This window comes from Vigna umbellata, chromosome 5, assembly GCF_029865625.1.
Source record: "Vigna umbellata cultivar VRB3 chromosome 5, Vumbellata_1.0, whole genome shotgun sequence".
Lineage (NCBI taxonomy): Eukaryota > Viridiplantae > Streptophyta > Magnoliopsida > Fabales > Fabaceae > Vigna > Vigna umbellata.
Genome location: NC_142169.1, coordinates 24729933 through 24790880, shown reverse-complemented (window position 1 = coordinate 24790880; position 60948 = coordinate 24729933). Strand labels below are relative to the sequence as shown.

At 29.8% G+C, this 60948-nt stretch overlaps 2 protein-coding genes across 2 annotated transcripts; one reads left to right on the top strand and one right to left on the bottom strand.

Annotated features, from left to right (window-relative positions):
* The first annotated feature begins 8177 nt into the window (after positions 1 to 8177).
* Positions 8178 to 19113, top strand: LOC124845681 (Acyl-CoA N-acyltransferases (NAT) superfamily protein). The gene is made up of 6 exons (XM_047322822.2): positions 8178 to 8427; positions 8509 to 8599; positions 8975 to 9107; positions 14784 to 14853; positions 18646 to 18706; positions 18806 to 19113. Exons 1-6 carry the CDS (start codon positions 8350 to 8352, stop codon positions 18895 to 18897), a joined length of 525 nt encoding a protein of 174 aa, XP_047178778.1. The 5' UTR covers positions 8178 to 8349; the 3' UTR covers positions 18898 to 19113.
* A 21964-nt stretch (positions 19114 to 41077) lies between these two features.
* LOC124845683 (ent-copalyl diphosphate synthase, chloroplastic) lies at positions 41078 to 48419 on the bottom strand. Its single transcript, XM_047322824.2, has 15 exons — positions 48188 to 48419; positions 47496 to 47567; positions 47305 to 47396; positions 46891 to 47194; positions 46633 to 46816; positions 46200 to 46414; positions 45842 to 45962; positions 45608 to 45720; positions 45269 to 45495; positions 45078 to 45193; positions 43684 to 43782; positions 43342 to 43578; positions 42734 to 42857; positions 41988 to 42182; positions 41078 to 41447 (listed from the first exon to the last, which is right to left on the bottom strand). Exons 1-15 carry the CDS (start codon positions 48318 to 48320, stop codon positions 41241 to 41243), a joined length of 2439 nt encoding a protein of 812 aa, XP_047178780.1. The 5' UTR covers positions 48321 to 48419; the 3' UTR covers positions 41078 to 41240.
* Positions 48420 to 60948: the final 12529 nt, after the last annotated feature.

The window sequence follows — 60948 nt, the reverse complement described above, 5'->3', positions numbered from 1 at the left end:
TTGATATATCAGTCCCCCAAATATTGAAAAAGATCAAACATTAACTAAAGAAATAGAAAAGAAATATCTTGGATTTCATAAGATGAAATGCATCAGAGTTGGTATAGCAAGCTATATGAATCAATCATAGATCGAGAAACTTAATAAACAGTGTAATTGGTATAGCAAGCTATATGAACCAAAGACACTTGAGTGTGTTAAAGGTTTATCGATAATAATACACCCCCACAATCCTTGTTGTTATCATTGTGATGCGCTTACTAGGCCATGTGTGTCCGATATCCATGAGTGCTCAAGAGACCATGCCAAGATCTCATGCAACGGCCCTACTTGATACTCATATAAGTGACTTTATCAAGTGTATGGTGCAAATCATACACCACCCGTAACGGGTATAAAGATCATTAAAAACTTTGTTTAAGTTAAAATTATTTCACCACATAGAATTTTAATTATAAAGTCAACCTCTCAATAATGTAATCTCTAGCACTTTCACACACACACACACCATAGGAATGGACATATTTGATTTAAAATCAATTAGTGTTATCTGAATTAACGAGTGACTTATTTTTACCCAAATGAACCTTATTCATGGATCTCCAATCACAAAGGTTGGGTTACCATCACTTGTTTGTTTGCAAGTGGCTTAAGTCTCATTCCCCTCAATGTTTTTAAAATCACATTTATTCCCAAGGGTTTAGTTACAGAATATGCTAGATTATGTTCTGACTTCACAAAATCAATGGAAATAGTTCCATTCTTTAGCAATTGCTTCACCAAATTGTGTCTCAACTGTATATGTCTATTCTTTCCATTGTAATTCTTCTTTTTAGCTATAGTTATTGCCGATTGACAATCATAGTGTATTGACACCAATGGGGTTGGTTTCATTCCTATTAGAATGTTCATTAAGAAGTTTTTCAACCACTCAACCTCACTACCAGCCATCTCAAGAGCGATAAATTCATATTCCATTGTTGATCTTATAATAATTGTTTGTCTGGGTGATCTACATGTAATCGCATCACCTATAAATGTGAATACATAACCAATAGTGAATTTTGTCTCATCTGAATTAGAGATCTAGTTAACATCATTGTATCCTTCTAGCACAACAGGAAATCCACTATATTCAATGGAATAAACCATTGAATCTCTTAAGTATCTCATAAGCCTTGCAAGTGCATCTTAATGTTCCTAATTTGGACATTGAGTGTACCTACTTAGTTTACCTATGCATATGCAATATCAAATCTAGAAAAGCTCATCAAATGTAGTAAGATCTCAATTATCTAGGCATATTGAGGCTGAGATATAGATTATTCTTTATTTTTCATTAATTTAGAGTTAAAATCATAAGGGGTATTCACAGGTTTGAAGTTATAATAACCAGACTTCTTAAGAAGTTTGTCAATGTATTGTTCTTGGAATAATGATATATTATCTTCATTCCTTATGATTCTAACACCTAAAATTACATTGCTTCACACATGTCTTTCATTTTAAAGTTCGATCCTAGAAACATTTTACTTTTAGCGACAATCTCATTGCATGTACCAAAAATTAACATGTCATCCACATATAAGCATATAATGATACAATCACTATTTTCAGATTTATAGTACACACATTTATCAACATCATTAAGTGAAAAACCATCACATAGCAATAAATTATCAAGTTTTTCATGTCATTGTTTTGGTGTTTGTTTCAATCCATAGAAATATTTTAAAAGTTTGCATATTTTATTCTCTTGACTAGGTACAACACACCCTTCAGGTTCAGTCATATAATTTTTCTCTTCCAAATCACCATTCAAAAAGGTAGTTTTAACATTCATTTGATGTATCACTAGCTTATGGATAACTTTTAAGGCTAACAATACTCGAATAGAGAAAATCTTAGTCACAGGGGCAAAAATGTCAAAATAATTTATGTTGTGTTTTTTAGTAAAACTTTTTGCTACTAATTTTGCCTTATACTTTTCCCTATAGATCCATCAAGGTGATACTTTTTTTTAAAGATTCACTTACAACCAATGAGTTTTGCTCCTTTAGGCAAATCTACTAAGGTCCAAGTATTATTTTTTTTGAATTGATTCAATTTTAGTCCTATTGGCCTTATCTCATTGTTTTGCATCAGAAGCACTAATAGCTTGTACAAAGCTACTTGGATCATTAAAAACTATAGGCATTTTTTGTATTCATTATAGAATTATTTTCAAGTATATCACTGTTAAGAACTAGAAAACTATAGGCGACATTGTATTCAACATAGCTTAAGAACATGCAATAAGAGGTTTTAAAGCCTGTATTCTTTTTCTTAGGGTCGAGTAACATTACCTTGGCTACGTACCCCTTCACTTTTAGATATTTAAGGTTAGGTTAATAACCTCTCCACATCTCATATGGAGTTTAATCAATTTTCTTACGAGGTATTTTATTTTGTAAAAAACACGCAGTAAGTAGGGCTTCTCCCCAAAGGTTATCAGGTGGCACTAAAATTAATAAGCATGACATTCATCGTTTCCTTAAGATTTTTATTCTTTCTCTTGGCTACTCCATTAGACCCAAATTAACATGGTGATGTTACTTCGTGGATAATACATTAATTCTCTAACACAAAAGTTATTAAACGATACATATTTACCACCTCTATCTGATCTAACCCTCTTAATTTTTTGATTTAGTTGATTTTCCACTTCTGCTTTATAGGTTAGAAACACATCAAAAATTTCATATTTATATTTGAATAAATACACTTTAGAGTATCTAGAATAATCATTTATGAAAGTTATAAAATAACTTTTACCGCCTCTAGACATGGTTTGTTTAAAATGAGCTATATCAATATGGATTAGCCCTAACAATTATGTTTGACGATCAACAAGATAACATGTTTTCTTTGTTATTTTATATTATGCACATATATCACATTTACTACTTTGTTTATCATGCATATTAATTATTCCCAATCGTTGTAATTTCATAACGTATGAAGAATTCACATGTCCTAATTCAACATGCAACATATCATATGGAACAATATAAACACAAGAACAAGATTCATTAATATTTTCATAAATATTGAGTACAAAGAGATTTTGACCACAATGTTCCTTCTCCACAAAAACACTATTTTTTGTCATTACAATTTTGTTAGACTTGAATGACACTTTAATACCCACTTTTCAGATTGATGGCACATGTAGCACATAACTAACGACTAAAGTCTTTCCATGTGTGAGCTTGAGAAGAATATTCCCTTTTTCCCATAACATGAGTGTTTTTGGAATCACTGAGGTAAACATGTTCTTCTCCATCCCCTACATTATTGTAAGAGGTAAAGACACTTCTATTTGAACATATATGTTTGGTAGCACCACCGTCTACCACCTACTTACTCACATTAGTCATCAAATGTACTTTAGAAACGACCTAAAAAAATATTATCATCTCCTTCGACTATATTTTTCCTAGGAGGATTATCGTTTCTTGTTTTACGTCTGCACTGTGATGCATGTGGCCCGACTTTCCGAATACAAAGTAGTTTCCTTTCTGCTTAAAGGTGGGGTTAAATCTATTTGGAAGAGATTTTTGAAACTTATGTTTCCTATTGTGATCAGATTTGTGTTCATACCTTTTTGGAGCATGTATGTCTTGTACCATATATTCGTTTGTGTTTGTTTCAACTATTATTTATAAGCAGTCTAGGATGGTGGCAATTTATGGATTAGAAGTTCTGAAACAAATTCATCCGTTAGAAGAACGTTCCCCACTTTGATATCTTCGAGCAACTTATAGTACTCATTGATTTGAGATTTTATGTCCTTATCTTTAATCATTTTCCAACGATAATAATTCTCAATAATGAATCTTTGTCTGACGATACCTTCAACAATGTAATTGAGAGTAAATGAATCCCAATGTCTTTATCCTCCGTATAGGAACAATACACATAAAACAAATTGTTAGAGAGTGCACTAAGTAAAGTATGTTGGCATACCTTATTTGCATAAATTCAATCTTCAACTTGTTTTGATTTTGAAAGGAGACTTAAGTTGGGTTTTGCATGAATTCAATCTAAAAAGTTTAACACACGTTCTTGCTAGCGCCGAGAATTTTAACTAGAAAAAACTTCGATTTTTGATACATCTAGGAAAAACTTTACGAAGATCGTTTGAGTTCCAAAAACAATGTTCTGATTCTTTAGGATCAAGTTGTTGATGTTAACCATAAATCCTTAAGACTGTTGGAGAAAACTTGATAAAAGAAACAAAAACCACAAACAAAGATTTCCTGAGGCGTGTAAATCATTGTCCTCAAAGACTTATCCACATTGTGTTGTGCAAGTCTCCCAAGATACAATAGAAGCTTCCCAAAAAAAATTGAGGATATTAGAATTAGTAAGAAACTCTAAAAGAGTAAAAGAATAAACCCAAGATTTTATAACAATGAAAAGAGAAAATGATAAAATGAGAGGATAAAAGAGTTGTAAAAATCGTGTTTTTGGAAAAGTAAATGAACCTCTATTTATAGATGTTGAAAAAGAATGTTCGAAGGTGAAGTTCTTGCGGACGAAGCTGCCCAAAACTAACTCCCGAGCCTTGCGTGAGGAGAATGGACAGAAAAGGATGCCCAAACTATCTCCCGAGCATTGCGGAAAGAGATTTAACGAAGGAGAAAGAGAAAATGCTCATCCAGTAACGTGTCTTAGCCTTTTCTAAAAGGATTTTGCAATACTTATAACACTTCATTAATCTTTATTGCCATCCCTTCCCTATATCTTCATCAACTAAGAGAAACAAAGGAAGGAAGAGAAGCAATTGTCGCCGATGAGTCTAAGTTTCTAACAAAGGTGAGAAACTAAAGTGGAGGTGATATGAGTGGCTATTGAAAGTGCGTTTCAATGTTATCAAAGCGGCCTATCTTCGATTTTAGTGGTGGTTTATGGAGGAAAGTCAAAGGATTTGGTGAGAACTATTTTCAAACTCGCATTTGGACACGTGAATGACAGTAAGAAGAAGGTGCGACAACAACTACCCTAGCACGACAATGTTTCTAAAAGGGAAAGAACCAACCTTTATATCCAATGCCATTTAGAAGAGAGCATAAAAGACAATAGTGAAGAAGCCCCCAATTGAGAACTAACATCAGGGGAAGGAACACATCTCAAACCACCTGATTCCTCTCCGCATCCCACGCCACTCTCGCCACTACCGTTCCAATCATCTCCACGCAAGTCTTTGAGTAAGGAATCCTTGGATTTAACGGTCTCATAATCTGGAGACGAAACACACGGGGAAGGCTAGGGTTCTGGGGTAGGGCCAATGCGGAGGAGACATGCACGATGGAGGCTAGGATTATGAGGGTTTAAGTGAATGATTTCGAAGAGATAGATTATTTTAAGGGTGTGAGTGATGTAAGGTAAGGCGTGAATAAAAAATTTTAGTTTGTATTTTTAATAACTAATAAAATGTGAGCTTTTATTTCTTATTTTTTTAATAATTAACTGAAAATTTGTATGTAATATTAGTAGGTAATGTTGTTTTAGATTATATATGTATTTTAAATATTTACGTACGGACAATATTCTTAGGTAAAATTCTCGTCCAAACGCATCAACTTTACATATGTATTTTACATATGTATTTTGCATACGAAAATATAGGTAGGTAAAATCTGTATGTAACTTACATTGAAATGTTCTTATATAAAATCCATATATAATACCTATGTTACCTACGAATCAAAATCCATATGTAAATACCAGTAAGTAAATCTCATTTTTCTTGTAGTGAGGGAACTCTCATGTGATCTAGCAGAAGGGAACCAATGACGCTAGTGGCGCAAATGATGACTTAGGTTGGGAGTGTAAGACCCGTATAAAATAGAAATATATTTTATTTTAATTATGTTGTTTTGTGGTATTAAATAATAAATTATGGTGTATAAAAAGATTTAGAAAGTGAATAAAAATTAATTAATATTGATTTTTATTTTAATTATCGAAAATGCTTGAAAGAAGGTTTAAGTAGCATTCTATGTAATATGTTATTAGTGAATGAAACCTTGGCCTAGTGGTTAAAGTGTGTGCTTCATGACCCTTGTTCAATTTCCCTAGGCCCATAAGAAGGTTTTCTAGCTTTTATTTTGTGATTGGTGGAGAGTCTGGGTCCCACATGATGCAAGAGAGATTTATCATATTGTAATAAACTTTTTTCATTGAATATATTTTTTACACATTTTTATTAAACTTTTTATAACAAATATGTTTCACATAATTGTCACACAACCCAAACATCATTTTATCCAAATCAAACAAGTTTAAACATTCATTATATATATATATATATATATATATATATATATATATATATATATATATATTATCAAATTCGTGTGGATATGACACTTGTTGTATTACAAATTATCGAGTATACTTGCTAAAAAAATTATTGCATTAGAGAATCAACACCTATAAAATAAAATTGAGGTAGGTTAGGATTTTGAGTCTGCTAACCCACTTAGGCACGCCCTGCATAACTCATAGGCCATGCAGGCCTACAAAGGGACGGGGGCCAATCCATATACCTGCATTTTACGTTTTCTCAACCCTATTTCCACTTTGTAAAACTATGTTAGATGATTCTATTGAATCTTGATCACACTTTTCTTTATCATCCACAACATGGATATGAGATAAATTCATAAAAAATAAGATGACATTGATTTAAGTAATTACTTGTTATTATTTGGAATGTTTGGTAAATCATGTATATGCATGACTAATAACAATATCGTGCTACAAGATGTATGTTTATTTGGTAATATGTGTTCAAGTAAGCTTCAATGGAACTCTAAAAAATGATTTATATACATTTGCGAATAATGAGCTTACCCCAATGTTTATTTGTTATTTAAATAATTTATGTTTATTTTAGGGAACATGTGTTCTTAAATTTCTCTCTCTCTCTCTTGCCTCAACTTAACAAATAAAAGACTTATTTAATTCATCATATTTGTTTATGTCCTAGTTGGTGAACCAACCTGTCTCACTACAAATTCAACCAAAGTGAACTGGTTTTTTAATGGACCAAGTCCATTTTTTATTCGTAGTAAAATTTATAATTTTTTTTAACCCAATTTAACTCAACTCCGTTGTAGACCGAGTTAACTTATGGATTTTAATCAATATTGATAACTCTACTTATCACGATGACATCACTTTTAGTCTCTCTTACTATGAAGGTAAGGAAGCTTTTTCAAAATTTTCACCATGTGTTATCTTTGGTGATATTATTTATTTGTTGTTTAGGATCGATAAAATGTTGACTTATCGTGCTTAAATTATAATTTTCGATATTCTATTCATAATTTTAAAATATAAATTATTTATATAATTTTATAGAATTTAAAATAAGAAAGAGTTTTTAATACGAAGATTTTCAACCACACAAGATATTTAAAGGTATAAACTACATTTAATATTATATTAATGATATATAACTTATATAATTATACAAAGAATATCATTATATTTTCAATTTATATTTCTAAGTTTAAATTTAATAGTTGTTTGCACCTATTTAAAATATGATTTATTCATTAATAGTGTGTCGTTTCAACTTAATTTTCTGTTCACGAGACAAAAGAGAATTAAATCATATTCGTTTACAAGAGTTTGGAAACAATGCATATAACTTATTTGCATGATAAATGATTTTTCTTATCATAGTTTATGTACTCGTATTTGAAAGAATTTCACACAATATATTTTCTAGTTTTCTATTTTTTTTATAATTCCAACTTTGATGCTAAATGTAATCATGTTGTAATCAATTTGAAATTAAAAGTATTCTATTTCACGTGAAAAGGTAACCATGTAATACATTCACATGAAAACGTTACTCATATGTTTTAACTAGTAATAAATAATAATAACAATTATACCACTTATATGGTTAAATTATATTCTTAAAAAGATAATATTTAAAGAAAAATAATAATTTCCTAAAAAATATTCTTTTAATTTTTTTATTCTACTATTTAAAATTATTTTTACCAAAATGTATTTTATTTATAAACATCATTTTATTGATAATATTTATTTTTTATTTATTAAAACAAATATCAATCCCATTCCATATAAACTTTCACAGATTTTATTTTCAAATTCATTCTCTTTCGTTCTCAGATCCCTAAAAAAACAGACTTTGCTCTCAAATCTATCCTTTCCCTCTCACTGAACACCCCGACATTTTTGTTATTGGTAATCTCCCTTGTAACTTACCTGAGGAAACTTACCTGATACTCCTCAATCAGCCTCTAGCCAGGGTTTCCGAAGATGACGACGATACGCAGATTCTGCTGCAACGATCTTCTTCGCTATGCCTCCGTCAATCTTGACCATCTAACGGAAACCGTAAGCGTTTCTTCGGTCCATTTCCATTCAATAGGATACTGAATTTGTTGGTGCCTTGGTTAATTGTTTTTTTGGTTTCAGTTCAACATGTCCTTCTACATGACCTATCTTGCAAGATGGCCAGACTATTTTCATGTTGCTGAAGGTCCTGGAAATCAAATCATGGGTTACAGTGAGTCTTTGCCTTTGCTTTCTCACTCACCTGAATCACTATATGCAATAGCCACCTAGGTTGATTTCATTTTCACAATGAAATATCTTACAAAATTGAAGCATGAAAGTGACACAGAGTGATGAATGTTGCTCTCACTAGCTTATTGGTGGCAGGAATGATGGTTTAAGCATTAGCATGGGTTCGATAATGACAGTGTAGTTCACATTTTGCAGTTGTTCTAAAACACGATAATGACAGTTCAGATATGCCTTCTGTTGCTTGCACATGCTAATTCAATATAGTTTATGTCTGCTTTACTAGTCTGAATAATGTACCTAATTATGGATCGAGTCGCATGACAATGGAATGCTAATGCTAGTATTACTCATGTAGTTATGGGTAAAGTAGAGGGGCAAGGAGAGTCTTGGCATGGTCATGTAACTGCAGTAACAGTTGCTCCAGAGTATCGCAGGCAGCAGTTAGCGAAAAAACTTATGAATCTGCTGGAAGACATTAGTGACAATATGTAAGCCATGCATATGTTTGATTTCTTTTAATATTCAAGTTTCTGGAACTTTCCTCGTCCTCTTTGCACGATCTTATTTGAATTTCCTTTTCCTGGTTGTTTTCTGGTAAATTGTGTGTACTCTGTAATACATGATGCGTAATCTTTTTCTTGCCCTTGTTGAAACTGCAAGAAATCTACTGGAAATAGCTGCATTTATAGCTTAGGTTCATGTATTTTTTTGGATTCATATACTTAGGAAGTTGCTTGGGTATTTGTTCTTGTTAATATAACATATATTCAATTCAGAAGTCCGTGTATGTGCTTATAAATGTATCTAATAATAATATAAAATATATAAAATATGCCAACATTTCACAAACTTTAGTCCTTCCAAATAATCAAATTTCTACTTATCACTTAAAAGAGGTGGTAATTCAATAGTTAGTTGAATCTTATGCAATGTTGTCTCCTCTCGGGATTGAGGTTGTGGAAATCACAAGAAATGGAGGGCTAGGTGGAAGAAGTGGTTGTAATTTGCCACACTCAAGTTATGTGTTTCTCCCTTTCTTTATGATATCCTAGAGAGAAGGAACTAAACATCTCTAAGTCTAAAAACCTGAGCAAAATTTTGCGAAAGAGTATAAAAAAATATCTTCAATTAAAGGCTCCTAAGCAGTCTTAGTTGTCTTTTGACAGTACTTTGATGATAGTCAAAGTCCACGGAGAATTGATTGAAGTGCCCCTAATCGTATTATTCTCCTACACATGCTCTCCAAAATGTTATCATTTCAATAAGGTTGCTTCCTAAGGAATTTGTCATGTGGCTCCCTCTTCCCTATTAAGTTTGAGATCTGTTTTGTTCATATCCCACTATCCTTTTAATCTAATCCCTCTTAGTCAATTAACACACTTTCTAAATTTAGCAATATTGGATATTGATTTCTTTGTTATAAGAGGACATGGTATGAGTTGGATGATTGACATAGAATATGAATCTCATGCCCTTTACTATCTTCGATTAACTCCTTCCGTGTCATGTGCTGCTGCTGCATCACCAAAGCATTTTCAAGCATGTTTTGGTTATCCAAAATTTTCAAATATAAAAAAACTTGTTCCAGGTCTTGAATCCCCTCCCCTGAAACTGACTTATGCCAAATGGGCAAGCATGTTAACTTTTCCAAAAACAAATTGAAAGCAGACACGATTCTGCTTTCTGTACTTTTCATCCAGACATATGGGGACCAAGCCATGTATCTTGACCTCAAACATTGGCAGTTTTATTCATAAATTCTCTTAATGCATCTGGGTGATTTTATAGAAAGAACAATATTAGTTCTGTCAATTTAATTTTTTATAATTAGAACAAAACTCAATTGGGAAAAGGAATTAAAATTCTTCAAAATGACAGTGCTACATAATACCGTTTTTTACATCTCATATTTCTATCAACAGAGGGTATCATGAAGGTGTCTGTTAGAAGCTGACGCAAGATTTCTTGTAGTGGAAATATGGAATTGCGGTCCAGGGTTTGAGTATTCTGATTTAGAGGTTTTAACATCAGAGGATTTTCAAGTTGTTTTGAGAAATATTCTTTCTAGACCTGGATTCCATTTTAACATATGGAGATAATCCTTCTTAACCATAAGTTACTTTGAGGAAGAAACTTCTGATGGATGTTGGTGCAATTGCAGGGATTCTTACTAATCTTCAGGTCTATCATGACGATCCTGCAAAAGTGAAGTACCTGCTTCTACCTACCAAGCTGTTTGGTAGACGTGATGGGAAGAAGGCCACCAAAGCTGATGAATCTATTGATGGGTGATCAAGTCTTGTAGCGAGTGTTAATCCAAGGGCAGAAAGGAAGCCTTGAGGCAGCCATGTGGGAAGTTGTGGCAACAATTAAGGACTAGTTTCTAGACTTCAACCTTGAGGACAAGGTTGTTTCTACAACAGCGTATCATGATGGGATATGTAATGTGTATGTTAGGAGGAAACATATTAAAAAGTAGTTGTTAGTTGAGTTGTTAGGTAGATTGAGACTTTCTATATATAGTTGGGGGTCTTCGTATGTAGGGACTCTTTTTGGATGTTTGGAGAATTATTGACAGGATCATTGCCATCCTGCGTGAAGGGAACATTGTCCCTTGATGCATTCATGCTGTACTTGTTGCCTAGAATCAATAATACGAGATCTATTCAGTGAGTTTAGGTGTTTGCAGTGGTTTTCCTGTTTTCCTCTATCTAGAAACCTAACAGCTCCCTTTCCATAGTCAGGTCCAGTATTGTCCCTTGTATAGGTATCATCTATTCATGAAAAGTTTCATTATGTTTCTCCAACCAATGTTCAAACTTAGTCATCCAACCACCTATAGTACTACTGTTGAGAATGAGTTGTTGGTCTAACATTACATGAAGAATCAAGTGGTCATGTCCTATTCAACCAACCTGCCACGGAACCTCCTCATCCAAATTTTGATTCTCCACATGCTCTTAGAAAAGGTATTTGATCCACCCTAAATCCTCATTCCATCCTATCTATGAAAGTTTTTACGCCATCATTGTATGTCTCCTCCATACTTCTCATTCATATCTTCTATCACAGTTCAAAAAATGTTTGTTGGGATGGAAATGAGTTATGATTTATAAACTGTAGGCGTTTTGAGTGCAGTGGTAATTGGAAGTTATTCTCTTTTTGGGAACTCGAGTAACCTTCAAATTTTTTTTTTCGAAGAAGGTTCAAAACATCTATGCAAGTGACATTCAGTGCTTGTATGATGTTGCTGAAAAGTTAGCTTCTCTCAAACAAGGTAGTCATGATATGGTTTCTCTTGTTAAAGCTCAAGTTGCGGTGGAAGGGTTAATAATATTCTTGGATGATGATTCACTGGAAGGAATGAGAAAGAATATTTATAAATTGTTCATGGTTCTGATTCTATGAACTTTGGAAGGGATAAGAAAGAAACTTGATAGATTGTGACCAACTCCTAACTGGTCATGAAATTCCTTCAATGGATGGCCTGATTATGATTTTGTTTGTTGTTGAAGCTGATGTTGCACCTGAAGAGTTAAGAATGTTCTTGGACGAATGATTCATTGGAAAGAATGAGAGAAAAACTTGATATATTGTGTGAGGTGCTGATTCTATTAACTCTGGAAGGATTGACAAAGAGACTTGATAGATTTAACCAACTCCTAACTGGTTATGAAATTCCCTCAATGGACATCTTGATTATTAGACATCTCCATGTTCCCATTGAAGTCAAAACAGAAAACTCATTTGGGAAAAGTCAATCAAAATCTTGAGAGACATAGAAGATTACTGGGGAAACTCATTTAACTCACAATCACAAGACCTGCTCTTTCCTTTGCTATTGGAGGTGTTAGTCAATTTATACAGGACCCTCGTTATTACCATTGGAATGTTATACACATTCTTAAATATATCAAAAAGGCTCCCAAATCAGGATTGTTTTGCGAGGATAAGGGAGACCATCAAATCTTTGGATACTATGATCCTAATTGGGCGGGATGTTCTATCACAAACACTCTACTGCTGGATACTATGTATCCATTATTGGAAATTTGATTTCTTGGAAGAGTAAGTAACAAAAATGTTGTTGCTCGGTCTCAAAAGCTATATATGGAATTATGGCCGTAGTTATTTTTGAACTTGTGTGGATTAAACAACTCATTCAAGAGTAAAATTTTGTGAAACTCAGCAAACGAAACTGTATTGTGATAATAAGGCAGCCATGTTGCCTCCAAGGTGTTTCATGAGAGAACAAAACATACAAATATGAACTGTTATTTTGTTCAAGAGAAGTTCTTATATAAGGAGATTTGTACTCATTAACTCTAGTGATTAACGTGTAGATATTTTAACCAAGTCCTTGAGAGGACCCTAAATTCAATTTATTTGTTCCAAGCTTGATGCATATGATATATATGTTTCAGCTCGAGGGGAGTAATAAGATAGTTGTTTATTATCTACAGTGACAGCTTTTATAAAGCTTATCTTTGCTGTATCTAGAGAGGTCTATGCTGTACCCTATTCATTGTTTTCTACCTATTTCAGTCTCAAATATATATAAAATATGTGCATCATCGGAGTAACTTGAACCGACTGATTTTCTCCTAAACTTTCAACTGCATTTACTTTATTGTTTATATTGATGACATAGTCATTGCATGTTATGACAGAATAAAAAAATTCTTAACCGATAAAGCACTAGTACAACCAAAGATCTTCAAAATTTTAAAATACTTTTTTCGTAGTAAAGTGACTCAATCAAGGGATGGAATCACGGTTTCCCGAAAAGATGTAAACATTAGACATACTTAGAGTAGAGGTATGTTAGATAATAGACCCATTGATACTCCCATGGATGCAAATCACAAATTGTTACCTGGTCATGGTTAGCCTTATTTAAATCTTGAGAGATATCAAGGTATTGGTTGAAAAGTTCATCTATTTCAAAGACCTCAAATTTATTTTCAGTTGGACTAGTTATTCAATATATCCAATCTACAAGAACCTGTGATTTTGTTTTGGATTAACTCCTTCAAGGATTTAACTTTTATGACATCTAGCTGAGAAATCAGTATGTGATAATCAAACAGTCGTTCATATTGCTTCCAATGTTTCATGAAAGGACAGATATAGAAATTGATATTCCTTTTCGAGGAAAGGTTCTGACAAGAAATAATTACTGAACCTGTTATTTCAAGTGATCAACCTGCATCTGTGTTGACAAAAATCTTTAAGGGGATCTCAAATTCAATATACTTGTTCCGAGCTTGGAATATTCAACTATGTGCTCCAACTCGGGGGATTGTTGGTAGTAAATCTATTGGAAATAACTGCATTTAATCTTAGTTTCTTGTATTTTTAAAATTCATGCACTTAGAAAATTGCACCTGTATTTATTCCCCGTGTAAATACAATATGTAATGAATTCAGATATGACTTTTCTTTTGCCCAATTACATCTATAGTTTTGACTGGACTGGATAAGTTATTTTTATTTGCATATTCAATAAGGATTATATTTATATATTTTCTGAGTGCTAAAATCGCAAATTTCTTAGTTCAAATCCTAAAATTCCCACTTCTCTATCATTGTGACTTTCCTTTTGCCCATTGCGTGAATAGTTTTGACTTTACTGATAAGTTATTTTTATTTGTATATTTTATAAAAGACAAAATGGAGCAGTGATTGGGTAGTTTTTGGCGTGTGGGGGTTGCTCTCTGGGTAATAAGACTCATGGATGTGATACTAGTTTTAGTAGACTAGGCGATCTCCAATGCATGAGGCCTTACCTAGGTTTTGTTTTACTTAATTGGGTCCTACATTGCCACGTCATTCTAAGCCCTTTGTGCAAATTTTGCTCTAAAGCAAGGTTCTTATAAGATCCACATTTTTATAATTTTTTATTTACACTTCAATTTTTTACAAGTTAAAAATTAATTTATTGCATTTTGTTCAGATTGAAAAATATTTTTACTCCTAAGACCCAAGATCTTATTTAACACCCTTTACATGCCACCTCTACATGCCCCAAATGAGATTTCTTATAAGACCTAAGTCTTAAACCTAAGACCCTGGCTATGACTATTGTATTGGAAATATCCTTAATGACATTGTGTTTGTGTGGATGTCTTGCCTTGTATTAAATAAGAATGTGAATTTTGCAGTGACAAGGCTTACTTTGTTGATCTCTTTGTGAGAGCATCAAATGCGCCAGCCATCAAGATGTATGATAAGGTAATGGTTATGCGAATTTAGTCTTACAACTTAGACCCTCACTTTCTTTCTTATGTGTTTAATTGTTTTAAAGTGGTTTCTTAGATATATAGAAGGATAGGGAGATCTCTCTGGCTGTTACTTTTATACTCCTTGTTTACTTGTTTTATGTGCTGGTAGGATGGTTCCTAATGCACTTATTTCTCTCTCACTATATTATTTTTTTCTTTTAACAAATAAAACAATTGAAATAAGGGAATAAATGATTGCACACTAAGCTTTTATTTAGTTATAATTATAAAATTAAGGAACCTATCTCCTATATAATCAAGAATATTAAGATTTATATATGTATAATCAGAAACATTTTTATGTATTCCCATATCATATCTTTGTTATTAGAGCATATTAAATCTCCTCATATTTACTGTAAATAATTCATTTGTGTTGTCTCAAAAATACAATTTCAACACAATGTTTTTCTCTTTTTTAAAGTTTAACATGGTATATCTACAACCTTTTTCAAAATTGCGTTGACCTAGTAGACCCAGTATCTCTAGTGGATTCCTTTATGCAAACCTTTCTCCTAGGTCTGCATTCACTAACTTGGCGCCACATACAAGAAGCTTGGGGTTGCACCATGCCAATCTATCAATCATCAACGCGTGCCACTCATCCTCGTTTGGTGGTCAGATCCGATCTACTATTCCCTCTCAGCTTATTTTCTTTTTCTTTCCAACTTTCAGGAAAAAGAATGTCTTCCAACACTATATCAACCTCTAGAACAAGTTTGTCCTTCTTTCCTAACCATACTGTTTTAATTTACAAATCCCATCTCATTATCACTGTGGAATCCATTCCTACAAAAAATTGAGAACAATGGATAAAAATTGATACCCAACTCTAGAGTTATTAAATCCACTCTTCATACCTCACTCAAATGCAGTTTTTGTCTTGAGACGTGTGCATCAATTTGGAGTGAGGTTCGTGCCCTTTGTACAAGTACAAATAACACATGGCATTTATATGATGTGTGCCAAGATCTCTTGACACTTCTTGCCCCACGAAATTTTGAGGGTCATATGTCTACTTTTCTTGGGCGGGTTCATGTTGCCTTACATGATTTTAGTGAGCTCCACCATCTGCAGATATGAAGAAGGAACTTGAGAACCACATTACGATCTTTATGACCTTGGACTTATATGGCTTGTCACAAGAATATGTTGCTACCCTGTGATCAGATTTTAGGATTGCCATTAAACCTTACTATGACTTCCGCATTATTTGTGCTCCTATGTGTTTCTCACAAAATAAACACGGAGAGACATACTGTTAGGAAGCTAAAGATATATGAGAGGAGGAATAAAAGAGGAGGGAAGTAAGGGCCGAACGGTATATATATTAATACTGAACGGTGGCTGCAAGGGAGGAAGGAGCGAAGGGCCAAACGGTATAAAGTGATAATACCAAACGGTAGAGAATTAATGTTAGGGAATTAAATAGCGGGAACGTTTGTTAGTTTGTTAGGGGGAGAGAGAGAGTATAAATAAAGGCTGAGTTGGCTCACGAGGGTATCAAATATTTTGTTTTGGTTTAGACTGGACCTCTTGGCTAGTGGAGGAAGGGAGGCTTCCTTGGGGAACATTTACTTGTATTTTCTTCTTGATATACATTACAGATTCAATAATATACATACACATACTTTCATCTTTTGCTGTTTCAATTATTATTGTGAGAAGAGTGTGTTCTGTCTGCTCCTGAATAAAGGAACCTAACACATACTTTGTCTATAGAGGAGAACAGTTCCTTTGCATCACATAGTAATAATTATGGACACTCTCACAAAGGTAATTCTAAAAGATGTCGAGAATGTGAACATTGCCACCGCCTAGGATATATACAATTGACATGTGTTGGAAGTTCCCCTGGAAACCCTCTCGTTCACAGAATATTACCCAAACATATATTGTTGAGTTACTTGTTTCTCCTGCACTATCGATTGATCTATCTTCGACAACATTTAAAAATCTATCTAATTGTGGGCAACATGCCAATCGAATGGTAACACTGCTTCAATGGCACTAGTAATTCATCTGTTTGTCTATGTCAATCTCCTCTCATTGGTCCTTGGGTCATTGACTCTAGTGCAACTAATCCCGTATAGTAATCGTTCTCTTTTCTCTTCCTTTACTATTGTCATCAATTTTCCTTTTATAACTGTTGCCAATGGTTCACAAACACAAGCTTGTGACATTAGTACTACCTAACCTCCCGCATCCCTTGTTGTCTCTGATTTTTATATTCATAATTCTCCATTTAATTTAATAGTTATTACCTGATTGACCCAATCCCATGATACTATCTCTCTCCATCACCATTCGTATGTGCATTGATAATCCGTCAATGATGATTCATGCATAATTAGGACATCTTGGGTTGACAAAATTGCAAAAGATGGTGTTAAGTTGCAAATGTTTGTCTACTTTGAATTGTGTTAGAAAATATATTCATTGTTATTTTGTTGATAGTCTTCATAAATGAGCTTCATCTTCTTTTTCTTTAGTTTACTTTGATATTTGGGATCCTTCTTGTATTGCCACCCCTTATGGTTTTGAATATTTTGTTACCTTTATTGATGATTATTATAGATGTCTTTGGATTTGCTTAATGAAGAATCAATAGGAAGTGTTTTCTACATTTCAAATTTTTTTATAAGAAATATAAGCACAATTTGGTGTATCCATACATGATTTTCATGGTATATCCAGAAAATCATGGAATCTAGTGATAGCCTTCATCAAATTTTTTCCTCGTATTTCTCAACAAAATGGAGTAGTTGAATGCAAAACCAAATATCATATTAAACTACTCGAACACTTCTTTAGTCATCTTCCCTTGTCACTTTTGGGGGAGATGTTGTCCTTATTTCATTATTGAATGCCATCATTCGTACTTAATGATTTGGCAACCCACTCTATTTTTTTATGCATTCCCTACATGTTTTTACATAACCTTACACTTGGATGTGATAAACTTTCTCCCCGATCAATTCAAATGTGTTTTTGTGGAATTTGGCGTCTTTCTTTGAATGTACTCCATATTACACAACTATTTTATCCTAATGACGACATATATAGTCACTTTTCCACCATCGTCAAACTTCCTTCATCACCACCAAATGACTCTGCGATAACTTGAGATATTTCTTTTGCACCTCTTCAAGTATATCAACATACCTATTGAAATTCTAGTCTGGGATCCATCTTTGACGGTGATACAATGGAGGTCATGTATGATCCTACTTAAATTAAGACCTTTTGATTTCTCAATCAAAACTACATCATCTACATAAAGCATGCATTTAGGGATAGTCTTTTGAATGTCCAAGATTAGATTAAAAAACAAAATTGTGTCATCCACAAAAGGTATGCAATTAGGGATTATATTTTGAATGACCCGAGCATCCAAAGCTAGATTAAAACGTAGGGGGTTAAGGCTGAGTTTCGAAGTAATCCTATCTCCATAAGAAAGATTGGTTTTTCCTCTTGAAGTTTTCACTTTTCACCTCTTGTAGATCATACTACGTGTCATGCATAGACCTAATATAAGTCATGCTAAAGTGGGTGATATATATCATTATAGGAGATATATTGATTAATCATATCAATAGATTAGAAATATGATGTCTTGTTTATATCTTGGGACAGGGGATTGCCATCCCATATGTTGGAATAGGGTTTATTTCTTACAGTAGGATTTCTTCAGTCTAAGATTAGAGTTACTAACTACCTACTTTCCTGGTTGACATCATAGCTTGGCTATGTGATTTATCGACGGGTGCTACGGTACTATTCTGGTGAAGAAGATGGTTTAGGTATGCTTTTAAGTTCTTGGTTTCTATTTTTGCTTCTACTCTGTTTTAACAAAACACATGCTGTTATGTATCCATTATCATTTTATGCTTTGTTTTTAGATATGAGGAAGGCTTTGTCTCGTGATGTTGAAAAGAAGTCCATTATCCCTCTTAAACGGCCAGTGACTCCTGATGAGTTAGAGTATGACTAAATGTGCTTTCATGCAGCTGTATTGCATGAGCTTATTGTGTCTCAAAGTAAATTATATAGGTTTAGTATTTATGCTAATTGATTTACATTTGTTTAATCATCCGACTTCATAACCAGTTACATATTTCAAGATTGAGGTAGTGGGATGTAATCTATTAAAAGTTAATCTTGCTCTACTAAAATTTTGACATGTTGAAGTAATCCCTGTTTCTACTTTGATAGTTTGTCAACTTCAAAGGAATTGATCATAATAATATTGGAACTTGGAAGGCTTAGTAAACTGTAAAATTATCCTGAAAGATAATCCAGCTTATAACACGAATAAGATTCGTAGGCCTATACGTCATCAGTCTTTGGTAGTTTTGGTTGGTGCTGCATTTACTCTCTTTTTTAATGAAATCTCGTATTATCCTTTATGTTATAGTTAAATAACACGTGCACTTGTAATTTCATTAGATTAAAATTATCAAATCAATGAGACTAATTTCATCTGTTCTTCTCTCTAGAATTTTTTGACTTCGTGGCTTTCTGGTTTTTCCATCTGTACCTGCCTCAAGGGTCCTTTTGGCAGAGTCGGAATCCAATCCATATTTAGAAAGAAAATTATCTACGACTTCTGCTTTTGCTGTTGACACTACTGGATAGTCTCACTCACTCATTCTTGGTTTGAAATAGAATTGATCCATGACCTATACTTTATCTTGATCCATCACATCCTTATCACTTGGGTTATGCTCGACTAGTATATTGATTAAGCATTTGCTGATAGTGGATGAAGAATATTAGAAAGACTATCGTGACATTACAATGATCAGGAAATTTCAGGACCTAAAATGCACATTTGTGGGTAATATTCTAATGTAATGCCCTTACATACACAAGCCGATTGAAAAGGAATATATACTATGAATCTATTTGAAGTCAAACTGTTTAGCCTGGCCGTTTGCAGTAGTTGCATTCGTGGGCTTACTGTTCAGGCTTTAGTGCTATTTGTGGGCCATATACAAAATTAGATGCCTACTTGGATTAGGTGATAATTCGAAGCATCAAGATCCGTTGTTCATTGTCACAAGCGTAAAAATGATTAAGCTGCCTGAAATAATTTCTTGAAGCTCTTCATATGATTGGTACAGGCAACACTAGGACATCATCCTTTTATGTGCTGGTTATTGGCGAGTAAATACTGGGCACCATCAATCTTTGTGACATTAACAGAAAAACAGAGTTTGAAGGCAGATATTTAGATTTTCACATGGTGCAACGGAATAGCATCGACTAAAGTTGTTGTATATTAAAAAAGGTATACCCAGAAAAGACTCATTTAATCTTCCGTGCCTCCTTTTTTTCTCAGAAATTAATTGGCGGACCAATCAATTGCATTGCATGTACGATGAACAGTACCCCTGTACTATATACGTGACCCAGGCTACAATTTTAGGCCTACAAGACATGTTTTTAGTCGTTTCATTGTGCATACGGTTCTTGACAATTGACAAATAACCTGTCCAACTGTGTTATACAGATGCGAAAGGATTACAATGAACAGTGGAACTGTGCCATACTGGTGGAGTCCACTTTTACTTTGTTCGATCGACCGGACACATTTGAGCCGTTCCATCATACACAGCCTCTTGATAAATAAACAAATTGGATGAGTCATGCCTTCCAGATTTTTCATCTTTTAAGATCAAAGTATTATTCATCCAAGAAAATAACTTTTTTTTCAGATGGGTGGATGAGATAAGGATTTCCTCTTTCAAAGACATTATTGGGCTCATACTCTAGGTAGTGGTACTGTTGGAGCTGTGGTCTAAATTACATCTGAAGACAAGTTTTGTTTCGCATGAGTCTTCAGTGGATCAAACAATCCATCGGTTATGTGGTCCACTAAAATTCCCCTCCTTTTCGTGTTCTTCTTAGGTAGAAGTGTAGACATCTTTTTCTTTTAACTCATCTCATGGCTTAAGAATCCAAAAGGGATTAAAAAAAACTCCAAAATTTCCTTATGTCTGTATCCTCCTATTCACAGATGTTGGTGGACCAAGGTACCTCAGATTGGTTAAGTAAAAGGTGCCTGATATTGCTGGACCAGCTAGTGAGAGAACCCAACAATAGACAAAGATGGGTCACTACCGCCTGTATGTTTCCTGCTCACACAACATATAAACAGGCCAGAAAGGAGTTGGAGAAGAGAAGATAAATGAAAAGATGAGGTAGAAAAAAAGTGTTGGGAAAAACTAAAAAGAGAGAACAATGAAGGGTTAAACTGAGTAGTGGTGAATTGACCATTCAAAAAAAAGTAGTGGTGGGCACGTGCCTTATGTCCATCGTGGGATATATTGTACCAAAACCAAAGATTGAAGAAAGTGACGGTGTGTGGGTTGAGGGGCATTACCAAAATGGGTTACACTCCAAACACTATCACTCCCCCACTTTTCCATCTAGATACTGATATGATGTCAAATCTGAGGATTCTTCTTCTTCTCTGGTTGAAACCTCCACCTCTATCTCCTTGTCTTCTTCACAATCTCTCTACAGGCAACTGATTTTCCATGGCAAACACATGCAGGCCTCATGATGCCACCCATAAATTGCTGTGTGTGTCATGTGTGATCGAGTTGGGGATAGACTTGAACAAGGATTATGGGGACCTCACATCGATGTGTGCACAACTATATGCTTGCCATATCAAGATACTGAGCCCACAATATTGTCACCTTCGAGGGCATTTCACTTTAGGTGAGTGATTAGAATGGACGACCAAGTGGAGCCCCGAGTTCTCTCTGTGCTACATCTTGGCATGCTTCATTGGCTTCTCTCTTTCACAACTCACTTATCTCTTCTAAAATCTCTAACCTTTATGGGAATACCTTTTCACCTATTTTATCTTTCGCACACTCTCATGCAACAACAACTACATTACAATAAACACTGTTTAGGTATGGAAGCATTAGCATTATTATCATTCCTTTAACCCTTTCACCGATAGCAATTTAAAGACTCTATTCTTACCCTGATGTTAAGATGCTCATATTATTGTCTTTTAATTACTCACAGTTTTAAAATTCAAACACAATTGCAATTGGATTAAAAAATGTTCAAATATATTTTTTATATAATGCTAAAACATTACTGAGAGCTTTTTCAGCAATAAATTTATATTCTTCTGAGTGCAACGTGATAGTGATGTATCTCTCATGTGTCAATTTCTGAATCTCATTATCTTGTTTCAACCACAACTCTTGTAATGTACGTCTCATGTAGTACTAAAATAAGTCGAGTGTAGTAGTAGGAATAGATAAATGTTTATTAAGTTTCCACACATTTTATTTTAATATATAAGCCACTCTCTCTCTCTCTCTCCGTGGCCTTTGTCCTCCCTCTCCTGCAGGTGGACTAGGGTTTGTCAGAGACCACAAAGTGAGTGATCTTCATGACTTTGGCTATGTGCTCACTGGAAGCGTAGGTGAGAATTTGGTTCCTTGCATCAGTTAAAAATTGTCTCTGACGACGACACATGAGAAAGAGCATACGAGGATCTTCTCCGCGCACACACATGCAGCAAAAGGCTGCTGGTGGTGCGGTACTCGATACTGTATGAGACACACTTGTACAGAATCCAAAGCTTAAAACAGTTCAATATTTTCAAAAGACTGTGTCTATTATAACTATTATAACTATTATAACTATTAGGTTTAAATGCTTACTTCATTCTCACGAATTAAATTTTTGTTTAATACTCGGTTTTAAAAATAAAGACATTAGATTCTTATGTTATGAAAAATATATGAATAAGGTTCACAAAGAAAGAACAAGTTCAACAAATCATAAAAGAAAAAGCTGAACAAGAGAGAGAAAAAGCTGGACAGCAGAGGAGAGAAGAGAAAAAGTACGGACACATCAGCATGAACTTAACGCCGTTGCTATCAACTTAATTGACAAGACATTATTCATACATTTTTTATAACATAGGAACCCAATATCTTCATTTTTAAAACCGGTACTAAACATAAATTCACTACTTAACCAAAGAACTAAGTAAGCATTTAAGCCTAACTATTACCTAGTTTTAAAGATTTACAACTACTTCACATATTACATATTCAAGTTAAGACATTTACCTACCAGCTCATAACATCGGACATAAAACACTTTTTATTGAGTGGAATACACCATGTGGACTCAATCCTAGAAACAAAGAAAACTTTACTTTGACTACTATTTTTCATATTTCAAATCCATTGGACCAAAAGTAAAATTAGATATCACATCCCGCATCTCTCGGATGCCAAATAGTACCTTGGCAGTGATGGAACATCATGGTCAAAACGATTTTTTTCCAATTTAATTCGCCAAAAATTTATAATTTTAAAATCTATTTTGCTGTTAGACCTATTGAGTTATTAAGTCGTACTAATTTTAATAGTTTTAGCGACCGCACTATATTCCTTTAAATAAATAAGGTTTAAATGTCATTTTGGGTTCTTATTTTTGACCAGAATCTCAAACAGGCTTCTTTTTTTTTCGATGTCTCAATTGAGTCTTTATTTTTGTGAAATTGGATCAAATAGAGGTTTTCTCTCAAATTAATCAAACACCATTAAGTAGGGTGTTACGTGGTATACTGACGTGATTGAACTGTGTTTTTTTAATTTTTGAATTAAAAAATGAAGGATAAATAGTGGAAAAATGTTTTAAATTAAGGGCAAAGTTAGAAATGAAATAAAATTAAGTGCTGAAAGGGGGTGTTCTCTTTTTCCCTCGGTTAACTATTCTTAGTGCATCTCTTCTCCTTCAAGGTCCAGTAGACACCACCATACCCAAAATCCTCAAAAAAATGTTTCCCTTTTTGTCCATACAATGATTCCTACAAAACCAGCTTTCCCGAAATTCTCCATGATTCCAATTTCATCTTCCAATCTTCATCCCATTAACATTCTTCTTTTCAAGTAAAACTCTCAAACCTCTACACAACAATCATCCATCATCATAACTTTATCTTCTTTCACCAAATTTACAAAAGAAACCCCAAATTCCAGAACACATACCGTCATCTTCAACTCCCATAAGCAAAATTCATTTACAATTGTCCACTATAACAACTACAATTAATCACTTCCAAACAACAATAATACAAATCAGAAACTAAACTTTAAAGAAGAAAATGAAAGGGGATCCTCTCTCGGATTTACAACAAAGTAAAGAAAGAGTTCCAACAAAACTTGAGGAGGCGAAGCAACGTTCCTCTGTTGCACTCTGATCTAGAAGTTTGAAGGAGAAGTGGCAACGGTGGCACGTTCTTGCTCTGATGGTGGCTCGCGTGGGGAAAGAAAGAAGCTGGAACGATGGTGTGTGGTGGCACTTCCAGCGCGGAGGGCGTTACTGATGATGATTCTGGTCGACCAGAGAGAGCCACAGTGGGACCATGTTATCATGTCGTTTACGCACTTCTGTCGCACTGGAGCAATTTCGTTTATGCGTTTCGCCACCAGCATGTCCCCGGTGGTCCTGATGGAAGAGGGCGGTTTCTGGGAACCAATTTGTCTAATGGAAGTTCCCTGTATCTCGTCTCCCACGAACCTTAAACCTCAATTTCCCCCAATTTCATTTTGATTTTGCAATTGAAGAGGAGAATGGACTTTCAACACTTAATTTTATTTCATTTTCAACTTTTGCCCTTATTTCCACTCTTTACACTTTATTTTTTAATTCAAAAATTAAAAAAAATACAATTCAATCACGTTTTTAATGCCACGTAATAAAAAATTACACTGTCAGCATGCCACGTAACACTGTCCTTAACCGCGTTTGGTCAATTTGACGGAAAGCCTTTATTTGATCCAATTTTACAAAAATAAAGACCCAATTTAGACACCGAAAAAAAGGAGACCTGTTTGAGATTTTGGGACAAAAATATGGATACAAAGTGACATTAAATAACTCTAAGCACTTCGAATAAGTTTTTTAATGTTATAACTTACTATTACTTTATTGAAAAAAAAATTATCTCACCCAATTGCATATTAAAGAAAAATTCAAACATTGTTAGATGATTTAATATAATATTTTATTATTAAAATGAAATAGTAAAAGGTTATGAAAATGGGTTTTCAAAAGATAATTTTCTTATATATTTTTGACTTTTTTATTGCCTTCTATGAATATGTATATGAAATTAATTATTAATGGTAAATTTAATCATTACGGCTATTATAATTAATTTTTAGCCAATTGGAATTTTTTATTTTATAATAAATTTTATTAAGTCATTTTTTTCTTAAAAAAATTAGTAATAAATATTGATATATTTTATTTCCACTACAATAAAATAATAACGTTATTTTTATTAATTAAGGTAAATTAAGTATATTTCTTCTTTAAGAATTGTTTAGAAAAACAATATTAATTTCAATCAACATTAAACAAAACCACTAAGAATTTTAAATGTATAAAAAGAAAACAAGGCATTAAATTTACAAAAATAAAAAAATATAAAATTACACCTTGAGAGAATGATCAAAGATTACCTGGATCAACTATTTATGTTTTCAAATTTTTGAAAAAGACAAAGATGTGGTGGAGAGAAGAAGAGAAAGAGTGCTTTTATGAGTAGCAAATCTGATGGCCAAAGACTAGAATTTAACATGGCTGGATTTGCGGCTACTATACAGCGGTGGATTCGGAAATTTTTTTCTGATGTTAGCGTTGAAATAATCCAACTTCGATATGCTTTCTACGTTTTCTTCTCCACCATCGACTCTCAAAACAAGGTGGGCTATATGGGTGGAGAAGTTGACGCTTCCAGAAACATGTTCCTGCTTCGTTTTCTTAACATCACAAACCAAAGAAACTACTGATAATGTTCCCTTTGCTTTCTCACGTTGCTTTCCACATTTCCAGTTATGTTCACGAAAAATCCGGAAACATATTCATCATCAAACACAGGTTGCATTCATTACAATTGGAATTGGATTATAGATAGAATTTCATTATATGTTTTTTCTTTATAAAATTCATGCGGACATCAAACTCGGCATCATTACGAATAGAGTTGTGAATTTAATCCTTCGTAGTCCATTCTTAAATATTTTTAGGAAGTCTCCCTCATGTGGAAATCTAAAAAAATTTAACCCTCAAAACCTTTTCTAAAGTCACTTAAAATCATAATTAAGATGAGTTTAACGACTTCTAATTAATACTTAAAAATAATATTATTTATATACACATAAAATTATATATTTTATTACATAGTTGTAATTTGGTTTAATACCTATTATGGTCCCTCGGTTTGTAGGGTTTGTTCAAAGTTGTCCTTCTTTTTTTCAAAAGTCCACTAACATCCTACATTTCGCAAAAACGGTGCACGTTAGTCCTTTTTGCTTACGACGATAAAAAAACTAACGGTAGAGTTGTTCCGCTGGCAAAAACTTGATGACTTGTACAATTATTGTTGACGTGGCATATTGAGGTCATTTGAGGCCAATGAGAAGATGCCACGTGACATATCCCTTTCCATCCAAAGTTAGGGTTTCACAATTGCAGAATGGGCAAGGCTTTCTCTGCGTCGTCATTTGAGGGTTGTTCTCCTTGAGAAAGGAACAGAGGTTGTGCAGTACAATTCGGGGATGGCTTTGATGGAGATTACGGTTGTGGCAGAGAAAGATCCATAATTGAGGAAATCGACGGTTCAAACCCAACTCTCTCGCTTGCAAAGCCGTGGTTGATCAAGTGGTCAAGATAATCGAGAAAGCGGATTCAGATTCAATCCTTCTGATTTCGTGCATCAAGACGATTGGAAATTTGGCGAGAACGTTCAAGGCCACTAAGACAAGGTTGATTGAGCCCTTGGTGAGGCTTTTGGATGAAAGGGAAGTAGAGGTAACAAAAGAGGCGCCGATTGCACTGGCGCAATTCGCCTGCACCGAGAATTACCTGCACGTGGATCACGCCAAGGCCACTATACCTGCACGAGGATTTCTAGTTGGACTATTTTTAGGATTCTATGATTCAAAATCTTCCCCTCCTTGATTATTTCTATCCCAAAAACCAGATTGCCTGGATCCCCCAGTGGTTGTTGTTTTTCAAGATTAACATTAGTTGCCTGATGCACTGAATATGGAGAAATTGTTCTGCTTGAGAGATGCCTCGAAGTTGAAACCACAACTACTAGTTGTTGCTTTAGTGTAGTAGTGCTAGCCATGGGAATCTAAGTTAGTAAGTTGGTAGTTGTCACTGCAGCATGATTCTGGATAATTCTATCAGATGTTACACTTCGTCGTGAAAAGGGTTTTTTTTATGCTTCTAAGCTTCATCCATTCTGAAAAGTTAATAAAATGGGAGCACATTAGTTAATGCAGTAACCAATACTTTACCAGCGAGGCTAAACTCTGGTCTATTTTGGGGAAGAGATGGTTCAGATTCCGGCACTAGTTTTTCTATCCTAAATTGTAGGGAGAAGTGTGATAAAACTTTTAGTTTTAAGCGTGGCAGTTCTTTATTGGCTGAGCTTACCAACTAATTGGACACGTCATTTAATTTTGGCCAGGGAAGCAACTCTACCGTTAGTTTTTAACGCCGTAAGCAAAAAGGACTAACGTGCACCGTTTTTGCGAAATGTAGGATGTTAGTGGACTTTTGAAAAAAAGGAAGACAACTTTGAACAGACCCTACAAACCGAGGGACCAAAATAGGTATTAAACCTTGTAATTTTATTATATTTAAATTAATATCTTTATATCATATTTATTATTATTTTATTAAATAAAATATATAATATATAGTTTAATATAATTATTAATTATATTATTTATTAACTTTATCAATTTTTTAAAGAAGAAAACTTATAGCATTTAATGCAGTATACTGTGATAAAGTTTCAAATATGGAGTTTTGCTAAAATGTGAGAATATTTTATTAATTTTAGTAAAATGTACACTAATTTTTTTATAATATATATATATATATATATATATATATATATAGATTATTAAAGAGAAATAAAAAAACTGGTAGAATTAAGTATAAATTTAAGTCATACAATTAAAAAAAATAAGCAACATACAATAAAAAAATTCATGAATTTATTATTCATAAATTTATTATTTTAAACTTTCAAATTGAGATATCTTTTTTTTTTATTCAGATTTAAATGATCATATATTTTAAAAATATGTTTAGTCAATTAAATAAAATTAAGTATGTTTAATCAGTCAAAGATTTCAACGTCTTATATTATTATGTGTGATAACCTAGAAAATTGAGTATTTAAAGTATATGTGTGTTTTATTTTAATGAGACCGACTTATTTTAATAATAAAAGTTTTATAATATAAAAAAAAGTTTATATCGTGTCTCATTATCTAAAACACAAACCATTTATCTAAAAACTCGTTCCTTGAGTTTCTCTCTACTCTATAAGATATCTGACTCTTGAAATGGTGGCTAAGAGATCAAAAAATACCTAAGAGATCACGACAGTGAATCTTCCATTCTCTACCAATCAATTTTTAGTTTAAAGCAAGTAAGTTTCGAGTCCCTTTTCCTTTCACTTTAGTTTGAGATCATGCGTAGTGATTTCTTATCGCATGTGTTGTATGATCCCTTTTCCTAATTCTTGTTGATTAGAGGTTCTAAGGACACTCTTTGATCACATTTTTGTGTTTTGCAGGCCTTTATAGGATTCCTTGAGCTAGAAGCGAGGTTCGTGAGTTGTCTAGAGCTGTGATAGTTCTCTTTTAAGGTATGGGAAGCTAGTGACCTTTTCTTTGTTTTTATTTTATTGTTGTGAATTGTATGATTTATGAATTGGTAGTAAATTATGTTTATTTGGTTGAAAGATAAATATCAGTTTTACTACTAATGGTAATGGAATGATTCTAACTAATCTTTGGATGTTTGAGGGTTTGAATAATATCTCCGAAATGTGATGATACTGTTTGGATTTGCTTTAATTATGAATTTTATGTGTTATTGGATGTTGGTGGTGTTAAATAGTGCTAAACTATTGAGAAGGAAAGATCAGGTGGAGCAATAGGTATTTTTAGTAAAAAATGAAGGTGTTGAAAGGGTAAAACTTAGTCAATATGGTATTTGGTGATCAATTAATACTTGTTGGGACAATTATTTGATAATAATCTATCATATGAGGTGTGAGTATTCAATAAGTCGACTTTAGAAGGTTGTTAAGTTCATTTTGGGGATCTAAACTAGTAAAAGTTTGAAATATAGGTTTTGTGTCAAAATGGAGGTTTTGAAGTATGTTGTTAAGTCATTTATGACCTTTTAGAGTTCCTGGTTTGGTTATTTATGAGTTAAAATCAGTATAATTGAATTTAAGTTTATAAAGTGGAATTGTAGTGGTTTTTAAGTAAAAATCTTATGGTAGAACAATTTAAAACTTGTTTAGGTTGGTTTATATACTTTTTGTTAGGTCCTTTGTAGCTTAGAATTTCATTTAGAAGTGGTAGAAGTTGAAAAAAGTGCATAGGGCAGGTCATGAGAAGTTGAATGGTGCAAATTTTGTAGAATTGGTATTCTACAGAATTATACAGTTTTGTTAAGCGAGTGTAGCCATTGAGCGAATAGAACTATATCTAGTTGAGCGAGCATAACTCAATGTTTCTATATTCGTAGAGGAAGTCACCGATTGACATACACTTTTAGCTATTATCATAAATTTACTAAGATGAAATTTTGTACATTTTAATGGATTTTCTATAATATCATGGTTTATAGACATCATAAATATGAACAAGTTTACATTTTTTTTGAGTTAAAAGAATGTCATTATAAATATAACTTATCTATATCTATAAAGATACATACATATATATATATATATATATATATATATATATATATATATATATATATTCTTAATTGATTTGTTATATATAAATATTTTATTATTATAATTCTTAATTGTTATAATTATAATTCTTATATTATGATTATAATTTATACTTACTTATATATAGTATCTATATTTATTTTTCAAATTGAGTAATTAAGTAAAAGGTTTTTTAAATTAAAATAATTATTTTATTAATTTACTGTCTCTATAAATTTAATCGTTTTTTAGTTTGACGATTTTTTTTAAAATTTAACTATTTTTTAATTATAAAATTATGTATAAAATAAGTAAAAATTATCTAATAAAGATTATTTATATTTAGTTTCATAATTATAATAATAAGAATAATTTTATTACGTTTTTATTATTGTGTTATAATTTTGTATATAAATTTATCAGTTACTCATGCATTGATCTTCTTGAAATGCAGAGGACAAAGGGATGTTGATAATGGTGAAAGGAGTTAGTGGTGAAGAAGATGGGAAGTGAGACAAGATGAGGGAGGTGGGGAACTCACCGGAGAATTCAATTACTGAATTCCTAATCTTTCTCCAATCATTTTGAAAATTTTAATAGAATAACATCTTCTAAAAGCTTTTCAATTTTTTTTATCATTATAGGTAATATCAATAGTATTTTCAATATAATTTTTGAAGAGTAGGTAAGAGAGACAAGACTAATTAATTATTTAATTTAAATAAGAAACATTACAAAAAATTTTAAAATAACGACAAAATTTTAAGAACGAATTCATTATTTACGAAAAAATTTATAGTAAAATTATCAATAATGTATATTGTACTTACCGACGAAAATATCTGTTGGTAAAATTTATAAGCAATGTATATTTCACTTACACACTAAATTTATTGGTAAATGAAATCTGTATTATCAACATATTTTATCGATGAATTTTTTTATCGATAATAAAATATATATTACTGACAAAAAATCTATTGATAAATGAAATATGCATTAATAACGAAAAAATTCGTTGATAAATCTATCGATAAAAAAACAAAAAATGTCGTATCAAACGCAGAATCTTGTTGCAAATTCTTCATACTTAGGGAATTAGTTAGTCTCCTCTTTCTTCTAGCACCTAGCAACTCTATCTTCTGAGCATTCTTTCTTACAAAGGAACTACTGAATAAAGATCTTATTGTTAAGTGCCTTTAGTAAGAAAAGTCATCATATGCTTATGTTTCTTTTTGTTGACTTGCAATTAATTGTCTTGTCTCTCCTTAACCTTTCAATCTCATCTTCCAATCCAAACTCCCCCAATTCAACACAAACCTCACTTTTCTTCTGAATTGGTAAAAAAAAGAAAGAGAATAAGGAAGAAAATAAACTAGATCAATAATTACTGACAGATTTTACTGATAGATTTGTTTACTCTCAATAAACCACATTAATTTTGATTTATCGACAGATTTTATGCATTATCGATGGATTTTTGTTGTCAATAATATAATTTTTTCTTGTAGTGAGATTGATATTATTTTTGATGAAAAATATTAAGTCCATTATAGTTTATAAGTTTTTTTCTATGATGTTTAATGTTTTCATTTTTACAAATATGAGAGTTAGACTCCCATTTCTAAATATGTATTCCTAAAGTATAACTCCTTTCCAACAATTTCTTTTTTTAATATAAGTTTCTTCACATTAGGATATCTTTTCGAGTTAACGATAAGTGTCTCATGCTAATAATTTTAATACCACGAATATTTTCAAGAAAAGTTTTACAAAGAATACACAATGTCAGTGAAAAATGAATTTTATTCTTATCTCTAACAAAAATAACTTATTAAAAAAAAGTTTGAGTTACTTTAGTTTAACTCAATCCCACAATATCAATTTGTAACGTAAAGTTTGTATTCACATACATTTTCTAAATTGGTCTTATATTTAATAGATGTGAGATTTTCAACCCACCCCTTCACGTCGCGGTATATACATCTCGTGCGTGAGACTGAACATTAATTGATGATCCAATACCGGATAGAATCATATGCCTAACAAACACAAATCTCGCTAGGATATGTTTTAACTCATGATTCTGATCATTTTAAAAGTGAATATTAAACTTAACTCAATCCTACAAAACTAACTTGTATATAAGGTAAGGTTTACACCCACATATAATCCCTAAATTGACATTATCTCTAGTCGATATAGAACTTTCAACATAGTCTTAAACTTTTTATTTTTTAAACGTAAATTTAGAATCACATTTAAACAAATTTATATATTTTTTTTGTATTTTTTTGTCATGAAATTTGCTTATTTTTACATATACAACTTATATCCATGAAGATTAATAGTGACATTTTGGTTTAGGTTCCAAAGTGATTTAGGAAAGTAGTAAAAGACCAATATTATAAAGAATTTGTAGTATAGGTCACATGTTATCTATGTACAAAAATCGCATACAACGTCGAATAGTTTGGACTTTTAATGGCGAATTTGCGAACGATGTCATATCAGGAGACGTTAAATTTACGTCGAATTTAAAAAATTCAACGTTAAATTAATGTCGAATTTTTTTAATATACGACGTTAACTTAACGTCGAATATTGACAAAATTCGACGTTAATCAATTTTTTTTAATTAATTGTGATCTTTTTTACAACTCCATTAGACTTGAAAAGAAAAAAAAAATAACAAATTTTAGTTTTTGGTATTTTATAAAGCATGAACTATGAACGTGTAGTGTAGTATCAACAACAAACAATAATAACCAACAACAAACAAATTCAATCAAACAACAACAAGAAACAAATTCAACTAAACAACAACAAACAAGTTCAACAAAAAAACAACAAATAAGTTCTTCAAAACGAAAACGAAAATAAAAAATAACCTTCAAAAGGTGGGTTCGTCGGAATAAAGTTTCGTCACAGTGAGAGAGAAAGCAGAATGCGCCTATGAACAAGAGCACGAAAATAATCGGTTAAAACAAAGAAAAATCATACATAAAGTAATTAATTAACATGCATTATTTGTATCAAATGAAAGAAAGATTACATCTGATGCTCGTCAAATTTGAGAAGAGAATAGGGTATCGTGCGCTAAGATAAAGTGAATGAATTTTCAATCTCCCGCTCAATTTTTTATTGAATTAAGTAACTTTTTGACATCGAATTTAAAAGTCATTCGATGTTTTATATCCTTTTACAATTCTAAACAACGTTTAATAATTTCATTTATTTAAAAAATGTCATCCGCTCATTTTTAATCTTAGTTATTCAGTGATTAGACGTTGAACGTATAATGTTATACGCTATTTTTGTACCAGTGACGAAGTCTTTCTCTTTTGACATGCATTAAAAAAAATTAACAGAAATAAGTTGAACTTTACTCTATTTTTTATCTATTTTAAAATTTAGGTTTGGAAGTTTCTTCTGGTTGACGCATTTGGTTGAATTATTATATAGACACATTCCTGTTACAAGGCAATAATAAATGGGTGATGTGTGAGCATACATTCCTTCACCTTATTCACTCATCTTCTGTAGTATTATGACATCTTGACATTTCATAATCGATTTTAGTGGTGGAAGTTAACGCTATTTCTTAAATGATATTTGAGAATATATATATATATATATATATATATATATATATATATATATATATATATATATATATATATATATAGATAGACATAGAGAGAGGAAAAATAAAGAAAATGGTTTAATCATTATTAAAACATTTTATTTTTAATTACTTATTATACTAAAGTAAAAAAAAATATCGAAAATTAGTCTCATAATTGATTGGTGGATGTTTTCAACTGTAAAACGAGTAAAAAGAAAAGTCAAAATAATCAATTATGTCACACAAATAATTGATCATGTTGGATTTTCTCCACATAGTGATGACCTTTAATATCTACCTTTTCTTTTCATTTCCTTTGCATTTAAGATGAGAAAAAAAAAACTATAGAGGTTGATATCTACAGTAAAATATACTACATTCGTTAGTTTTTTATTTAAATACTTTTTAGAATTTTCTGAAATAGAATTATTAAGAAAAAACATTAACAGTTGAATAATTATTTATAATTTAATTTTATATATTTATGCAATTAAAATTATTTTAAAACTAACTTCGTTTAAATTTAAATTTTGTAATGCAACTATTTGAATTTATTGTTTAAAAATTTAATTTAATTTATACTAATATTTTAGTTTTTGAGCAATAATTTAAGATTAAGTTTTTATTTAGGTTATATGGTAGAGAATAATTTTCAAATAACTAACATTGAGAAAAATATTTAAGTAATATTCATGATGATGCCCATAAATATTGTTCAAGTGAATACTCAACTACTAGACAGGTTCTTTTAGTAACTACAATATATATATCCCTCGAGCAAAGGTATGTTTTGAATGTTATCCTGGCCTTAATATTCTAAATTTAAAAATTAATTTAAATATATTTGATTTATTTTAAAAATATATTATTTGAGGTGAATGCTTGAGTGGTTTTAGGACTATAATGAGAGAATAAGATCTGAAGAAGAGAAATGAGGAAAAATGTGTAATTAGGGTTCAGATGAATTTTGGTGGTAGATATTTTTGTGTGATGGGAACCACAATTGATGATGATTAGAAAGACCAAGCCACCAAACTTTCTCACATGTTCACACGCACCTCCTTGTCTGCCATTGTTATTATTGCCTACTTTATCAAGATATCATGGGACAAACACCCCTAAACAACACCTTAACGTGCTTCACTCTATCACATTCCACTTCCAATATCTCTGCAAACCATCTTCTATTTAATCTTCATTATTCAACATTCTAATAATACTAAAATTCACTTCAAATTATTATATCTCTTAATTTTTTTTTCTAATCACATATATATAAGATAAAATTATCTCTTTTATTTATATCATTCACATTGTTACAATAATAATTTTCTTGCCAATAGAGGGCTTGAAGGGATGACATGTATCTCACTCAGCTCTAGTACACCATCTTCTTCGTCAAAGTTGATATAATTTCCATATCTTACGAATTTCTTTTTTTCTTGTTATTTTCCACTATTTGAAATTAATAATTACGGTCTACCTTTATCTATAAAGATATTGTCGCCACGGCACTAAACATATATAATGGTTATTTTGCCTATTCCTAACAAAGGTACGATCTTACAAACAACAAAGAAAACTAATATCATAAATAAAATAAATCAAACTTCTCACACAAATTAAATCTTAACTTCTTTTTAGGTGCTTACAAAATTAACATGGTAAAGTATTTGAATCTTTGAAAGATATTAACAATAGGCTAAATTTTTAGTTAATATAAAGTATTTCTTCGATGTTAGTTAAAAGAAGGATTTTGGTGTACTTGTATATAAATATAATGAAAATATGTCGTGACATTATTTAATTGAGTCAAACCTCATTCAGTTATATGACATGAAGAGACTCTGTATTATTATTTCCCTTTTTCATCACCTTGCAACTACATTGTGTGGTATGTCATTCAACCTACGTCGACCACCTAATCCTTATTGATGACTTCCAATCTTTTCCAATTGTCTTCTAATACTATTGCACAAACATATAACTAAGGCTCAACATAACAAGCGACCCAACATAATTACCTAGTAAATATTTATTATTTGTTGTCTTGCTCAATCAATGCATATAAGCAAAGAGGCATTGAGATGGATGGAGTGTTAAGAAGTGGAGTTTATTTTTAGGGTGGGACTTTCAACACACCCTTCTTACGCTGAGGTATACACATCTCGAGCGTGAAACTATATATAAATGGGTGATTATGATACCATGTTAAAAAGTTGACTTTAAGTCTAACTTAATCCCACAAAACTGACTTGTAAGGTAAGGTTGATACTCACTTATATACTCTAAATTGATCTTATTTTTAGTCGACGAGAAACTTCCAACAAAAAGACATAAAGATGCACAAAGGTGTGATGATGCACCATAGAAACATGTAGAAGTAAAACATACAATGAAGAATGTTATGGAAGTGAAATGCAAAGGATGAAATCGAGTTAACCAAGACTAGGTAGTCAATAGTAGATTGAATGATAGGTTACACAAGGTAGTTGTAATTGTAAGATGGTGGGTGGTGACATCCATATCTTCATCTCCTATAACTAGACTTGGTTTAAACATCAACTAAAATAATACCACATAGCATATTTTTATGTGAAAAGAAAAAAAAAAACTCCTATATTACAATATATTAAAAGGCCACCGAAGTAACGCTGTAATATTTCTTACAATATTTCTTACATTAGTTTTCGCACATCATAAATAAATACATATGTCATTTTCAAAGTTGATCTCGATTTTTTTTCCGATTTAATATACCCTATACATTAATTTTTATATTTAAATAATAGTATGGGCATTTCACTAGTTAATTAAGAAATATAATATTATTTGACAAAAACAATTGATAAATTTGTTGAATGATGCAGAGTTCAGGTGTCAAGTTTTGACAAAAATTTACAGATCCACCGTCTACGTTGTTTCATTATCTTATTATAAACAAGAAAACAGGAGAGGGAGCGAGTTATTATGACATCCACAATGTTTTTTATTGTTTTGTTTGGTGTTACTATAAAGAGTTATTTTAGCCTATTAGCCTAAAAGCTATTTTTCCCTATTTTAAATAGTGATGACTTCTTTATAGTTGAAATAAATTCATTAATATATGGAAAATGACACTTGAACAACCATTTTTGACAACATTTAGACACGGGCACACGTGTCTAAATTTGAGTGGTCCATTTTCATTTAATTTTTCCAACTGGACCACTCAAATTTAGACACGTGTGCGCGTGTCTAAATGTTGTCAAAAATGGTTGTTCAAGTATCATTTTCCTTAATATATATGATTTTAAAGTCAGTTTTGCATTTTTGTTAACGTATTTTTAAGAGTGACAAAAAACATGGACATTTTGGCTAGTAAGTAAGAAATGGGAAGAAAGACAGCATCATAAGGGAGATAAGGTAGTTGTAGAAGACAGAATCAAAAGTGTTGAGGTGGAGGTTGAAGACCTTGTGTTTGACATAGATCATCGTAGTGATGAAGGTGAAGGTAGAATCATTGATGACGTAGCACACTACAAAGTGATGGGAGAAGATGAAGTTGATGGCAAAGGAGCCAAAAGGTAATATAGTTGAGGGTGACTTAGTAGAATGGATGTGTTGTTGAGAATGCAAATTAGAGAGAGAAAGGTGTTTAAATTTATAAAAAAAGAGTGATTCAAAAACGAAAAAGAAGATGGAAGGTAGTTTACAGACTTGTGTACCAACATAAATAGTGTTGCGGTTGAAGAAACCTAATTAATTATATTTTTGTAGTGTGATTGCTATTGAGTTTAAGTTTTTCATTTTTAATTATAAATTTTGAAGCATACATGTTTATAGTTAAATGAAGTTGAACTAGTCCCACTTATTTTAGGAAATTATTTTTTTTATCAATTTTGTAAAATAAATTATTAAACTTTAACTTTTTATTTATGTTAGATTACATGTATAACATTTTATCATTAATGAGTTATTACTAATACAAAATTTAAAATTACTTGTGAATTATAGTCAATTTAGGAGAAAACATCAAGCAGAGAAAAAATAAATAAAAAGAAATAGACTCGACAAGTTTTTCTTAAAATAAATTTATATATTATTTATAAAGGTTATAATTAAATACAAATTTACGTTTGACTTATAAGAATCAAACATAAAAAATCTTTTTTACATTTAATCTTTACGGATGAAATATAAATATTAACCATTTAATTATAAAAATATTACTACGTTTTTTACTTTTATTATTTACCTGTCAAAACATAAATTCAATTACGTGAGGAACAGATTTTGTAACACAATAACACATTAGTGGTAGGGGATTTATAGCCCAATATTATCAAAACAAACTTAATAATTTGTTTTTTTCAATAATATCCTTAACTGATGCTACATTTTAAGTTCATGGAAGCTAAATAGAATTTATACTATTTTATAATCTTTAACTTTTTTCTTTAAAAGAATATTGTTGTCATGTTAAAATCCACACTAAAATTCACACTAAATCAGTTTTAATAGCGTCACAGATGGACGGTAATATTTAGAAACTAAATTTATATTTTTATAACTTTAGACTACTTCTTTGCGTATCTACGCTCATGCTTTCTCAAATTAATATATACATGTGAGTCTCTTTGCATGAACATTTCTCACCCAGATAAATCATAATATAAGACTATAAAGTTATAACAATGCACGGGTGAGAAATGTGTACATTTTGATCACCACTTGTTCAATACTTTCTCGTTGAGGAAGAATGTCAACCACTATATGTTTAGTTTTGACACGAAACAAAAGGTTTTGAGAGAGACATCACGTTCACGTTTACAAAACAACTTATTTAAATACCCCAACCAAAGAACCTTTGTTGTGCTTGCATAAGGTTTTTATACTCATCTTTGATGATGGAACAAGCAATAAGGATTTACTTTCACTACTATGACGCTGAATTTGGTGCTTAGGGTTGTGCAGAATGTAACAAAAGAATCAATCAGAAAGTTAGGATTAGAGAAGAGAACATTGTTAGCAAATATTAATTAGGAGAAAACATTAACAATAAATTACTCCAAAGAAAAAACAATTAACTATATTAAACTTATTGCTTACCTAACCTTAACTATAATTTGAACAATTACAATTGGAGTAGTGATTGTCAATAACGATGTCATTAGATCTTAAAGCTCTTTTCTTAAAGGTTGAATCTTCAAGGTGAAGATAAAACAAAATTAAAAAATAGTAATCTCAAAGTATTTATAAAAGTTACAACGAGCTTAGTAAATTTTAAGCTAAAACTCAAATAGAAAGATATAACATCTCTGTAATTAACCATCATGAACATCATAAAGGTAAACTATAAAAAGGTTAAATCGTGTAATTTTATAAACATTTTCACAAAAATTAGATTTTTGATGATATTGTTTTCTCTAAAAAAATGTGCTTGAAAACTTTCTCCAAGAAAGAAAGAAATAAGATAAAAAAAAAAAAGAATGCTTGAATTGGTGCATCTTCTATTTACTAATATTGAATTTAATTCTTAATAAACAGTCCAAGTTCCACTATAATACATCATATAACTATTATCTTTTCATTCACTTCTAGATTCCCCATGTGTTATTTAATTATCTCTATACAACTATTATGCTTTTTTCATAGTTCTGTTGAAACTAAAACCACACTTCCAAATCATAAAGATTGTTTAACTCACTTGAATAACCAGATGAGTAACAAATAAGGTTTTAGTCTCACTCACTTAATATATATATATTGGAATTTGTAAAAGTAGAGCGTAGAGAGAAAAATTCAACTGATTTTTTAAAAGGTATTAGTTTATCTCAAAGTAACTTAGAAGTTTTAATAAGATAAACATTATCATGATATGGTATTTGAAATGCTTAACAAGTCATGTTAAAATGTTTCAAAACCACATTCATCTTTTACATAATTTAGTTTCTTAATGATACCATTTATAAGAAAAAAATGAAATCATGCTTAGTAGTTTATGACTATTTCACATATTAATTGACACACTTAAATTAACATAGCTTAATTGTAACTTCTCTTTCTCTTTTTTTTTATTGCATAACTATTTATATATTAGAATATTTGGGTTGTCTCAATCAACATACAAAATGTATAATGTTTTGTTAATAGGTTCAAGTTTTTTATAATTGAAACTTATAAATTTGATAATTAAATTTGTTGTCTTATATCCATCTAGAGTTGGTGTTGACACATTTCATACAAATCCAGCACAACATATCACATAATGAACATATCACATAATGGTTAAAGTATCTAATTGCATGAGAGAACATATATCTTTAAGAAAGATAACGAAAAACTTATAGTCTTGTGTAGACCAATCACCCTTTATAACTATATCTCTAACAGGTGTGATTAGTTCAACATTTAACACTAAGACTTGGTTGTGTTTTCAAGATATCATATCTGATTAGTAATCTGTCATGTTATCCAAGTGAAGGTTGCTCTAGACACATCACATTGCTCCTTCTGTACATTATTTACACTTGCATTCAAAGCAAAAATATGGAATATAGATGGTAGGTTCATTCCTCCTTCTCCCACACCCTCCATGTATCTATCTACCTGATTTTGCATTTGTAGTCTAAGATTCTTAAGATTAACTATGTTAATGTTTTCATGTTTCATCTACACTCTTAATTGAGTCATGCTAAAGATTTCTTCTCCATTAAATCTGACATTCTTAAACATTATATTATTCATATGTTTCCTTATACTCAGAAAATAATCATACTCTTTTGTAAATTTTATTCTCTTTACTATTGAGTTACAGTAAATAAAAATTGTTAAAAAAATTTGTCCTTCACCTTTATAAATAATTTCAAAAGAACCAAATTTGTAATTAATTCAAACTATTATATAGCACATATCACACCATTTAGTGTTACATTATAAAATCTATTAAATTTGTCATGAAATATGAGTGGACTAGGAAAATAGTATAATTGCAATAAACAAAAGATTACTAATTTGCACAATTGAATTACAAAGGAAAAAATAGAGAGAGTAAAATGTGGACAATTATAACCTGAAAAAACTTAGAATTATGTAAGTTAATAATATCAATTTGTTAGTTATATAATATTATTCATTTGAAAACATTTATTTTGTATAAGTCTGATACCTTTTAATAACTATTTAAATACATTTTTATTCTTCAACATATTGTTTAATACTTATTTTAACTTTTTTTAATTATAAAAAGTATTACTTTTTCCTTCTTGATTGTGTAGCTAGAAAACCTCCATTTTTTAATTAAATGTGTAGATTAAAATATAAAAAAATTGAACATGAACTGAAATGACAAAAACAGCTGGATTTTAAAACAGAAATAAATGTTTTCAATTTTTTTGCTATTTAATTATAATAATATTAATTTTTTGTCTTGAAATATATATTCAAGAATTATTGAAAATAATTTTTAAATTATTTTAATTGTGTTCCTATTAAAATATTTAAAAGCATAAAAATGAAATAAAACATGAAATAATAATTTTGAAACTATGACTAATCTTTATAATAAATAATACATCTTAATATAACTAAACCCAATATATATTTATACTTTTAATAAATGCATGACACAAAAATGAATATAATTTAAATAAGTTTATTAATAGACAAGTTTTCGTTTTGAATAATATGGAAAAAGAAAAACAAGTACTTGAAAAATAAGATTTCATGATGTGAATAAGCATATCTGACAGGAAATAAATAGATCTCTGCACCTTAATTATTAAAACTGAATAAAACCTTATTCATGGAGCCGCAACATCTGAATCTTTTCCTAACATTGGAAAATAACGGAAGAAAAATATTCACAATGACGGAGAAGTCTAGAAACTATTCTTCAAATAAAAATTTAAATAACTTTATCAAACAGAACTTTGGCAATGTGGAAGTTGGTGGTCCTTGAATCACAGAAAGCTGCATAGTAATAAGTCTTCACCACAGTGAGAAAAGTGTTCTTGATATTGAAATCAATGCCAGATGGAGATTTTTGGAACACCAATTGCACCAGTTCTTGCATTTGCGACTCAACTTCTGGGAATATCATGCTCTCCGATTCCTGATGGATTTTATTCCAAAAGAATACAATGTTACGAACAAAATCTTAATGTACATTATTTTAAAAATGAACACCAAACCTAAAAATGGTGCACAGTGCACTACTGCACTAAAGGACAAAGTCTTGTGTTGGGTGCTATTGAAATAAATAACAATTTCAATTATGCAATACATAAATGAAATGGTATATGCATTCTGTTCATAGGGTCTGAATTATGATTATTTTGAGAAAACCAAATCTGGTGCAGTGGGCAATTGGCCATTGGGGTGATCCCTTTTTAGTATTTATTTTTTCTGTCGTAAACCCTTTTCCTTAAAGCTGCTGAGTTCACTTTCCTAGTAAGAATAATCCAAAGTATGCAGCTTTTTAGGCACACTAGAAGGTCATGTGTAATAATACTAGCATGCTTTTTTATGCTCGAGAGAGAAAGTGGAGAAAGTAAGAAAAAATGCATTAAAGGAATAGAGCCAAAAGATGAAGGTTTGGAAAGTAGGTAGCATTTGTCATAGGATATGAAATAATGGTTGCTCTGTCACTGACCTTGTCCTTTTGATGACAATAGAGTGTATGGCAGAGTGAGTTAGTGAGTTGAAGGAGAGTCTCATATTGAGGATCGAACATTTGATCCTCTGAAATCCAATGCCCACCACATAGGTTTATTATCTGCGCCAAAAGCTCTCCTTGTCCTTCACATTTGTCTCCTTCCTCGTGCCAACTTGAAAGCCACTTTTCCCACTATAATAACATTACACAATAGAAAATTCAAAATGATTAAGGCATTCGAACCAGTACTATGATTTCGTGGTTGTAATGGTCAACTCATGTTTGATTCTCCATTTTTGTTTTGAATTCCAATTTCCAACCCATCATTCCTTTTCAATGGCTACTCAAATCATTATATGTGTGAGAAATGTCAAAGGTGACGGAGCCTCAACTGAATTCTGCTGCAGTGCAGATTAACTATTTACCTTTTACTTTTCAAAACCTGACAAACTTGTTACAACCTTAACATCAAAATCTTTAAAATTTCTTATTTCTTAATCACTGTGTCATGCCAGATTGGGAATTGTCATTCCAGTAAAAAGTTTAAACCCCTACTTTGATCATAGAGACAACATGAGATTTCATTTTATACATAAAAATAGTAGCAAGGTATATTTTTATTTTATTTGGTATTTACTATAACATAATTAGAGAAAATATTAAGTTCATGTATTTTTGCAGAGTTGGAAGGGTAGATTCATTTATTGACAAAAATCAAGTTTGACTGAAAATGATAGACTCACCGCACGATGCATATCATATCCGATTTCATGACCTTGAGAAACAAGTATATCCCATGATATTTGATCTATGGTCGTAACCAAAGTTTTCACCAGTCCATGTCCTGTTGTGTTCCTGTTGAACCTCCTGCGCATCGGAACACATAAAATAAGCATGTTTAATTATGTATCAATTTAGTGTATACTTATATCGAAACAGATATTTTAGATGATAAATTCATTTTAGAATGAAAGTTAGCAAGAATGCAACTCTACCACTCTGGGTAGCCTAGGCATTTTGATGTCTACAAAATAATTGGTTAACAGAAAGAGAGAGATAAGTTATTTGTCATGAGGACATGACTTGGTCATATGTTGTCCATATCAAATAGGTCAAGGTAAATAAGTCTCTCATGATCCTAAATATCCTTTTTCCTTATAAAAATAAAGAATTTAGTCAATCTCCTAAATTTTACATTTCACTCAATATATTCAAAGAACTTGAGTTTGAATCCATTGTATCTAATAAATTAGTCCATGAGTAAAAATAAACTAAACATACTAAACATCAAGTTTGAGACTTTAATTAATATATGACATGTTGCAATATTAAATGAGATGAGATAATTTACCAGCCAATGGAGTCACGCCTGCTAATGCAGTCACTGAAACCTTTCATGAAAGTTTTTCTCATTTCTGCATCACTAACATAGGATGTTATGGTCTCAAGTAAGACTGTGCTTTTGGCCCAAGCAAACCTCACATGAGATTTTTCTGGTTCAAATATGCTCGCTGCTGCCAGAAAATAAGCCAACAGAAGAGTTCTTCTGTTCATTCCAAATTCTGCCAATCTAGATTCTGAGTACCACCTGAATAATTAAATATCATCACAATATGAGAATAAATTACATTATATAAAGAATGAAGAAATTGATTGAAGCATTAGGCTGTGGAATGGTTCTAGATGTTCTTACTTCTGAATCCTCCCCCACTCCATTAGATGCATTCCTTGACAATTGTTGTAATCTAATTTAGCAAGCTCCAGATAGTTGTTGTTGTTCACAAAGGGCATCCTGTATCCAAAAAGTAGTTAGGGAGGATTTAGTTAAAGACCCACTTATAATAATAAATCATAATTATGTAGAATATTATGTTATAATTTTAATCATAAAAACCCTAATATGCAGATTTCAATCAAACAATTATTTTAGAAAATATATTTTTTAATTTATTTAATAAATATTCATTGCAATATAAATATTCATTGCAAACCCTAATATATATTTAATGAATTATTATTTTTAATATAAATTTACATTTGCCATATTTAATAGCCAAAATTCAAAGTACATAGGCAAAAAATTTATTTGTGAATCTATTTTGAGGTTTTTTTTATTATATCTATTTGTCTCTCTCTATCTAAGAAATTGATGATCCAACAACCAACAACATTTATATGGGTGAGTCCTTGTCACTGTTTTATTCTAATTTGACAAATAAATGGCAAATGATTTTGTACCATTACTTTTTTTAACCAAAATAGTATTATAAATTATAAAAAATTGTTTTCTGACATCAACTTTTTAAAAGACCAACAATACTTATCTTTATATCTTTTAAATATTCTTGACTATAATTTAACACGAATATAATATCTTTTGTCCACATGCTAAAATTTGATGATTGGATCTATAAACTATTATAAAGAAAGAAGGATCTCAAGTTTAAATATAATGTTTTTACTAAAATATTATTTTCACATATCACAATAAAGAGTATATTTTAATTTTAAGGTAGTTGATGTAAAAGACAACAAATTTATTATGAACGATTAAGTAATTAGATGATAACTTATATTATTTTCTAATAAAAATGTCTCCATCCTAATCTTTTGCAGAAAAAAAAAACTTGTGAGTAATGATGACATCTAATAGAGGTCCTTCTTAAAACATTTAATTATTGGGGTTATTTTATGTACGATTACTCAAAAAAAATCTTTTATATAGCAACGACTAAATAAAAACTAGTTTTTTTTTATTAGTTATTATAAAATTCAACCAACACATCCTTTAGTAAATATTTGATAATGGTAGTAAAAATTATTTTATATTAGCTATTCAATAAAGTTCCTTAATATTTATAAAATTTACATGAGTCTTACATGGTAAATTTTATTTTAAAAAAATTATTATACATTGTAAAAATTGATCATTTGATTAATAGTATTATGTATGTATTTTTAAGTGAAAATATATAACTATTTGGTGATTTATTTTGCAGGGAACACAAAGTATGGAGTAAAATATTAACAAAAGAAAATGGATGAAAAAAAAAGGAACATGAAAGAATGAAGGAAAGTGCAAAGTACCTGTAAAGAGTCTTGCCAATCCATACGTCACTCTCACCGCCGTATTGATCAATGTAGAATCTTGTCTCCACTCGAGGCATACTTGCATACCATGGCACGTCCAATGCGTATGCCACCTAACAATATCACACGCTTAATTTCAATGTCACTAACACAAGCTTCGTTAGTCCAATCACTATCATTTACTTTACCTCTTCTGGTAAGTTTTTCATTATAATCCATTTATCTACTAACTCATTTGCTTCTCTCTTTTCCTTCAAAAATTTTGAGGAGAACTTCTTCCCATCTTCTAGAATTTTCTCTCCAGGAAACATTACTTGACTCGCCCTTAACAGATTGAACATTCCTGTCACAGCTTGTGTGCTTTGTCCCTTAAAACAGAAAAATTCACAGTTCTTCTCAAAGTGTTTGAACACATCTGTCAAATGTCAAAATCACTTCAATTAAATAACATGTTTCTTCTTCTTCAGTATTTACATTTTTATGTAAAATAATTCTCATTTTTCATAATAATTATCCATTTCACTTACCAGCTGAAACTTGATGGCCATGTAATCTCAGTAATCTGAAACCCATTGCCGTGTCATCGATGTCTTCAACATCTGAATTTCTTGCCCAACAAATACCCTTCTCGGTCCAATATCTGAAATTTCAACTATAAATTAGAATTGAACATGACAGACCTCTGTTTCATGGTCGGTTAATTTATTTCCAAAGTGCATTATAAAATATTAATATGAGGACTATGATCATTATTATATTACCTATAAACATAGCTTATACAGTCTTTGATCTCTTGCTGAAAATACCGAGATATTCCTAGGCGTTCTAGCCTATCAACCACCCAAATATGTTCAAACAAATCCACTGGATACACGTTTGGAACTGTATAGAAACAACAAACAATTATAAACTACTAGATTAGTAAACAAAAGCGGAAATGAAGATTAAACTGAAACTCACCCACATTGATGTAAATAATGGTAAACCAAATTATAAAGAAAGATATCTAGGACAATCATACTATATAAAATACATCGAGGTTTGAAATTATGACCACAAGTCATGATACATGAGAAAATTGTAGATAAATATAATGCATTGTGTGTAAAAGAGAGTTACCTCCACCATTGAACCTCTTGACGATTTGATTCAAGTAACCATGGCAATTTTGATCTTTGGTTTGCATGAGAGCAAAAGCGGTGGAAGAAGGAGAAAACAAGAAAGACCCGTCTTGAGACTGAAGTTTCAGAAGTGATTTCCAGTCCAGGTCTGACATCCCTTCCAAGCTATGAAGCAGACTTGTGGGCACTTTATGCATCATCTCTCTTGGTATTCTATTCCCCACGCACCAAGGCCCACACAATAATGACACACACGTTAAAGGGAGTTTTTGCAGTACATGTAATAAATTAAAAAAGTTATGACTCTTATATTTGTATACTTTCCCAGAAAAAAGAGTTGCAAGATAAGGTTGCTTTGAATCTATTATCAAAATAGACATGGGCACATACCAGCTCGCTGGCAAGCATAATCATGACCACAACTATGGTACCTTGTGAGTTTTACGTTTCTCATTGCAAAGATTTTGTTCAGGATTGGGGAATTTTCAGGCACATCGATCTCCAACTCACGAGCCAGGTCAAGAAGTGATGGGAAAGCTACTTCAAACCCAATTGGCATATGCTCCGCATTCTCATCCTCAAGCTTGTTAAGATTCTCCTTAAAAAATGTCATTCCTGTGCAACATTAATCAAACTTGTTAGTAATTGACGTTTATTAAGTCAGAGTTATTGTTCAGTATTAGTACTACCTTTCTCACACTTTTCAGGGTGCATATTCCATGATTTTAATGCAATAACACAAGCTAACGTGTTTATGATCCGATCATGGGCTGAAAACAATTCCTGATCACCCCATGATCCATCCTCAAGTTGGTTTTTTGCTATCCATTCTAGACTCGTTGGAAACTGAGGAGCACCACTTCCATTAACATCTTTTACCAGAGCAACCCAAGCAGTGTCATAAGCAGACACAGTTATCTCTCCATCTTCCAACGAACTCAATATTGATTTGATAGTGTCCACTCTCTTCTTGATCTCTTTTGCCACCAAAACCTTTTTTCAACAATGTTATTTTTGCAAAAAGAAATTGCATGTGTAAAAAGAATAATTAAAAAATGTCATCAAGAAAAGCACAAAACAGAGAAGTGAGAAAGTTAAAGCACCCCAGTGTCTTGCTCCTCTTCTATGTCCTCCTCCACATTAACATCAGGCAACTTTAACACTGTTAGACCACCCTGAAATATGTCTGAATATTCTGCATAACCAACAACATAACATTGGTTTAACCAGCTTTGCAAAAAGTAATTAATATTAAACTGTTCGATAAAAAGTTAATTAAGAAACTCAATCATACCTTGTGTTCGTGACTTGGATATAGCTCTGCATCTTATCTCTTGTTTGTCGCTGGTATCAGAGAGCACAGAACCTACATACAAAACGATACAAATATTTCACTAAATTACTTTTGTTGGATGGAATTAAGTGCTGTGTTACTTCAGCTTGCAGTAAAAAACTATTCCTCTCTTGGTTTCTTTTTATACTTTTTTGTTCTTTTGGGTGGACAAGTAGAAAACAAGAGACAACTCAACCAGCAACTTTAGCCAGCATGACAGTGAAATCTTGAGCTGAAAGTTACTGAATCGGAACCTCTATGTTCTTAACGAAATTTATTAAAAAATATTAAACTCCTAATCAGCACAGGAAGAAGCCATGCACATATGCCAGAAAGTGAAAGAAAATAAGTTCGGTTAAAAGAAAATAATATTGTAATAATTATTTGATGAAGTTTATGCAGCATTTGGCTTGTATAGTTTTCCACTAGACAAGTTGAAACTGTTTTGCTTTCACATTCTTAGGTAATAGAGCATGTTTTTCTCATCAACAGAAACTTACAGCTCAATTAGAATCTCAAAACAAAAAGAAAATAGAACAGTGAGTTAAGAAATCAGCAAAAACATTGTTGTGGTGAGACAAGTAGAATCAAGAAAAAGAAGTGGGTAGAAGAAATGAATAGGAGAAATCATTGCGCATACATAAGAGACTTACCAAGAGAGGATTTGGAGAAGAGGTGAAGAGAAATAAAAGAAGAAGATGACGAAGATGATGGAGATGGAAAAAGGAAATGGTTAGAAGAAGAGAAAGAAGGAAGGTGGCAGTGGGTGGAGAAGGAAGAAGCCATGGTGTGTTTGAGTTGATTCAAAATAATTTATGTTTGGTTGTGGAGAGAAAGGCAGAGTTTAAAAGGCGAAGGAGAGGCAAGCAGACAAATGGTTTCCCAGGAGATTCCCGCTAATGGTTGCATGGCATCATCTATAACTAAACAATTAAGGGTACTCCTGTCCTCTTCTTATTACCATTTTTTTTTTCCTTTTCTCTTCCATCTTTTTACTCATAAAGAATCGGGAACTAACAAAAATTTAATATTATCATATTATACCCATTTAATTTTATAGTTCAGATACTAAATTATATTAAAGTTTCAAATTAGATTTTCAATGTCATATTAAAATAAGAAGATAAAAGAAAAAAAAAATAAAATTATTCGTTTTAAAGGATGTAAAGTAAAAATAAAATAATTTGAAAATAAATCATGAAAGTTTTTGAATGATTTTATAGATACGATGAATAAAAAAATATTTTAATAAATAAAATTATTAGATTATAGTTTTAATTATATGGTTAAAATTAATATAAAATAAAATAATATTAATAATTATTATTATTATTAGTTTTAGTGTTATTAATAATAATTAATATAACTATATTATTATTATTAATTATCCACAAAGTTTAATAATTATTATTATTATTTTTTTCCTATGGTTTTAATTATTAATTTGTACATGTCATATTTAAGTAACAACATTTGCAACCATAGAAATTTTGCATAAATAAACAACATTTGACATGGAAAAAAAATAAAACAAAAAGTATATTAATGATATTTTTTTTCTCTCACCATGCAAATTATTTTTTAGTATTCATAAAACATTATTCTTATAATATTCAGTGTAATTACTATTCCAATTTTATATACATTATATATTAGATGATTTTTGCATTCTATTGTTTTCAATGATTTAAAATTCAGTTTCGCATTTTGACTTGAAAAGACATCAATTTTTGGCTTCATCATAATTAAATTAGAATGGAACATATAATAGCTTAATATCTATTTTTAATATTGTATATTATGTTTTGTAATAAACTAATAATATAAAATCATTAATTAAAATAAATTGAAGTAAAACTTAAATTAGCATGAAACATTAAAAGATTATTTTACAAACATTATATTTTTTATCCCGTCCCTATATACTTTTTATTGCATACATTTAGAAAAGATAATATTCATATGTTTTCTCATCATTTATTACATTTTATATCTCTTTTTCTAAGTTGTGTAATTTATGGTATGAGATATTGTATGGATAAGTAATATGAAGATTATATAGGCACACATAACATTATCTAAAACATATACTAAGTACACTGTAAACCACTCATATATATACATATATATATATATATATATATATATATATATATATATATATATACATATATATATATATATATGTATATATATATATATATATATATATATATACATATATATATATATATATACATATATATATATATATATACATATATATATATATATATACATATATATATATATATACATATATATATATATATATATATATATATAAAGCATTTTCTATTAACCTTTTTAAAGTTTTTGTACTTTATAGCAAGTAATATAGGAGAAGTTAACAATGATCTTAACTATTTGGGTATGAATGTAGAGTTATTTATGTTAAAAAAAGTTAAATTTAAAATAGAAACAATATAATCTCCTATTGTCTTTCATTTAGATCATTTGCTAATTTTAATCTCAAATATTTAAATTCAATATAATCTTCCAAACATTGAAAATAAATATAATTGTGAAAAATTTCATAAAGTTTAACATTAAATTATTGATTTAAAGTTAATTTATTCTTTATTTTTCTTGAGTTTTTTTAAACTAGGATATTAATCAATGATATCACAATGATCTAAAAATTTAATATAACACTAATATATATATATATATGTGTGTGTGTGTGTGTGTGTGTGATTATTATTATATTAAATATTTAAAAGAAAATTTTTCATATATATTCTAATTTTATTAAAGTATTATTCATGTTAACTTTTAAAAAAGTTATTATAATTTATATAACATAATTTCAATTTAACATTTTTGCTTTTATATTTTAATTCATCAGGCACCTAACAAATTTGTGCTTATATTTCTTTAATGATTAATTTTAAATGATTTGGGTTTCAATAAATTTTAATCAATAGTACAAAAATGTGCAGAATACATGTAAAAAACTTGTAACAATCCTTAAACATAACAAAATATACTGTATTTAAAATGAGATCTTATTTTATTTTATTTTATTATTATTGTTGTTGTTATTTTTCAATTTATTGCCAAATTATGATATACCTCTGACATAAATATGAATATATTATTTTTAACTCCAATACATGATACTAATTTTTAATTTAATCCAACAAATGAGAAATGAAAAAAAAATCTGAATTGATCTAACCAAGAAATGAGAAATATTGAAATGAAAATTGACTGAGAGATTGATATGCAACCCATATGATTGGCATAGTACTTTTGAATGAAATGAGATGTCTAAGTTGTCTAAGTGTGGGAGCTGCATGTACATTATTGTGGCACATAATGGTACATGAAGGACTAAGACAAAAGTTAATTATTTATTAGAGTTGTGGGCAAGTTGGATGAAGGAAGTACATAGAAAAATTTTGTTGCTGAGATAAGAGAAGCATCAAATCTGTGGTTCGGGTTAAGATTCGTGGTTAGAAAGCAGCACTAGAAGCCGGAATGTACATTGTCTCCTCTCAATATCATCACTTCACCAGCATCACAATCTTCTTGCTTTATATGCTGTCCTTACTTCTTCAATAAAATAACCCTACTCACTACTGGATATCCTCATAGATCAAACTTTTCTTTAATGGCTAATATTCCTCCCTTCATTCTCTAACTTCACACTAACAACTCACATTTCTATCTAATATATGTTTTCATTAGTTCAAAAATGAAAACTTATTACAAATATTAATTGTTCTTAGATAAGAGTAACGTGTGTGTATATATATATATATATATATATATATATATATATATATATATATATATATATATATATATATATATATATATATATATATATATATATTAATTGTTTTTCTGAATGCAATTCTTATGTGTAATTTATATATGTTTTGTGATATATGTATATTATGTTGATTAGATTGTTTAAATTAATTGTTCATCCTTATATGCTATAACTACAGTGATACTTGATACGGGAATATAGTTAATAAGAGAACATGTGTTAGGTTAATTAACAATAAAAGACAAAGACAATATTCTTATACTTTATATGACACATTGATGATATATCTCTAGTTTAATGCATATTTATAGTTGTTTTTGGGAAAGATCCTTTAAACAATATGAATTTTATTTTTAACCCAAAAAACACATGTAATTCTAAAACAGAAATTTGTATTTTACGAATATGATTTCAAGATTCCGTGCCAGACTGACATGCACAAGTTAGATACACTAGACAAAGGCAAGGACACATGAATTCCCTTAATACTTATCTGTTTCACCCATAACATATAAAAGTGTCATAATCACTCTGTTTTTTTTTTTCTAATATATATGAGTTTGACCATCTTCTAAAGTATAGATTTTATTTCATATTGGTAAAAGAAAAATGAATCTAAAAGAAAAATGTACCTGTGATGATTCTTGAATGAAAGGAAATACTGTATATTTATTGAATAACATACATAAGTGATTAATTAATAGGTATACTTATCTATATAGATCTTTATTATCTTAACTAACTACCTTGTGTGTACAAATTAACTAAAATATTTTCAACCACCATGTGCATTGTGTTGATTAGTATTTAATATGTTGAATGGAATCAGCCTGCCAATACTTTGTTTTTAGTAAAATTATCTAAAATAAATAATTTATTATCAAGAAGATGAGCTATTATAACATGTGAACTTCCTGGAGAGCAGATATCACAGGGTTTTTCTTTTTCTAAAGAAAAAAAAAATAACTCTTCAAAAACATCTGCGAGGAACAATTTTCATCTAACACTCATATAGTTTAACTCTAACTTCATATTTTTAAAAACAAACATTTCTAAATGAGTGTAAATTTAAAATTTAAAATTAAAACTTAAAGTATTTATTTATACAATCATAAAGTTCAATCAATAAAAATGTCAAAGTTTAATTATCAATTAAAATGAAATTAAAGTTTACAGTGTTTATTGAGAAATTATATCAAATTTAAAGAATAAAATAAAGATTAAAATGTCTATTTATTTATGAACAAAAATTGTTTCTTCAAATTGATTATACTCCATACTCCTAAAGTAATTCAGCCTAAAATCTGAACTTCCCAAACCTTTCTCTAGTCCCATCAAGTAAAGGTTAAATTGTCTGTTGTTGATTAGTCATGGATGCAGATTAACCCTGTCCAAGTGCCCATCATTTCCCAATCTTTTCTTACATTCATCTTCATAAGTGTTTTTGTTTTATTAATCCAATATTTTCTTTGATTAGAAGGCAATGAAGATTATTTAAAATTAAAAAAAAAAAATGAATATGATAAATAGATTTTGGTCCGGCATAAGAACTTAAGAGATGCCGACAAGGTTCATTCTATAGAAAACCACTATGAATAACCAAAACAAGTGTGTGGATATTGTCAAACTTTCATTTAGGAACACACTTAGTTCTCTCTTGTCGGCGTAGATCATCTTCATGGATGGTTATCAATTAACTTGGGCCTGCGTTAGGTGTTAAATCCAATCGTGTGAGAGTTTGTTAGGGTCCCATTCATCACTCAAGGTTCAAATTCTAATCCCAACCTCAATTAAAATATTAAAATATCTACCTAAGATTTTTTTTGATTTTATAGGTAAAAGGTAATGTGAGAAAGTAATTATTACTTTTAGATTTCATAAAATGTGGAGAAATGATACATGCATGTAACTCTATACCTTGAAGTAAGTCGAAACATTGAACCATACAATTTTATTTGTTTAAAATGACATCATTATTCTCAGTCCACCTTAGGATTTTTCCAATGAAAAGGCAGTATAATCTCATTTTAATAATGCTTTGAATATGAAAAGTTGCTGCTCTGGAAAAAGAAGTCTTATATTCATTGTATTCCTTAACAACCCCAATTGTTTCCCTATTCAGATAAAAGGTTATAGGCCCTTATGCTGAATGTGTAGGTTATATTAAACTAAGTACTCTGTTGAACAATACTTAATTTTAAACATGTAATGTTATATCAGAATTGGTATAAGCAGAGGGCTTCCTTTGATCTTATTTTTATTTTATTGTAATTATAGCATAAGCATCTAGTGTTTCAGTTTAATGAGTTTTAATTGCGATAATGTTATGTATAATCTCTGTCAACTGAATCCATACATATTTAGACAAATCTCTTGCATGCATAATGCATTGAAATAATACTCAACAATGTAATCAATTTATCGGTGAAGATGAGGTGAGGATTTCAAGATGAATTGCATGCATTCACATAATACCAAACCAACAATAAAAATCAGAGATGTTCCCACGCCACACTCAGAGCTGTTTATTGTCAGAACAGACCGTAATCATGTTTTATTGGTGGGGGTTTATTAGACATTGATAATGTGGATGAAACAGGACACTATGGGTGGGGGTTTATTAGACATTGATAATATGGATGAAAACAAGACCCTGTGTATCCGTGATAAAATATATATATATATATATATATATATATATATATAACATGTTACCGTTTAAAAAAATTTCAAACATCGCAGATGTTTAAAACATAATTGAAGTAAAATTATAAAAATATAAAATATAATATAAATTTAATTTAATTTGATTTTAATTAAATTAAATTTCATAAAATATAAATTAAATTTTAATTTTAATAAATTTTTAAAAAAATAATTTTTTAATATTTTTTTCTGTTGTTATATTTTTAAAATTATTCTTAAATAATTAATGTGCCTGAAGAAAATAATAATATGAAATTGAATTTTAATTTTTAAAATTAAAATCCTAAACTATCTAATTTTTAGAAAAAGATAAAGAGATTATTTTTATTACTTATGAACTAAAATTTAGAGTAAGATGATTACGTGATATAGTCAAAACCGCTAGCTATAGAGAATCTCAATAATAAGATTAAATAACAATAATAATTTAACACGAGAAAGGAAAAGATATATAAACATATCGTAATATTACTTTATATTTCAAAATTAAAGAGGTTAATCTCATATGAAATCTTCATTCTGTAATGGTAAAAATAATTAAACAAATCTTTAATTTTCGTATTATTACAATAAATCTAATAAAAAATTAATTAATCGATGACAATTATTTATACTCTCTAAATCAGTATGATATTGATTGGTATGAATATAGTAAACAAAAAAATTATTTGATGCTTAAATATTTTCTTTCCAAAAGAAAAAGAATTATCTGAAATTATGTTTATATAAAACTATACAATTATTTTTATAAAAAACTATAATAAATAACTAAATAATCATTTTATGAAATAATTATCTGAAATTAAAAAATTTAAAAGCTCAGGAGTGTCAAACCCTAGACTTACATATATGATTCTCTGTGTATAATCAAAGTTGTCATTTACTGAGTTAAGCTTAATTGGTTATTACTTTCCGCTTCCCTATAAATTATAATTATTCCAATAATTTGTTGAGACGTGGCTGATTTTAAGAGAAACCTCTCTGAGGGGTGAAATCAGTGACTTGTCTATCTTGCATGCATTACATGGGGTTTTATGGGAAAATGCAGGACCATCCACACACTCTACAAGGGAGCAGTCTCTGCACATAGACATAAATGAAAATGTGGAAAAGTTTTGTATCAATTCCTAGAAATATGAATAAATTTGAGATTATGTTGGACAAAACATAAATTTTGTCTTTGAATAAAAGCATGCAAGAGCTCTGTAATGAAACCCCAACTTCCAATCCCACCAAAGTAATGCATTCACAAATCTTAATCAATGCGTTACAGACTAGAAGGTCTATATCTGTTTAGGTTTGCTAAAACCGAGGTTGTAAATGACCAGTCTAACAATTTCTTGTTCAACTTGCAATGTTGAGTCTCTTGAACGGTCAAAATCAAGTGAACGCAGTTTGATATTGTGCTGATCAAGATGAAAGATTATTGGTGTATGAGGTCATGCCATTGGAATCACATGAGGATCATTTACTTGATAAGATGCTACTTGCTTGTGCCATTTCTACTGAGATTTTCAAAGGGTGGTGTAATTAAAAAGTTAATAGAGAGATTGAAAACCATGTTCATGTCTGTTTAGGAAACCAAAACACAGGAAATTGAAAGGGACCATCATAATTACACACCCAGCCTGTCACACAAATTAATCTGCTGCTGGTTTTTTGAAGTTCAAACCTTGCTTTAACCTAGAAAACAACATTACTGGTTCCTTATCACTGCTTTATGGTGCAGATCTTGCACCATAACCCAGAGTCTCTAGATTGGTTCATCAGACAGAAAGTAGCATAGGATGCTGCAAAAAAGTTTTAGAGTTTCACAGCATACATATCTGTACTTATCCTTTACCAAAATCATAAATGTAGTTTTATAGTAAATATATTTCTATGAAATGTATTTCGAACTTTTCTTATAGGTTGAACTTTTGTTATATTATTTGTCAATCTTTTATAATTAACTAGTGGAAATATAGGTATCTAATAAAATAAAAAATTATAATTTAAAAAACTATTATTATAATAAAATTAAATAAAATATTTTATATTAAATTTATAAAAGATCTTGTACATATATAAAATATCGTAAAAGTACTTTTTTTAATAATTTTAGTAATGTTATAATTATATAATGGCAGTAATCAATCACTATTTTTTTATCAAAATAAAAAACTAAAATTATAAAGTATTTTCAATCTTATAGATATTTTTTAAATAATGGAAACTAGAAAAATTAATTAATTAATACAAAAAGATAGAAAGGGTAAAAAATGTGCACCGAATAAATTTTTAATTTCATTATTGATGGTTGTAGATTACCATTAAATAATTCTTTACTATTTTATTTTATATACTTATTTACAGAAGAGAAATGCTTAGTCAGAATATTTTTATTTAAATCATAAAACTATAAATAATGTTCTACGGTTATGATTTTTTTGTCATTTTTTTCACAAAAAGATTCCTATAAATATGTGAGAATCTAATATTACATAAAAACTGATTAAAAAATTAATTTACTCATATTAAAATATTTAATATACTAAAATTTAAAAGTTTAAGTGAAATAATCTAAAGAATAATAAAGAAAGTTATTTAAAGTATTTTTACTAACCAAACCTAATTTAGGCATTCTCAACCATTATAATTTTTCATAATTTATGTTTTTTGAGTATAAAATAAATTAATGTAAAAAAAAGTTAAATTCAGTTATTATTTATTGACAATAAGAGAAATGTAACAATCAATAATATATGCTTACACTATGGTCAAATTTATACAATTTAAAATCAAGTTTATATAAACATACCATATTTGTTACATTATAAAAGATAATTTAAAATTAATTCATTTTTAAATTCTTTCTCCTTTATTTTATATTATAATTTATTTACTTGTGGAAATATAAATAATTTTAGTATCTTTTCTTATAAAAAAATTAATATATTGATATATGATTATAACATTTTATAGTATTACTTAAATTTAGACCAATAATTTTTTTTAGTAAAATATATAAAATCATAGGGTTTATTTTTTATAAACCTATAATATCATATTATCTTTTAAGTTACAAATATAAATTAACTAAATACAAAAGGTTAATTTCATCCTGCATAACAAGTTATCAGTCTCAAAACTCAATAATATATATATATATATATATATATATATATATATATATATATATATATATATATATATATAATGTTATTGGACTCCAGGAGTTCATAAGCGATCCACTAAACTCAACAAAAACTTTTGCTTATCTATATAAAATTTGGATTACCTAAAAACAACATAGCCCATTCTAGGAAGAACCAAAGGAGAATATAAGCTGTGTTTGGAGTCCAAGAGTTCCAAAACTAGCCCACCGCAAACCAACTCCATTAGGGTTTCTTCTTGCAACTCTAAATTTCACACATTAACCTTCGTACATAGGTATAAATAAAAATAAATTGGATTCAAACGTATTTAATGTAACATATATATTTAATGAACAACCGTGTTGTGTGTCTTATTTGTTTTGCCTTTATTTCATCTCGTTTAACTTTCAGGTATACATGTTTTTTGTTAGTTAAGTTTGGTTTGAAATTTTATATTTATTTTGTTTGGTTTTATATTAATTTTTGTATATTTTACATATAGATTTCGAATTGAAATTCAATTAGAAAATTTATTGAATTTCAAAATCTTGTGAAGGTTTTTCTCAAATATTTGAAACTGGGTTAACATTTCTCTTAGATTTTGAAATTTGGTGAACACTTTACTCAAATTTCTAAATTTAGTATTCATTTCTATCGAATTTTGAAATCTGATATTGATTTTATTTATTTATTTATTTATTTACAATTTTTGTTTTTATTTTTATTTTTTAAATTGTTTTACTTGTTTTGTTTTAATGTTTTTTTATCTTCAATTATTATTATTATTATTATTATTATTATTATTATTATTATTATTATTATTATTTAAGAGGTGAGATATTCAATGGTAATATTATGTTACAAGTAGTTATAATTTAAGATGAAAGATTATCTCCGAGTTTAATGGATTCATAACTAAATTTCAGTTTCATGTTAGATTTATCTTCTTTTATAATTGAAATATGTTAGTGAGACTACACAAATAATTTTACAATTGATCATATTATTTTCCACATGTGACCAATTAATTGAGTGTATTCGAGATATTGCTTTTGATTTTTATTTTGTTGTTGTCATTATAAGATGTGATAAAAACAAATGATCAACATGAGAAAAAGACGATGGTATTGTTAGGGTATGAAAGTGGTGAAAAGTAAAAGAAATACAAATATGATGTTCATCCTGATATATTTGGCATAAGAAAATGTGAGTGTCCTTTTAAATTGAGAGGCAAACCAATTTCTAAAGGATAGAGATGTGTATTGAAGGTAATGTATGGATTTCGCAATCCGGTTAAAGATTTCACCAAATTTTGAAATCTGGTTGGTGATTACTGGATTTCAAAATCTAGTCAAGGAGTTCATTAGATTTTGAAATCTGATAGTCATCCCAAATCTAGTACTCCTTTAACTAAATTTTGAAATCTGCTACATAAAGTAGGTATGAATAGAACTACCAAATATTAAGAGTCAATGTTTACATCAACACAATAATGAGAAGCTTAGTATATAGGAGTACATTTGTCAAATTAGTCCATCTTAAATGATTTGGGGGTGTCTCATCCTACACCTCCAACATCGCACCTCCAAAAATTTCATTTTTAACCTTCTAACATCTCATCCTTATCCTTATCCTTATCTTGCATTTCCAACTTTTTCAAAAATTTAACTTTTAACTTTAATAAATATCTTTTCATTTTTTTTATTTTCTTATTAAAAACACTCTGCACCATCTTAATAATAATTAAATTTAAAATTCAAATATTATTTAATATAATTTTATATTTTAATAATTATTAAAACATAATTTATATTATAATAATAGTTATATTAATAATATAAAAATAGAATAATTAAAATAAAAAAATTATATTAATTAATATATTTAAATATATTAAATTAATTAATTTATTATTAAAACTTAAATAAAAACAAAATTTTAAAAACAATCAAATATCAAATAAAATTATATTAAATAAAATATTTAAATACATTTAAATTATATTAAAATATTAAATTAAACTAAATAAATATTAAAATTTAAATAAAAAATAAAATTTTAAAAACAATTATTCATCGGATATGGATATCCTAAGATAACTTATCGGATGTCCATGATTAAATTTTTTTTCAAAATTTAGTTTTTGTTTAAACTTTAATAATTATTAATTTTAATTTAATATTTTAATTTAATTTAATGTATTTAAATATATTTAATGTGATTTTAAATATTATTTTTATTTTCATTATTATTATTCTTATTTTAATTATTATTGTTTTAATTTTTTAATAAAACTATTATAAAAATATAAATCATATTTTAATAATTATTAAAATATAAATATAATAAATAATATTATAATTTTTATTTAAATTCAATATTTATTAAATTTTAAATAAAAATCAAAAGTGTTAACATATTTTATGGATTTTAAATAAGTTTTTAAAATTTGGTTTTTATTTAAAATTTAATAATTATTTAATTTATTTTAATATAATTTAATATATTTGAATATATTAAATCAAATTTATTATTATTATTTATTTATTTTTATTATTAATATTATTTTTATGTTTTTAATATAACTATTATTATAATATAAATCATATTTTACTAATTATTTAAATATAAAATTATATTAATAATATTTAAATTTTAAATTAAATTAAATTATTATTAAGGTGGTGAAGAGTGCTTTTAATAAGAGAGAAAAAGAAGGAAAAACATTTATTAAAATTTAAAATGAAAGTTTTGAAAAAATTGGAGGATGAGATGTTATAATGTTAAAAATGTAATTTTTGAACGTACAAGATGAGATGTTGGAGATGTAGAATGAAGGGTGTTGCTCCCTCCACCACCACACCTTTCTCCCTCCACCTCCCATTTACTATTTTGTCCTTAAATAAAATTTTTTTTAGGGTTATTTTTTAATTTTACCCATTCACAACCTATTCCACTGTCCTTCGTCCTCTCTTTCTTTTGTCGGTATGAGATACTACCAGCTGTAAAGGTTGATGGTGATGGAAAGAATTATCAAGCAGTCTCCCTCTCGTGGTGCAGTGTCGCTCTCGTGGTGCAATGTGTGGAGTGGTGCAGTGCGTGTGTTACTTCCTCAAGGTGCATATTCGAATAAACCTTCAAATAAAACCCTAAAATAAAAAAACGTAACCTTTAAACAGAGGTGACATCCTCGTTTAAGGAAAAAACGGATGTCAACATCCGTTTAAGGAAAAAACGGATGTCAACATCCGTTTAAGGAAAAAACCGTTTTTTCCTTAAACGGATGTTGACATCCGTTTTTTCCTTAAACGGATGTTGACATCCGTTGAAGGATGTGTCACCTATGTTTTTAATTTTAGGGTTTGTTTTATTAGTTTATTCTTTATTTTAGAAATATTTTAATAATTTAATTTAAATGTTTTGATTTATTATTTTTGAATATATTTTTAATGTATTTTAATAATGTAAGGAAAATGAAGAAGAAAGAAATAGATGAGGAGAAGTGAAACGAAGAAGACAAATGGAGTTGTAGAGTAAAACTGAAGATAAACTGTTAAACAGAATTGAGAGATGGAAAGATTGAGTGCAGGGAGTAAAGTAGGAGAACTAGGTTTGAAATAAATTAAAATAGTATAAGTAAAAAATTTTAATTTGAGGATATAATTGGAATTAAAAAAAATTGGGGAGGTGGAGGGAGAAAGGTGTGGTGGTGGAGGGAGCAACACCATAGAATGAAACACTCATTATTTGG

Bases quoted from the DNA above. Each gene is read 5' to 3' on its own strand.
- LOC124845681 (XM_047322822.2), top strand. From the start codon at position 8,350: ATGACGACGATACGCAGATTCTGCTGCAACGATCTTCTTCGCTATGCC. The intron at 14,854-18,645 runs GTAATGGTTATG...TTGACATCATAG, and splicing joins CCATCAAGATGTATGATAAG to CTTGGCTATGTGATTTATCG. The intron at 18,707-18,805 runs GTATGCTTTTAA...CTTTGTTTTTAG, and splicing joins TGGTGAAGAAGATGGTTTAG to ATATGAGGAAGGCTTTGTCT.
- LOC124845683 (XM_047322824.2), bottom strand. From the start codon at position 48,320: ATGGCTTCTTCCTTCTCCACCCACTGCCACCTTCCTTCTTTCTCTTCT. The intron at 45,496-45,607 runs GTAAGTGAAATG...GACATTTGACAG, and splicing joins TGGCCATCAAGTTTCAGCTG to ATGTGTTCAAACACTTTGAG. The intron at 43,579-43,683 runs GTAAGAACATCT...TTAATTATTCAG, and splicing joins GAGTGGGGGAGGATTCAGAA to GTGGTACTCAGAATCTAGAT.